Source organism: Micropterus salmoides, unplaced genomic scaffold, assembly GCF_014851395.1.
Source record: "Micropterus salmoides isolate LMB-PRFRI ecotype aquatic unplaced genomic scaffold, ASM1485139v1 Ms_hic_scaffold_17, whole genome shotgun sequence".
Taxonomy (NCBI): domain Eukaryota; kingdom Metazoa; phylum Chordata; class Actinopteri; order Centrarchiformes; family Centrarchidae; genus Micropterus; species Micropterus salmoides.
In genome coordinates this window covers 11,503,203-11,575,291 of record NW_024040817.1, presented here as the reverse complement: position 1 = coordinate 11,575,291, position 72,089 = coordinate 11,503,203, and the positions used below count along the sequence as shown (strand labels likewise).

Below are 72,089 nucleotides of genomic sequence, written 5' to 3'. Positions count from 1 at the left end.
GTTGAAAATAGGGCTGCAACAACTATTTTCCTTATCAGACCATCAGCAGATTATTTTCCTGATTATTTGGTTAATTGTTTTGGATGGTAAATGTCAGAAAATAGTGACAATGACAAGTACAATTTCTCAGACCCTCAAATGATGTCTTAAAATTACTAGTTTTGAGAATTTTTGCATGATAAATGATTCTAACACTTAGTTCAACCTGGGAACAGCTACAGTTCAATCATAGTTTAGCAACTGTAACTGGTGCTGATGCAAGAGTGACACTCTGTAAATAAAGAATTTGTAAAGCGTAAGGAATAGATTAAACAGTCCCTGCTGTAACTTAATGTAAGCAAATGTTAGCGTGTCCAGCTAACTAGCTTACTATCTAGAGTAGTAGCTAAATCCAGTGTTGCTTCCAAGGCTGAGAAACACTTCGTACGACATTACTTCATGTTACAAAAATAGCCCTATCACATCCAATGAGTAGTAGTTACCAACTTTTTGGAGGCCTTTCCTGGATTCTACTATATATCAGAGTTTAGGCTAATGTTTGCAGCTCTGTACAGATGTTTATTGGATTTAGGAACTAAATAAGAATATAAATAAAAGTAGAAACTACACAAGAGCAATTAAAGACACAATAACAAGGCAAAAGTGACGATTGAGACTAGTAGCAGCAAAGTCAGCATGTCTAGTAGTATATGTACAGCTACACCAGAAAAATATATAGCCTAATATGATTAAGTATCTGTATTAATATAGAAATATGTGTAATAAAAATAGAAGTAATGTAATAAAATGGTATAACATGTTAACATAATATAGTATAGTACAAAAAACTGCCATGGTGAGAGAGGAAAGCTTGACAGGCAAAGCAACAGTAGGTAAAAGGGGCAAAGGAAACAATCAATTAATGATAAAAATAGTTGCCAATTAATTTTCTCTACTAATTGATTAATCAACTAATTGATACACCTTAGATTGTCCAATCATAATTTCTGAATTACCACAATTTTTAAAATACTATTTCTTTGAGCATCAGAGGGAAAACCCAAGAGACAAAGCTCTCCTCAGCTCCTGCTGTCAGACGGGGCTCTAGTTCTCACAGCTCTGCCAGCTTTGTCTCGTTTGTGGCCTGGAGGCTCGAATGCTTGTCCGGGCAGGTGGGAGAGCAGAGAGTGCTGCTGGGAGGGCAGGGTGTGGAGGGGATCGGCTGGAATGCCTCTGAGAAACTGGACTGAAAGTCGAGGCGCTAGGCTGCTTGTTGTGGTTTGAGTGGATCCTTGAAGAAGAAGAAAGGAGGAGGACATGGAGCAGTCCAGAGCGCTCTCCTCCCCCTAACACTCCACGTCAGCGATCCCTGTGACCAGATGCTATAAATCACAGCCATGACACTAACCGTTCGCACAGGAAAGGAGAGGAAATGTTCCATTCTGCTGCCGAGTATGAAGAAGGAGAAGGCTGTAGCTTCCTGTGTGCACAGATTAGTCATGTTTCCCTTCGTATCCGGCATTCAAAAAAACAGAACTCATAAATGGGCCGTTGATATTAATAATCCTGTTTGCAGCGTAATCTTGTTAGAGAACGGTGTGAGGCAGAGTTTAGTCATAAAAGGACCTGTCAAATCATATTTTATACATTAGAGTCATTGTAGCAATACCTAAACAACTAGGACTTTTAGAGCTAATGTGGAGGGAGTGTTAAGAGAAATCAGAGGCAGATAAAGTGCTGATGTCTTTCGGACTTGACAATATGTACAAATATTCCAAATGTTTCACAGTTAATCCAAAATGATATGATATTTTTGCGCTGCACTTCCCAAATATCACTTTTGCTTGAATTTGGTTAGGTAGCTGTTAGTTCTAATGCAGGCAACATATTTCTACCACATTAACCGCAGCTGCTTGAGGAACGACAAAACACATAACATCCTTATTGTGCACCAGAGGCAGCTTAGTTTTGTAAAGTAAAACATTTGTGACTAATTCAGACTTGAATCACCGTTGTGTTGTATCAATCAACAAAGGTGTGGTCACCAATCTGATTAATTCAGTCACAACACTTGTTATATTGCTTCTTTTTTTCACTTAATCTCCTTAAGCCCTAAGACTGAAAATGTTATAAAAGAATATGCAGGGAATAATCAATCCAATCAGGTTGTGTGAGCAGGAGGGAAATGTGTGTTAGGCACAGCAGTGACAGACAAATTATGACTTGTTTAGGACTACAAACACAAAGAATAGGACTTCCACCTGACTTTGGACTTGTTGATCTTGACTTGGGACTTGTAAAGCAATGACTCTTTCCCACATCTGTCATACTGTTACACACAGTATGATTCAGTACCTTGGATAGATGTTAGAGAAAAATGTGTGGTCTGCTATGAAATATGCCGTTTTTCCATTACCAGCTCAAAACGCCTCGACTCGACTCTACTCAACTTGGTTTGGCCGTCTTCTGTTTTCCATTGCAGATAGCACCCAGAGATAGTACCCCTTAATGAAGCTGGTTGACATAGCGACGCCACACACAACTGCCACGACGTAATTTTCAATGCGACACACACTAGCAACCCACATACAGCTTTCTCTTGATTTAAGTTAAAATGTTTCAACATTACTCAGAATGGAAAGACAGATAAGCGGTATGAAAACCTTCCAGCTGTGTTTTCCTCTGCTGTTGTTGCTGCAGCGGTCAGTGTGACGGTGGGAGCAGAGGGCTCTGTGAGCGGGCGGCTGGCCGGCCTCACACGCTCCTCAACTCTGAAAACTTTCAAGCACATCATTGTTCCACCATCACTTTTCGTAAAACTGTCAATATTCGAAATCTACACAGATGATTTATCACCTCAAAACTTCTGAGAAGTGGATTTAGTGATGAAATAACTGTTTCAAATATAAGACATTTTACAGACCTAAAACTATAATTGGCAGATTTCATTGAGTAAGGTTAGACTGAAGCACTCTTCTATACATCCTCAGTCAATCCTAAAATTTAATTAATTTAATGATCCCAGATCAAATGTACGTTAAAGGGCCTTTAATGTTGTCTTCTGTGATTGTAGTATTATGTTAATTGTGGCTCAGCAGAGCGGGTTGCCCGTTAATTGGAAGGCCGGCGGTTCAATCCTTGGCTCCTCCAGGCTGCATGTTGAAGTGTCCTTGGGCAAGATACTGAACTCTGAATTGCCTCTGGTGGCTGTTCCACCAGTGTGTGAATGTTAGTTTCTGTTTGAGCACTTAGGCTCAGTGAATGAATGGTGAATGCAGATGTAAAAGCGCTTTGAGTGGTCAAAAAGAGTAGAAAGGCGCTATACAAATACAGAGCATTTACATTTAATTGTGTCAGTCTTTGTCTTTTTAGTGTTCCCATGTTGCAAATGGAGCAGCTGTGATGCAAAAACAAATCAGACTCAATCTGACATTAAAGCATTATGATGATCGTCATCATAATCATCATCAGATTACTTAATGAGTAAAATATTTGTTAGTGTCAGCCGTAAACAATATTACAGATCTGAGCAGACATTCAGTGTCAGTTTTTTGATAAGTCGGTAACAAAAGAGTACGGACAACTTATATCCAGCCATAGTTACTGGGACCAGTTACATGAATTTGGCCTTTCAACCCAGAGCTGCTCTGCACTTGAATGTAGGTTAAATACTGAAGCTGAATATTCGCTTTGATGTATTATTACCTATACAGTATTGATTATGTCCTCAGGGCCTCTACAGCTAACCCAGAGGCACTCCCCTCTTTCTTTTTTATTCTGCAGCTCACTCAGATTTTACTTCCCGGGGCGTTGGCTGTCTATTAAAGTTTAATTGATCAATATTAATGCAGCATTCAATATGAGCTTTTCTGCTGTGCTTTCTGCAAAGAAGACCTCATGAGCTGAAAAAAGGAGATGATACATGTCTAATATTGTTTTAGATAATACCTCCCCATAACTGCAAGATTTTCTTAGAATTTGGTTTTGTAGGTGTTCAGCTGTATTTGTTTGGTTCCTGTCCTGGAATTGTCCCCCCATTACCCATGATGCCTTGCAGTATGTAGTGGATGTTTTGCTGACGTGTAACTCCAACCTCAGGGGAATCACTAACAGATGCTTCCCCCCATCCTCCTGCTGATGTGTATGTGTGCTTATGTGTGTGCAGATAACATTTGACGTTTGTCATACAGCCTCTTGGTCACAGGACCGACAGGCTCTAATATTAGAGAGCAGATGATGGCTGATGCTTGCTGCTAACTGACTGTGCAACCTAATTTAATCTGGGAGACAGGACAGCAAAACAAAAAAAAAAAAAAGCAAAATTATTTAAGATTTGTTGTTTTGTGCAATTTGGCGTTCCTGCAGTCCTAAATAAGAACAGCTGTACATGTGCATTTGCTATGATCAAGAAGTCAACAACTTTGATAACAGGCAATAATCAACAAAGTACAAAAACACAAGACATAGCAATTTCACTTACTAGTCCGACAGAACCAATGCCAGCTTGATGTCTGTCTTGCAGCCTTTTATATCATGAAGCTCTCACCAACGTGCAGCAGCCTCTTGCTTGGCCATTCTTTTTTTTTCTTCGTAGCTCCATCAATGTCGTCTTATGTCCATAGAGGCTGCTGAGCCCGGTTATGTTTCTGGCTTACCAGGCTCCAGCTTAACACCGGTGCTGCTCTCCACCAGAAGCAGCATAATGTTACTTGAAATTTGGGTGACAAGCTTGCTAACAAAGCTAGACAGCAACCAACGCAAGAGCACTTACAGTAATGTTACCGATGTCCAAGTGTTTTGTCTAGTAAGTTTGTTAACATCAACTCCAGACTTATAGTTAGCGGCTAAACCTTTGTGAACCCTCACTGATTTTGTTCAAGTCGACAACTTTGCTAACACAGGCAAATATGAAGCAAGTGCAACAACACACAAGACTCAGCATGCCAGCTAATAAGTTATTACTGACTAGTCCGACAGAAGATTGCCAGCTCATCTGTCCTGCATTCTTTTGGCTTTTTTAGCTCACGCCAACAAGTAATAGCCATTTCAATATTTACTCTTCTCTGCTCTCTTGCGTGTTCGCTCTCTCTTTTCCTCTTCCTCCGTCTTCTCCTGTCTCTTCGCAGCCTCTGCTGTGATATCCATTCTGAGAATACCGAGCTAGCTTCCTCCAAAGAACTTACACTGTACAACCTATACTTTTCTTTCTTCTTATAGCTTGCTTTCTAAAAAGTGTTGGTGCCGTAAAGCATTACGCCGTTCCTGCCTAGGATTCTAATTTTACCCAATTACAAGGAAGTGTACCATCAAAATGAGTTGGAAGCTTTAAGATAAAATTCTCTCCTTCTCCTTCTCCACAACGGCTCATCCTACTTCTTCATTACCCACACTCGAAATGTGATGACCCAGATAGAAGCTCACTGTGCTCTTTTATAATGATATGATAAGATGATAATATTTTTGATCAATTATCTTTGAAAAGCTTGTCTCCGGGATGAAAGATGACAGCAAAATGCTGGTACATTTCGACTGAAGCTGGTCAGGTTTTCCTCTCGTCTAGGGCTTTACGTTGACATTACACACCCTCTTGGCTGCCAAATTGGATGTGTCTCACAGTCAGAGGTGCATCATGTAAAGGCCATCGGACTCTGTAAGGCATCATTACATTACAGTTTTTCTCCAGAATGATTGATGAATGTGATGTCTTTGAAGCTAAACATCACAGAGTTGATGCTGTAGTGAAAAAGAGTGATGTAAATGATCATAAATTAGAAGGGTCAGACTGTCAATGCTGGTTGCATAAAGGAAAATAATAATGTCAAGACTAATAATGTTTATTACAATATACAACAAGAAATATTCATTATTTCTTTATTTAATATATAATTGAAAATAATAACATTCAAATACATGTTTGAATATAATATAGTTACAGTATATCATTCATACAGACCTTTTTCAAGTTCAATTGTACTTCCATTTTGTGAATTTTGATTTTCACAATTTAGACAATTTATACAACCTGCTAAAACAAGGCATTTTTGTTTAGTTCTCACAGCATCTACAGTATGTTGACCTGCTGTGACCAACGTTGTGACGGCCCCTCGCAGCACTGAAACCAGACCTCAGCTCGGCTTAAACTTAGTCCGTCATCACACCTCACCATGCTGCCAGGTCAACATTAGTCAGCCAGATACAGTTATGACCTACTTTAGGAGTCCAAAACAAGAGTGTGGCGGGACAGCTGTGGTCTATACACTTGTGGTGGCTTGATTCTGATGTTTTATCATAAAAAAGACTAACAAGACTTTATTTTTAATAAATATTGACACCAAATTCATAGATAGAGTCACATATCTAAAACTGTTTTGGGGCCCACAGACAAGGAGTACACTGAGTCTTCTTGGCCACGTCTCTGTTGAAAAATAGTTGGTAAAATAAAGAAAGGAAAAAGAAAACACAATATGTAATTAGCTGCATTATGGCTTTATAAAACCCAACAAAGATTTGCTTGCAGACTCTGTTCCAGGCTGTGATGCAGTAAGTGGTCAGTGTCTGAAGGAGGCTGGTGGTCTGCGGCAATGAGAGAAATAAACATGCTGCAGTGCGACTCATTGTTACTGCAGACCTCTGTTTGCTTTTTGTTTCGGTCTTTTGTTTCACTTGTTGTTTCTGTTTTATTTAAGTGAGTGTTTCTTTGACATTATCTCTACTTTTTATTTAGGCATATTGGCAATAATAAAAAATGTTCAATACTTTTTAATACCTTATAAAACAAAAGAAGCCAAAGATCACAAATGTTAAATGTTGTCTCAACCCAAGCCAAACCCTTTGTGTTAAACCTGCAGAGTGAACAAAATTGACATATTATCTCATATTATCAACCATAGTAAGTTCTGTTTTTGGTCTCCACCAACTACTGTGGGAAATATCAGTTGCTAAATGATCCACTGTGTTCACCAGCAAGTAGCTGACTTAGTCTGTTTGGTTCTGGACATTTTATCTAAGCTTTTTTTTGCTCAAAACATCTGCATGTGGCTAGAAACAGAGTTGATGAGAGCGGTGACACTGAACCAAAACATTAAAGTTGCGACCAGGAAAAACAAAACAATGAAGTGAAAGATGCTAAAAAGCTACCGGGTGATAATTCTCTGTAGGTTTTTTGCGACTGAGTCCATCTGTTGCAACTCTAAAATTACTGCTCAGCTCCTTCTCTTCCTTGTGTTGGCCTTTAGCATAAAGAAAAACATACCTTATGGTAACTTGTGTTTATTTACACCATTTAGCTTGCTTACTGTTGCTATGTCGTGGAGATTATGTAATGATGAGGTCATGACCAAGGAAGTGAAACTCTCTGACTACAGCCTTCGTTTCAACAAATCTCACCTGAGCTATTTTCTCCCTGTCTTGTAGACAAGCTTTTCTCAGCACTTGCTATTTAAAAATGGTTCAAAATTCTTCCCCTTTCCTGGTTACGTCACCTTTGACCTTATTTTTAGTATCAACACTTTGCTGTTGAATAGAGAAGGAGGAAAATGTGAATAATAGATGATCCATATATGATTCATGCTTGGCTCTGTTTTATTTCTTTGTGACTGGGTAACCCACTTCTTTGTGGTTAAAAGCATCTGGAGATCCCTCCTGTTTGCAGTGGAGTAACATCCTGTCGCTTGCCTCTTGTGATTCTGACTCAGTCTATTTTAGCTCTCATGTTCAAACACTCTCTGTAGTTCTTGGTTAATCCATTCGATACCTTGTCCTGGTTTTTTTGCCCTGTATTCAAAGACAGGGGAGGAGTTGAGATAAAGAGAATACGGTCCTAAGCGCTGATGTTTATTATACTATAAACCAGCATCTTGGGTCCTGATGAGTCAATTTTTTGGATGTGTGGAGGCAGAAAATAGGTTATAGGGGTTTGTTTTACAGAGACAGTTCACCCAAATTATCTTTAAGGGTTTCCACGCAGATTTATTTTCTTAGGTTTTGAAGATATCTGTTTTCAAGATTTCTTTGACAAACTCAATTCGTTATTGTGAAATGTTATTTTATCATTCATTTTCTAATGGATTTTCATTTCATTATAGATATTTTTTTCAAAATGCCCTTTTCGTAACATCTGTTCTTATTTAATTATGTCATTTTTTCTGATAACACATGTCATTCATGTCAAGTTTTATTTCGTTATATAGCTGACTTTCACTGACTTTCGCTGACTTGATAGTAGGGTGACCAGACGTCCCGAAAAATCCGGGACTGTCCCGAATTACGAGCAGTTGTCCCGACTCCTGTTTGTCCCGAAAATTAGACATAACATGAGTTTTGATTATAGCCTAATTAAACATTAAATGGCCTACTGATCGTTGTATAGTTCTTTTGCTCCAGCAGGGGTTGCAGGTGATCTGGACATTGTGTCAACAGCGTTGTTATAGCCACAAAGTAACACTCTGCTCTTCCTCTTTTTGTTTTCTTGTGGTTAGTGGAAGTTACAGTCACGAAGACAGGGAAAGTGTAGCTTCAGGCAGCCAAGGCGGAGAGATCTGACACGCGCGATGCGCAGACAGATGTGACACTGCGCTGATGATGTGAATAAAACAAAAATAAAAATTAGGTCATGATTTACCTACATATCCACAGTTGTTGGGTTTTTCCTAATGACAGACAGGTGACTTCATAAACAAAAATACAAAAATAATAAATTTTAGCGTTGTGTTTTGTTTTTCACATGTTAATGTTCATTGACACTCAGTGTACCGGTGCCTTTCAGCCGATCATGTATTTTTAGCCTCTTAAGGTAGCAAGCTCAACAAATGCTACCAAATTTAGCTAATTAGCACCTTTTAGCTAGAGCAACAACAATGTCAACATTATTGTGAATGAATCAAATAAAGTACACTTAACACAGTAACTAAAGTTCTGTAGCGTTTAAGCCCTAGCTTAACAAGACTGCTCGTGCTGATTTATTTGTGTTTATCTCCTCTAAAGTAAGCTGCAATCGTTAGCATGTTCCGGCTAACTAGCTTACTACTTATGGTAAGAGGAACTTCATTATGTGCAGGTACAGGTTATGTAACCTGGAACATCCATTGCATTAATCTAACCACTGTGTTGCTTGTCCAAGTACTTTTTTTCTATAGTAAGCATCTAAATCATCCAAGGGGTAACTTTGTGTTAGAATGAATAACATTGTACATAATAGGGTTAACTAGCTCTAGTCGAGAGTTTCTGGGTTCCACTATATCCCAGGACCTGAAGTGGGAGCCCAACACTGACACTATCATCAAGAAGGCCCAGCAGAGGATGTACTGTACTTCCAGCGTCAGCTCAGGAAGCTCAACCTGCCTATGGAGCTGCTGATCCACTTCTACACAGCCATCATCCAGTCTGTCCTCTGCACCTCCATCACTGTCTGGTTTGGATCTGCCACCAAAAAGGACAGGAGCAGACTACAACGGACAGTCAGGACTGCAGAAAAAATAATCGGTGCCAACCTGCCCTCCATTCAGGACTCAAACTTTTCCAGAGTCAGGAAAAGGGCAGGAAACATCACTGCAGATCCATCTCACCCCGGACACAACCTGTTCCAGCTCCTCCCCTCTGGTAGGCGCTACAGAGCACTGTACGCCAAAACCAACAGACACAGAAGCAGTTTCTTCCCACCAGCCATCACTCTGAAGAACAGCTGTTTTCTGACCCACAGTGTCAGGAACAATTCCTGTGCAATAACCAAGTAACTCTGTCTCTAATCAGCCACCTGTACAATCCTGAGTCAAATTCCTCATATCTGTACACATACCTGGAAAAAAAGCTGATTCTGATTCTGATTCTGATTAGTAGCAAATATTTGCATATTTAAGACCCTTTTACAGAGTTCTTGCTTAAAACTTAAACTGGAAACATTAAAAAGTCAGCCAGAGAGGTTTTTCAGTATTGTCCACAGCTGACACACACAGTAGTTTGAGACTAAGTGGTCTGTAATTGAAACCGAGCTTTAAAATGAAGGTTCCTCTTCTTTCATCAGTACAGAGAAGCCACATTTCTTCTTCTGTGACAGTGATTAGTAGCTGTGCATGTTGTTGCTGCGACTTGGAACTCATTGCAAACACAGCTGTTGGTCTGGTGAAGTCTCACAGCGTAACAGTGAGGAATCTGAGGGGTTCAAATGTTCGTGCAGCATTTGTTCGTGAGGGGAAGTTTTCCTGTGCCCTCAGAGGCAGTGGTGTGGTTGACAGTTTGTTTGTGCTTTTTCTATCATGCATGCTTGAATTTTAACTCACTGACCTTTTGGTTTAGTCCGTTCTTATTGTTATTTGTCCTGAGACGGAGCTGGGGAAGTGGATTTTCAGTTTAGTAGTATTAATGTACAACAGATTCCTTTCTCCCGCTGCTGTTGAGGTGTAAATTGGTGTACAGAATAAACTAAACTGGAGTCGGATGTTTTGGCTGTTTTTGCTCTCAGCATGAAAGTCCCAAGAATGTTCTTCCTCTGCTTTTCCCTGGGGTGTGGACAGTTGTTGCACCAAGGCTGTTTCCGTTTTTTCCATCCATAGAGGAAGAAGTGGTGGAGGCGTACTACAAAGGCACATGCACTCTTTGACAGTGTTTAAGCAGTCAAACACGTCCTGCAGAAGGTTGTGAAATGAGAAGTGAAACAAAATGTCTTTTTTTTGTTATATTATTGCAATTTCCTTAGTCACTTCATTTTAATTTGTGCATTTTGTGGAAATCAATCAAATGTTTTACTGTTGCGTTGACAACACATACAGTATTTAATCTCTTCTTGGATGGTTTTGATCCATTGATTCCCTTGCACATGCAGGCCACACAGACACATGCAAAAGACACACATCTGTTGTATAAACACGTGCAAGAGAAATGTGGATGCCAGGGATTCCTGAGGTTGACCTGACCCAGATCCAACATGTCCCACTCATCACAAAGACACACGCACATGCGTTCATGTGCTGGCTCTCTCATGCACATAACTCCAAACAGAAGAGTCTGACCTGCTTCACACAACATGGGATGGGAAAAACTGCTCTCCTCCACCTTCCAAAAAAGACTTATTAAAGAGATGGTTCCCTTTTAATATTTAAATGCATCCCCAGTGGCTGTAGGCACATGTTTACAGGGAGTAAAATAGTTTGATGTCATTTAATTTTACAATCCCATGTTAATGTTAGAGTAAGCAACTTGTGCATACTGTTAATAAAATATTTACAGTATGCACACAGTTGCCAGTTTATATGGTACAACTAGCTAAACCTAATGCGGTCAAATACAACAGTTCTGCAGTAAGTCCTTCCTTCATGAAGGTTTTAGGACAAAATATTCACACACATTGAAACTTTCAGTGAAATCCAAGTTTCCCAATGGTAATTACAACTTGGATGTTGATGTGAACAGTCGAAAGTCGACGTCTTTCATAGAAGGCATGGTTGTTGTGTTGCAGTAGATTAAGCATAGATGTAAATAATAAAATTAATGATGGGTTAATTTAGTTTAGCTGTTTTGGTTTCAAGGTCCTGGTATTGTGCATGCTGGCTCACACTGTCACACAGTCATGGCTTAAGCCTTGTCACACTTCAATACAGACAAGGACAGCTGTGGACTTGCACTTGGACAGCTGACGCACACGAGCTTCAATACAAACTACAATTGATGACCTGCATATGCAGACACAGAAAACATGATGGCGACATACTGACAGCAAGACGAAGAGCTCCTCTGTTTGTTGTATTTGGATGAACAACATGTTAAATGAAAAAAACAGTGTGTGTGACTGCTTAACAAAAATAGGAACAATGAGGAAACATTACATACTGTAAATACACTGCACAAAATAAGCATCCATGCACATTCACAGTCAACACCTGGTCACAAATTTGTGCATGGGGGATTCTCACAGGGATCTTCGTCAACTAATGTGGACGTGGGCAGATTTACATCACATAGACCCTAGTGGCCCACTGACGCAGACACCATGAACTGACTTTTACTGGGACACTTGAGTAAAACAGAGACATCATCAATGTTATGAGTATTTTTTTGAGATACTGCCTTTATGCGAAAGTGGACAGTGGACATGAGTGGGGACAGAGGGGTAGGCAAAAAAAGCTAGAATCGAACCAAGAATGTGGAAATCTCAGTAAATGGGATGTGTCTTAATCACTAGGCCACCATGACGCCCGTTAAAAGTGCATTTCTGTGCGGTTGCCACTAAAAACTGAGCTCAATAAGGCTTAGCTTCACTTCCAAAAATCCTTCTAAACTGTGTACAAAGAAGTAAGAATTTGTTTGCTCAGTTGTGTAGTGAGAAAAATAGTAAGATTGATTGCCTGACCCACTTACCAACTTACCGATGCCACCTGTGGGAAACGCCTCCCCTCTTACAAACTCACCATGTTCGTTCTGCTTGTACTGTTAGTTCTCTTCATCACCTTCAGCCCAACTGCCATTTTAGAGCCAAGATCTACCTGAAAATACTGAAACAAACTGTTTCAATCACTGTTGTCTCTCAGTCCCTCTACATGCACATAAAACCCAACAGCTGTCTCATCTGTTCCAGAAGCCTTTAAAAAGGAATTCTGGGAAATGCAGTGCAACAGAGCTACAAGTACAATACTCCTTTAGCTGTCTGAGGGAAAACAATGTTAGATTACCTGAAGGCTGGATTCCACCAGGCATGGCTGTGTCATGTTCCAGCTGTGTTGTGGCCACATGAGCTGATCAAGGCCATTCTAGACAGTGCTTATGGTTCCACCATATGCGCGCAACGCATCTCGGAGGTGGCCGTCCGCTCTGCTCCAACGAGAATACGCAGATAATCTAGTTTTGACAAAAGTTGCATCAAGCTGCATAGAGTGCCTAATTCTGCCCCCTATTTCTGAAGGGATATGTACTTAAGTCAAGGGAATTTAAAATAAAACACCCTGTACAGCCTCCTGATCGTATATCAACAATAAACACATTAGACAATTAAAGAACCCATTTAACTACGTAGTCTACTTATCCATCATAGAAGTGCAAAAATCAAGGAAAAATTCAACAAAATCAGGCAAACTGGGTTGCATACGCAACATTAGACCAGTACCCGGTGGTATTCAATGGTAGGGTAAACAGATTTAAACAGACCATCATTAGTAAATTCAGCTGTGGTTAAAAGTCAATGTGGCCAAGTTTGGCGAAGGGTTTGGCAGGTTACCAACCCTCATCTGAACGTCCTTCTTTGTTTCATTCTGTTATTGGTTAAAACAGTATTTACGCCAGATGGATTTGGATTTTACCAGCCAATATGGCCCACACACACACACACACACACACACACACAAAGTTTAGTTTCCTGCTTGCTTTAGTCTACTCCCTGCACAGTAAATCTGGTGTACCACATGCTGCAGTTTGTGGTCACTGCGCCGTCCCAAGGTGCCTCGACAGAAGCCAGCCCCTTTTATGGCCGACATTCTCAATATGGTGCTTAACGCTATTTATAAACCAAGAGTCTGTCACAGTGGCACAGAAACCTGAGATGGCAGTGGAGGGACGATGAGATGGGGGGGCAACGGGTGAACATCATGCTGAATTTGTGTTTCTGTGTTATATGGAGTCTGTCACATGAATTGCTGATCACGTGCGATAAGATGTAATTGTTGACTTGACGCTGAACATGTATTTCTGCAGGGCTGTATGGAATGTCATTATTGTTGCAGGGACACCACTGAAAACATGTCCTTTAATATTAAGGCTGCATGTTTCAATTATATATTATTTTCAAGGTATAATCCCATATTATACTAATTTTCACGATTAATAAGTAGTTGTTAGTATATTGGAAGCAATTGGGAAAATTTGTCATTGAATTTCATCTATAATTATTGTTTAGGAAAGAGTTGCATACTGTTAGTATATGATGCAAAACGGCTGTTAACGGGACTTTCTGATTGACATTATATTGCAACAAACTCCTAATATTATTCTTGCTCTTATTTCTATTTGGGGGATGATCATTCATTACGTTTTGGAAATAGAGTTCTCATAATGCTTTGGGGGATGTAAACAGGAAGTATAATGGATTCATTGAGGTATATGCTGCTACAACTTGAGCCCCATTTTCTATTGCATTTATCGGTATGTAAATTAACACATGATTAAAAGTATGCCAAATTAGCTAGTAGCAGTTCCTGTTTGCAATGTACCTTGAACGTACAGACAAGTATCACTAGATTACTTTGATACTGAAGAAAACATAAAAAGTTTCTCAGGCAAGTGCTGGAGTTATGAGGAGTGTCTTTTTTCTATGATTTCTAAGCAAATTTTTTGGACATGTATTTGTGATCTACCTCCATACATAATGTTATTGTTGGAAAGTGTAAGTCACACTGAATCTAACAACATTTTTGGCACAAATTGAGGTACTGTGTTTTAAAGGAACTTAAGATCCTCCATGAGCTGAGTGTGTCAGTGATCTGACTTAATAATGCTAGTTACTCGGCAGTATCTGTGTTTACACTTGGCTCACATTAGGCTAAAATGTATCCATGTTAAGTTGCTGGTCACACTGGACCAAGTACGCCTGTAGCAGTAAAGCCCCTGAAAGTATTGAATTGAACAAGGCTTTGCTTCATTGCTCATGAAGCAACCTTTCGGGGAGGGAGAAGATTTTTCTTTTTTCAAAAGTTTATGCTGTAGTCTTGCTTTAACACAACTCCTATCATTACTCCTTACTTACTTACAGTGCAGTTTAGATGCAAGAAAATACAAGACAGCCTCACCCATGCAATAGTCAACTCTGCTGCATAAACTTGAGTCATAGGGTGGCCGTCACTGTGGAACCTGGTTTGCACTCACAGTAGACATCAAATGTGTTTGGTGATAATCCATAGCAATCAATATGCAGTACAAAAAAACCTTTTTTTCCTAGATTTTTGTAAGCATCTAAACTCAGAAAGTGGAACATTAGACCTGGATAATAGTCCTGCAACCCCAAAAATGATCATATATGTAATAATAATTTTCCGCAGCAGACTAATAAACAGACAGTAATGTTGGGTGTTTTCAACTCATTTATTTCAGTGAATGCATTGTTGACCTTAGAATAATGTAGTCTACTTTTTTGACAAAGACAACAAAGGCACACCCCGCAGAAAGTCTTAGGGTTGTGCAGATGTCATCTGTTTTTGTTCAGTATACACCATTAAAGTTCAATTTATCCATCCATAAAAACATGGACATTATACTGCTCCCCTCCTATTCAGCCAATGCTGATTTCCAACACATTGGAAATGAATATCCATAAAATAAAACCATAAAGAAAGACAACAGCAAACCATACTTCACAGTAAAATCTGTTTAAAGAAGGAGAGGGTAACAAAGGGTTTTATGTGTATTATATTTTTCTGACAGTGTTATGGTTGCAGTATAATCAGCAAAACTTGTTAATATACTTGTTTTTTGACTGTTTTGGACTTAGTCTTAGACTCTTTTTATCCCCCAAGAATAATTATAATTCTAGGAATTTAAGTGAACTTAGTTGTCTCTTTCCTAATTTGGAATCACAGTGTCTCTTACAGCCATGTAAGGGTGGTAAACTGATCAAATTCGAACAGTCAGCCAAACTTGGTGAACAAGTAATCTTCTCAAGTAAGGAGGAACAGTGCAATCCTCTTTTTGCCAAATCCTAATCCTTTTTTCAACATCAGGTAGATGCAGTGCCATCCTGTTTGAACATAATTCTGCATCTTTTTTTCTTACAGTTGCTCTTATCTAAACACACACGGGGCTCTAATACACAGCCTATTATTATTCCTCGATTAGTATTCTATAGTGCTACCTGTGCATTAAGCTCTGTGTTGAAGTAGCTGGAGGTAGCTGGAGAGGAGCCCAGTGTTAATCTGTGATTTATGTGGTTCAGTGAGCGTTTGGACGGGCCTGAGAAGAGCGTCACGCTCCATCTGCCCACTGTTGGCTGACTTGAGTGGAGATCTGGCTGCAAGCCTGCAGCTTCTCACCTTCCTACCTCACTATCTTCGAGCTCCCGTCTCATTATTTCTCCAGCTATGGGCCTTAGCTGTTTCTGTCTTTATCTCTTCTCCCTTTTGTCTTTTCAGATCCTACACTCCCATTTTTTCCTCCTCTGTCATTATAAAAATAGCCAGCTGCACCATTTTTCCGTTCTCTCATTGTCCTCCTCCCTATAAATCTCTCTTCTCACCCTCCACATGTCCTTGTAGAAGTGCACAAATTGTCCCTTCTTCTTCTTCCTGCTCCAGCCCCCCCTCCGCCTGCCCTCCATGCGTCATTGCAGCTCTGCATCAGTTTGTCACAGACTTCTTCAGTGTGACAACCAAAGAGGGATAAAGGGAGAGGGGGACTCGGCAGCATTATCAGCAGGGCGACGGGGTGTGAAAACAAAGTCAGAGCTGGGATTAAAACAGGATGTGTTTTGAGGCGTTTTGCTGGGTCGGAGGTCAGGACGCCTGGCCTCATGACCGGATCTTTGGAAAGCCATCAGTGTTGCTTGTGTTATTTGGCTAATTATTATGGCTCCAAGGACTGATAATTTTATCGATAATGTGGGGGTACTCTTACAACATTACGTGTCAAAGTTGATTTTCAAGTCTAGAGGAGTTATATGTTAATAGATGTAAATGATGCCTAAAATTCAGGATATCTGGCTTCTGCATTGCTTTTGACTATTTACTGATTTTAAATTTGTCTCTCACAGGTCCCCCACCTTTATGGAAGTGCAATAGTAAATCTCTCAAGTACTGTTTTGTCTGTTTAATCTATAAAAGGTTGGAAAATATTACAAAACCTCAATTAAAATGTTCTAAAAGCAAATTCAACGTTTTCATATTGCTTGTTTGGTCTGACCAACAGTTCGAAACCCCAAATTTAATTTACAATAATTTGGAACAATATATACAATGATATATTTTGTTTAACAAGTATTTGATTATGAAACATTTTGTTGATTAATTCACAGCTTTAGAAACCAGGAACATTTTGTGCCCCACAGTGAAGTCAAGGGATTTATACATAGTTTAGGTGGCTCTATGGGAATAATTAAGCCAGTCTATCATTAATTATCCCCATGATAATCACTATGTAAGCAGTTCTTCTTTTTTAGGGAAGCAAGCTGAAATAGACTTCCACAACAATCTTCAATGCCCCCCCCCCAGGAAAAGTCAATGTGTATCTTTGCCTTGATGTCTTACTTTTACAGTGAATGTGTTGCTTCGGCGACACTCCTTAAACTCAGATTTACTCCCACACTTGTGTCTCACCTTCCGCTGGAGCGTTTAACACTGTTGACAGGAGGCCTTTTCTCTGCAGGACTAAAACCTTCAGGGACGGAGGGGGAAGTGTTGCAGCTTGCTGTGGATCGTCTGATGTGTGTGAATTGTGCGTGAAAGAGATGTTAGTGATTTCTAATGAGGCGAGAGTGTTGTGTAAATGAAGTCACAAAGTGATTTCATTGTTTAAACTGTGGGCGTGTTGGAAGCATCACCTTGGAGACTGCACTCTAATGGTGAATGACACGACAGAAAGATGTCACACAAAAAGTATCAGTGACATCACAAAGAAAATAATGTACATAGATTATCAGGATGAGTTACTGTTGTGATATATTAGATAATTAAAGAAAACATCCACTATCAGGTGTAAATTCTGTTTTTCACTCTGGTATCTTGTTATTAATCAATTTGATACATGTTCTGTCTTCCAGCTCTGCCCTTGCAGACAGAGTCCATCCAGAGTGGGGACAAGTCTTTGGGGAAGGACCCTCTGACTTCAGAGGACTCAGCCGTCACAGACCTCTCTCCTAAAACAGACTCTAGCCCCCAAACAGAGACCCCGACCAAGACCGATGCCTCCTCCAAGACAGATGCCAGGCCCTCCACCCCAGGCACCAGCAGCAGCCCTCAGCCCAAGAAAGGTAGACCTATGGATGGTTGTGTTGGTCAATATTTGTAATATATGAGTCTTGGTTTAGCTTCTAAAGTCCAAAACAGCAACATTTGCCTAACTTTAAACCATCAAATCAAACCATATGTGATTGTTGAACATTTCATTCCTAAACCATGGGGAATAATGTTCTGTTAGAACAGCCTCCACTCTTCTTGGAAGACTTTCCACAAGGCTTTGGAACCTGGCTGCAGGGATTTGCTCCCATTCGGTCACCAGAGCATTGATGTCGGCCACTGCTGTTAGGCGATGAGTTCTGGCCCACAGTCGCTGTTCCAGTTTACCCCGAAGGTGTTGGATGGGGCTGAGGTCGGGGCTCAGTGCATGCCAGTCAGGTTCTGCAACAACAAACTGGGAAGACCATTTCTTAGTTGGTGCACCTGACTTTGTGCACAAATTCATTGTCCTTTTGAAACATGAATGTTGCCACAAACTGTTGCCACAATGTTGAAGTCAGATGATTGTCTAACATATAATTGTATGTTATAACATAAACCTTTCCCTTGGCTTTAGTCAACCATTAAAAATACCCCCAAAAGTACAGAGAAGTCTAGGCAGTGAACATCAAACATACATTATTACTGAATTTTTAAAAATGAAACAGTTTGGCCAGCTCAGTAACTTGTGCTTTTACTGGCAAGTTAAGAAATGTATATGTCCACTATGTGTAGAATTAACATCTTTCAAATTATAAAAAACGAGACTATCTCGGTGTTAGTTAACAATGTCAACTAGGGAGAAATTTTCAAAGTCTTCACACTGTGGCTTTGACTGTTTCCATGCTAATATTTATTAGCAGCCTTTAGTTTGATCTTTGAGATGATAAGCTACTTTTCTGGCAATAACTTATGAGAGGGACTTACGTAATGTGCAGTACTGGCACTTGTGTTCTTTATTTGCAGGCATCAGGCAGACAGAGTGCTGTCAGTTAGGATACTGTAACAGTATAAACCATTTCACTCTTTTCTGTTACAATCTGGTCTGTTTGCCACCCCTTGTTTCACAGTATTAGCTGTTTAATAGCCAATGAACTGTAAAATGTGGAGTCAGCATTTTCTGCTACTGCTGCTGGCCATGTGACTGTGTCAGACTGTGGGCTGATTTGTTTTTTGATCAAAATCTGCTTCATGTTAATCGTCAGCTGCTCCTCATAAAACACTGCAGTGCCCCTCACATGCTTGGGGGGGGAGTAGAAAAAAAACACTTTAAAAGACTTTAAATGTGTGAAAGGAAAAGTAAAAGGTCTATGGTAATTAAGGTGGGGTATTTCTTATCCTGCATGTTTCATTTCTGACCTTGCTTTCAAAGACAAAATCAGCACACACGTATCAAGCATTCATGCATGATTTCCACATACTTTTTGTCCTAATGGAAGTTTCGAAGTATGTTGAGTCATTCCCACCAGACAGATGGTAGTGGCTGAAAGCCAAATCCTCATTTGCTATGGGGAGACAGGGCGGATAGTGTGGAGTCGGGCGGGGGAAGGTGGAGGGGGGGAGGTCTTGGTGCATTAAGTGACGTCTCAGTGGGACGAGACCTCCAGGCCGATGAGATTTATTTTTCTCTGCACTTCATAGCGTCTGCATATCAGGCAGACTGAAGTGTACAGCCGTGTAGGAAACTCTCTGAAAGGTGGGTAGTGAGGGAGGAAATTCAGGTTGCCATGGAGACGGGGCTGCAGGGCCCTCTGCAATTGGTTGAGAATGTGCAGCATACATATTACATAGCACGGAGAAGAAGTGCAAAAGGAGACAGGCTCAATGAGAACCCCAGGGGTCGTTTTTCAGTCGTGGCTTTTCACAGCCAGTTTTAAGGCATGCAAATCATTGTGTCAAACCACAGCATCTTTCAAAGTGTATCAGGGTTCATATTGATTATCTCTGCAGATGCTAAGCACACGTACCTCACAGTTACAGCTGAGTTTAATAGTGTAGGGCCGCATTTACCTTGAAACTGAATCAATGAATGAAAAATGCAGATCTGAATTGAACTTCCAGGCAGGGAGTCCCAGTTATTTAACCTCTGTGGGGTCATTATGAAGGTGATGGATACCGTTTGGTTCATTAGTTCTCCTGGCACGACGACAGTCATCATGGTTGTTGGAGGCACCTGAGGCCAAGTCTGAACGACTGTCATTGGCGTTGTCACATGAGGGCAAGTGTGAACATTTGTTCAATCTCCTGGGAAGAGATTAAAGGACAGCATTGTAGTTGGGGGATAGGTTGGGCCTCAGCCATCCCCTGTTGAGATATGGTTTCTCTACTCTGGTGTACATGGCTTCTTTGACTCCTCTTTCAAATCATCTGTGCCTTTCGGGTGGACCAGTATCTGTCTTAGTGTGTTCTTGGGTTTAAAAAACAGTACTCCAGATCCGTATGGAATCACAATGTTGTTTACTCTAATTTTCATTATCACCCGTGTTGTTGGTGTTCTCGATGGATCTTGTGGCTGTTCTCACAGATGTCCAGTTTGCATATCCACAAGCTTTAAGTGCATCCTTCAGGTGTTTATGTTCCTTCTCTTGGGCTTGGGCACTTGTTTGTATGTTATCAGCTTGGTGCATCTGATGACCCCTAGCTTTTGCTCCAGTGGGTGGTGAAGGTAAAAGAGTAAGTGTTGGTCTATGTGTGTGGGTTTCATGTATACTTCAATGTGGAGCGCCAAATGAAACCAATCATATCTTTTTTGTGGTGCTGATAGTGTCACATATTAAAGAATTACATATACAAAGGTCTGCAAGCAACATGTCTTTGAAAAACACTGGCCCTGTTACTCTGGACCCACAGCCCTGACTGTGAACAGTTTTTCTACTGAAGACATTTTTTAATAATTTGGTTGAATTATAACTTTAAAGTTAATCAGTGCAAGACAGAGGGTTAGATTACGTTGAAGTTGGGAATTTATTATAAAAGTACAGTAAACACTTTACAGTGTGTTCCTATTATACTGGATAATCCACAAAAGTGTTTTTCAACTGGACTGTTTCTGGTATGAAGCAGTTCCACTAAAATCTGTTTGCAGGATTGTGGATTAAGCAAAGTAACATTGACCATTGTTTCAGGAGTTACGTATTTCTGTGGAGTTTTTATGTAAATCTTCAATGCTGTGACCACTACAAGTCTGTTTTTTCTGCCAGGTCCAGGACATGGTGGCAGCAGGCTAAGCAAAGTAGCTCGGGCTCTATTCATTGGGGATCCCAAGACATTCCCAGGCCAGATGGGATATGTAATCCCCCCAGCATGTTCTGGGTTGGCCTGGGGTCTCCTCTCTGTTGGAGTTGTTCCTAGAAAACCTCAAGAGGGAGGCATCGAGAATGCATCATAATCATGCTCAAATCACCTTAACTGGCTCGCTTTGATGTGAATGCACGCTCCTTCCCCCTGTGGATGGGAGTTGGAGGTTTTTGTTGATTTGGTGTTGCTACCAGGAATTGAAGTTAATTCAATGTTACAGATGTTTGGACATCATTTAACCAATTCAAGAGAGTGATAAATAAAAAGCAAGAGAGGGAGGGAGTGTGCATATGGATAGACAGAGAGGTGAAACTGAAACCTTACTTTAATCTCAAGTACACTGGTACACTGCAGACTTGAGTCTCTGCTAAAAGTGTGAACAACAACAATAGAATAAAAAATACGCAATGTGAAAGGGATCTCTGTTAGTGACGAAACCACAGGAAATCATCACCTGAAGCAGTTCCCCTCCCCTTTACAGTGCATTTTGTTGTCTTTGAGCTTTTGGTTCACTGTCACCGCTCTCATCAGTGCTGGTTCCAGCAGCAGCTAGCAGCTGAAGAAAGTGCAGCATTTAGCAGCTAAAGAGCCAGGTATTTCCCTCAGCAGTGGGTGGAGACCAAAGCATAGCTATAAGAAGAGTGAATATTGGACTTACATTCATCCGGTGACTCAAACATCAATCAATCAATCAACATTTATTTAAATAGCACTTTACAGCAACCAATAGGTGTCCAAAGTGCTTTACATCAACCAAGAATAAACAACACAGCAATAAATAAAAGAAAAGAAGAAACACATGAAGCATAAAAAACAGTAAGCCAGATAAGGTTGCCTAAAATCATCAGAAGAAGAGGGAAGTTGTTGCCCCACTACTGCGTATTAAAAGCTATTCTAAATAAATAAGTTTTAACATGAATCAGAATAGATGATAATGTTGCTCGCTAAAATGCTGGATGTGGAAACAAGCTAACTGAAAGTTGTTGATGTATCAGTGTTGTGATTACAGCTTGTTGCAAAGCCCACCAAGCTGCCAAAAAACAATTATTGCAGGTTTAAGATGAAAGATTCAACTGAAAGCTTTATATTATCTTTTCCCTACAGATTCGATAAGCTCAGAGCAAAGACAGAAACTTGCCAAGGAGCGGAGGGAGGAACGAGCCAGATATATCGGTAAGAAATTATAAAACAATGGAAATTATTTTGGGCTTAACTTTGAACAAACTGGATTTTCCTGAGGATGCATGAATTTGTTATTACCTACTTGATGAGTACACGTCTTCTATTCTATTCTATTCATTTCGTAATGTAGTATTAACTTTTCCTCTTTCCGCTGTCACACTGACGTGACTGACGGTTATTTACGTCTCTTATTGTTTCTCCTTGCATGGCTTTCAGAACAGCAAACTCAGCTGCAAGGTAAGGGGCTTCACTAAAACCCTCAGCGTCTGCAGCAGTCATGCCTCTTGGGAATAATCAAACTTGCGATGGGAATCACTCGTGCCCTTTCTTATTCCCTCCATGAATCAATTTTATTTTAAATGGTTTTTTTGTAATACTTTGAACCCTTTTTGAATGTTTCCGCTCATGTTATTTAAATTTAATTTCACTTTCTCGTTCTTCTGCATTCCCACCCGGCATGCATGCCCCATACCTGTAATCATGGTTTGACTTTGTGGCTACAGAATTAAATTTTTCTCTCTTAAGAAAACATTGTGCTAGCCCAAAGACATGAAAGGCTATATCTAATTTTCAAACACAGCACTTCTCCCTGTGGATGAAGCCCAAGGCGTAAGCAGCCAATCAGAACAGAGCTTGGTGGGCGTATCCCCACAGAGCCATCGCTCAGAGCCCAGGCCGTGAAAAATGAGCAGTCATTACCATGAACTGAGATCAGGCCTCTCAGACAGATTAGATTTAATTACTACTTTCATTAGCATCTGTAATGGGTAATGGTTGCAGCCGCAGCACCGTGAAAAGGGGGTTTCTGCAGCCTTTTTATTGATAATATCTGAGGTTTACTCAGCTTTAGTTGCCCTGAGATAAGTTTAGTTTTCTGCAGTCTGCTTCTGTCTGTAATTACATGGTATAATGTTGAGGCTTTTTCATGTGGAACATGCAATTTGTTTAAAAAAGTAATTGCATGTAGGTCACAAAACTTGATGTTTACTGTAGGTTTGTCTCTTCAACAACAAATCTATCTGAACATGTTTTGCAAAATTGAGCCTTGTTGTTGAATATTTTGTGCATTGGTAAATCTCTGCAAAAATGAGAATGTGAAACGTTCCCTCACAAGCATTAAACCGACATATTTTTCAATCCTGATGCACAAAATGCAGACATAATTGGATTTTTTCAGGAATTGGATTCATGGAGGAGTGAAGTGGGCTCTCTCATTGTGAACGAGGCTCAGACTTGTGTGCCACTTTGGCTCATTAGTGAAGATGAGCAGCAGAATTCTGAACTAAATACAAAACACGTCTTTGCCTCATAACACAGCTACATCCTCGCAGAGCTAAATCCACTACAAAGTATTTCTAATGCCATCTAACTCACAGCAAAATGCGGTAATACTGAAACATGTCATGCCATTACTTTCTAGCATGTAACCCACCCGCATTATCATTGTCCATACTGACCTTTTTATTGTTTAAACTCTGTGTTAAAATATTTTTTGTAAGCAGGCTAACATGTAACTGATAAGAAAAAATGTAAATCAAACCTATAAGGGAGAGAGCGACACAGCTGCTGTCCAGCATAAAGATGTTTTAATTGATTGCTATTTAATTGTTCCTCCAAGAAATGAGCCACAGCAGCGTATGTGCAAAGAAAAGCTGGCATCTGTTGGAGGGAGTTGTAGAACACAGCGGGAAACTTCTGCTTATTTACTGTCACCAGGATTATAGTGTAATGAACACAGTGTCTTCCATCTGCTTCACCCATTCTGTTTGTGTGTTGTTGGTAGAGCCCTATTAAGAGATTATATACTATTGGATTTGAAAAATCGACTTTGGTATAACCTACGGAAGGAGAAACGTCTTTAAATCATGATTGAATTATTACATCACACAAGTTTTTATTTCTGTTGTGCCTTTTAATAATATTTCTTTGAAATGGCTCTGGTGATGCGAATGTCGGTCTTTTGCACAGTCAATCACTTTCGTCCAAACAGAAATTTTTTATAAAAGAAATACTGGATGGATTGCCATGATATTTAGTACATACATTCGTGGTGCCCAGAGGATTAATGATAATGCCTTTAGTGATCCTTTGGTAAAAAACTTGACAACACTAGCTTTGATGACAGAGGAACAAAATGTGATCCTCAGCAACCGTTTTGTTTTCTATCTTTCTCCTGCTTAATTTTCACTTTTTACTCTGTCCGTGGTGACCCCGCAGCGGCAAAGAAGGCCCAGTGGCTGGAGAAGGAGGAGAAGGCCCGGCGCCTGAGGGATAGCCAGCTGGAGGAGCGCAGGAGGAAGCTGGAAGAGCAGAGGTTGAAGGCTGAGAAACGCAGAGCTCTGCTGGAGGAGAAACAGAGACAGAAACTTGAAAAGAACAAGGTGAGAAAATGCACTAAAACCGAGTTTAACTCACAATGTAGTTGTTCAAAACCATCAAAGGAATCACACGTAAAGTGTAATGAAAAAATAATGGTGTAACCCTTTGATGCAATTTCAAAGCTTGTTTCTAGTTATTAACATTGAGCTAATATGCTTGTAATTGATGGTATCTTGTCCATATATTCAATAATACAGACAAAAAGTATTTTATGTATTCATTGTTACCTGAAGTCAGATTGGAAAATCAGCACAATGCAAGTGTTTATTCTTAGCACAATTTTTGGCCACTGGAAAATTGCATATCAGTCGTGATCCCAAGTGCTGGCTCATACAGGCAAATTACACAAGTTACACATCCCTACCTGCAGAGTTTTCAATTTGAGTCATTGTTAAAGGAATTATATGATTTCTTGTTGGAAGGTAAATGAGAAGTACCACTTCCATGTCTGTATAAGTACTGAGCTACAGCCAGCAAGCTATTAAACTAGCTTAGCATAAAGATTGGAAGCAGGCATAAACAGCTACACTGGCCCTGTCCAAAGTTTAAAAATACACCTACCAATGTCTCTAATGCTCAGTGTCTATGTTTGACCCATACTCAAAAACAAATGCAAAAATTACTAATTACTAATTGTACAGGGAATTTCATTCTTTCATTGGAAAGAGCCTGATTTGTTGCTTCCCACTGCTTTCAGTCATTTGACTTTTTTTTGCATGTTTCTTTCCTATTATTTTCACCTCCTAAGTTCACTAAATAAAGGAATAGTTCAACATTTTGATCCCACTCTAATGTCTGTATGCTACATAGGAAAGCTACAGCCAGCAGCAAGTTAGCTTAGCTTAGCACAAAAAAATAGATGCAAGGGTAAACGGGTAACCTGTCTCTGTCTGGCCAAAAAACTCCAGCAACACTTTTTTGAAACAAACAACATATAATACCAGTGAGCTTGAAGTTATTGGAAGGTGGATTTCGTTATTTTTGGACAGAGCCAAAATAGCTGCTTCCCCCTGTTTTCAGTCTTTATACTAAAATAAGCTAACCGGCTGCTGGCTCTAGCATCACATTTACACTACTCTCCGAAAGCAAGAGTATTTCTCAAAATGTGGAACTATACCTTTAAACTGTCAAATGAGCTCTTAAGAGTGTGTATATGTGCAGAGTCATTTTTGACCATGTGCTCCTCTAGGAGAGATATGAGGCAGCTATTAAGAGGTCGACAAAGAAGACGTGGGCCGAGATCCGCCAGCAGAGGTGGTCCTGGGCGGGCGGACTCAACCAGACCTCCCGCAGAGAAAGTGAGTCTCAAATGAACAGCAACCACATGGACACTCATAGAAGTTAATCACAATGCCAGGAGTATATGACATCCTTACAGTAACCCAAACCTTCATGTTGAGCAATGCTGCACAGACTGTGACTCACAGGTCCAACTGATGCAATTCAAGTAAATAGCTTCTGAAGGGTTTGCTGTTATAAGGGCGGGGTACCAGAGACAGATGACCTACAATTTATGATGTTAACCATTGTAATTCCTCAGTGAATGTCTTTTTTAAGGAAAAAACTGTTCTGAGTACCAATTTTCTCCGTTTTTAAGATGATCACAGCGGCATAAATATGAGCAACAAGGTAGCTGTCCTGAGCATGTTTCATTAGCTGAGCAGTGTGAACATTGTTTTTCAGAGAGCTGCGAGGTAATTTCCCTTTCCAGAATGTCCTGTTTTTTGGTGTCAAACATGTGACAGGCTGCTGCTTTTGGACCCGTGACCCTGAGGTCAAGACAAGTTTCTCTCCTTCAAAGTTTGAAAGATCCTGAATGTGTGAGAGAGTGTGTGTGTGTATGATGTTTTTAAGCTAAGAAAAAAGCAAAAGGCTTACTCTAGAGGTTACTCTAAATGTGATTTCTAACTATACCACACCCTTCCCACACTTTCCTCAAAGTTCCTCCCCATTTCCCGCAAATCTGAATTCAGAATAATCTCCCCCTAAATGTTAATGAGAAGCCAGTTTGACCTCAGAGATTGGTGAGTCCCTGCTCTCCTCCAGATCCAGACCAAGGGAGTCGGCAGCCCCGTCTCTTATCAGTCCTCAGCTGGGGGCGCCCGCACCTCGGCCGCCTTGTGAACAGTTGTTGTCTGTTGCGTTCTCTCCGGTGCAGGCAGATGCTCGGCCTCCACGGTCAACTTGCCGAGACAGGTGGACCCTGTCATTAACAACAGGCTGTCAAAGTCCTCTGCCACGCTCTGGAACTCCCCCAACAGAAGTAAGGACGACCCGACGTCAATGTCCACCGGGCTCCCACTTCCCTCCCTTCCCCTTCCTATTCATCCCCCTCCACCTTCCCCTCCTCCTCTTACCCTAATCTGGTTTTTGGTTTTCTTCTTTTATTATTATAACTGTCGTCTCTGGTGGCCTGCCTGCCTGCCTGTGCTTGGTGACTGGTCATTTACCACCTACTCCCTCCTCTTATCACGCTCTTGGTCTCGTATGCATCGTGGTTTTTAATTTCACTTGGTGGTTATCATTGATTTGAGTCTCCTCTGCATTTTTGATCAGCCTCCCTTTTACATTGACATCACTGAGCCATATTTTGTGATATGCTTTGGTTTGTTTCATAGGTTCATAAGTTCACGTCTTGTCACACCTTCGTTACTGGTTGTCCCCCTCCACTTCACTGTTGGTGGTTTGGTGTGGTGGTGGTATTGGTGGTGGATATTATAGTGTGACTGTTGCAAATGAAAGTGCAGCAACTAAATACATATGCATTGTATTATATTTTGGTTTTATGTATTATTTCATGGAAATATATAGCCTGTTTCCTAGGATTAAGCCTCTCTTGCTTTGTTAGTCGTTTACAGGAACGTACTGCCACCACCATGACTAAAAATAGTTGCTCTGTTTCTTGTTATAAGGTGAAACGTTTCTCATTGTAACACAGTCCTTTTTTAGATATTTTTAATATTGTTGTGTTCTGCTTTTACAAGGAACGTTTCTTCTTGTAACAGCATGTCATTTTGTCTTGTTATATCATAACCTTTCCCGTAACTACACAAAAGCAACAAATCGTTAAAACAAGAAACCTTTCTCCTCATAACATAGTAAATTGGTATGTTTACAGACATGCTAACAGCTCTGTGAGCCACAGCAGTGCTTTGAGCTAAATGTTAACATCAGCATGCGAACATGCTGTTAATGACATTGCTGTTGTTTTGCAGGTGTACTTTTCACCATATTCACTAATTAGCATTAAGTACAACTAAGGCTGATAGGGCTGTGAACTAATTTCATTTGTAAGAGGAAAGCATGGTGTTGCTTTAAGTCATAAATCAAAGTATTCGGAAAAATAAATGTTTTAACTGATGATGGCGCTAGACGAAAAGTCAGGGGATCCCTAAAGTTGTTACAGTTATTCAATAGTTGACGAGACACAAGGAATGTAACCTCATGGTGGCGCTACAGGTGATCACCAAAGATATAGTAGGATTTATCCTCTGGGGAACAGGATAATCTGTACAAAATTTCATGGCAATTCATCCAATAGTTGTTGAGATATTTCAGTGGCTGACTGATAGACCATGTTGCCATCCACAGAGCCATAAGGTTTCGTGATATAACCAGATAAAGTTACATGTTGTTATAATAAAAAATGTTTCTTTGTATGCAGTGAATAAATGTTTTTTTGACATGGTGGCAGCATTACGTTGCCGCATTATCATAAATATTTGAATTAACTTGTTATATCAAACTCATTTCATCAGACTCCTTATTTTCCCACATGTACATAAGCAGCACTGTCTTCATCTCAGATTCGTCACGCCTCATAACATGTGTCATTATAGATTGTATCACCCACAGTGCAATCAGCAGTTTGGCTCTCGGCTCCCTCGTCGCCACAATTGAAGATTCAGATTTGGTGCTTGATCATTACTAATACAGATGGTCCGATACTGCTGGAACTGAATCATTCTTCTGCAGCGTCAGCAGTGTCATATCAGAGCTAGTGTTTCTGGCCTTGGGGGATGCTCTCACACTGCACAGTGTACCATTAAATGTTCAGTGTGTAAGCTTTAGTGGCATCTAGTGGTGAGGGTTGCGAATTGCAACCAATGGCTCAGTCACCGCTCACCCCTCCCTTTGCAAGCCCGTAGGTTTGAACTACAATGACCGACTCGCTCTGTCGGCTCTTGTGTTAAATAATACGTGAGGTCCTCTATTAGTCCAAATTTCACTTCTCTTCTTACTTCTGAAAAACCTTACGACTACTTCTTCTTCTTCTTCTACTTCTTCTTCTTCGTCTTCCTCTTCTTTTTCTTCTTCTTTGTACGTATTCAACGTAGTCACAAAACAAGCTCTGTAGGGCAGTTTGTCCGTTTGGGCTACTGTAGAAACATGGTGACATCCATGTAAGAGGACCCCCGGTGTATGTAGATAGAAATGTCTCATTCTAAGGTAATAAAAAGGCCTTTGTACACCACTGAAAACATAGTAAATATTCACATTGGACCTTTACTAGTGTCGGAGACGGGGGATGGAACGGGGGGTTTATAGATCCAGGCATCAGTCTACCTCCAGGTGAACAGTCGATCACCAGGCAGCAGCTGAGCTCAGCACCGTCTTGCCGCATTGGAGAAAGAAGAGGAGGAGGAAAACTGTTGTTGCTTAGCAACAGGAGGTAGTCTGGTTATCAGTTAGTCATAAAACATGTTAAAATGATCTGGCCGACATACAGCAGAGATGACTGCCTGTGCTGTTGCATAAGAAGGCCAGCCTATGATACAAGGAGTGTTTTATGTCAAATGCGTAAAAACAACAAGCCTCTCAACCCGTGTCGTTCTTCTTGGCAGCGCTGTTGTGATTGCACTATTATCATGTGTATGTGTGCTATGCGTTTGTAGGTGCCATGCATACCTTTTGTGTATGTCAACAGAGTGATATGCTACAATAGAGCACTGAGGAAAAGCACTACACGAAACAAATCTGCGCACAGCATGTTTTGGATATAGGAAAAAGGAAATCCACATAACCTGGACTAGCTGTCAAATTTCAGTAAATCTCATGTTGAGATGGTACGTTCTGTGTCCATCTGTATGTTTCTGTTTCCTGTGCACTTGCGTGTTTTCTGTTGTATTTTACTCTTTCAAAGGAGCTGGACAGAACAGCAGAAGAGAATAAAACCTGCGTGTTACTAAGTCAGAGGCCTCAAAGGACTCAAACATAACATTTACCAATATCAAGTTTTTTCAACAGACTGTTAGCTTAGCTTAAACTAAATACTGGAAACAGAGGGAAACAGCTAGCCAGGCTCTGTCTAAAGGTAACAAAATCTTTTTGTTGAATATGAATAGGGGCTTGAGGTGGTGGTGGGGGGCGGGATTCCTGGAGTCTTTGCCCAGTGTTTGTACTAAGCTAAGTGCCTGCTGGTTGTTCATATTTAGCATACAGACATGGAAGTGGAATTTATATTATTTATATTTATTTTCACGTCAAACTGAAATGTAGACAAGTAAAAGTCCTCTATTGAAAATATAACTTAAGTAAATGTAGATTAGTATTATCTCAATATGCACATAATTACTAAAAGTAAAAAAAAACTTGTGCAGCTAAATTATTGCTGTCAGTGTTATATTGTTATATGACATGCTATTAGATTATTATTACTGAAGCATTAACATGTAATAAGTAGTTGAGCTAATTTTAGCTACTTGATAAACTGCTGGTTAGTTTAATCTAATAAAATGGATCATATTTTTAGAAACATCATTTGTTATATAAGTCTTAATCTGCAACACAACTAATAGCTATAGCTTTTTAAATAAATGTAGTGTAGCAAAATATTTAACTCGGAAATGTGGTGACGTTTAAGGATAAAGTAGTATAAAATGGAAATATTTGAGCAATGTACCTGAAAGCTAAAAAAATATTGAGTAAATGTACGACTTTCCACAACTGTCTGCATTTGTAAAGGAAAATAATTAAGAAGTTTGTGTGTTTATTCCATTTATTATTTAAGAAGTTTGAACTTTGTCTCCACTATATGATATTCTGTGATAAAATTTCTACACAGGCATCTGTAGTTTTGATTCTAGCTAGAATCAAAGATGGCGCTGACCTCTGACTGAAAGCAACTCTATTCTCTGACATTAAGTTTGCTGCACTCATCGGAGAATGATTTGTTTGTGTGTGTGTGTGCTTTTTCCACCCGTCATTACAATGCATTTGATTATATTCTGCTGTTGTTGGACGTCATTTGTGCTGACTTTTCATCACATGACACTTGATAATAGTTAGACAAACACATATATAATATCAGGATTGTGCGGCGTTCAGAGTACTCTGTGTTGCTTATAGAACAAACAGCACTAATGTCATGCCTTTGCACTGCTTTGGGTTTGAGTGGGGTCGAGTGAACAGCCACTTGGCTTTTTGTGTTTTTGAGTGGTAAGTAACGAAAATGAACGTGGGCTTTGCTCCTCTGTGTGTTGTAATCTTATGTCTGGTTCTGTGTGTAACATGTAGGCTAAAGTTCATTCATTCTGTATGAGTTCTCTGTTTCTTTGAGTCTGGGAGTGTCTGATTGGCAGACTGGAGTTTGAGTTATACAAACATGTCCTAGTTGCAGCAGTAATCTCACAGGATGAGTTAGCTTAAAGGAAAACTAGGGTTCATGAAAATGTGGGTCTTGTTTAATTATGTCTTGATTATATCTGATACCAGACATCGTGTACTCACGAGTTAACTGTTGAGATCTGGAGACATGGCAACATCACTAAAAATGGGTCCAAAAGGGCAACAAAGTGGTCAGGTGATGGTGTTCAGGTGTTCGACAAATTCCCAGAATAGAATAGAATAGAATATAGTTTATTGCCATTTGCACAGGTACGTTGCAGTACAGGTACACTGAAATTATTGTGCGTCTCTCAGAGTCATCTTTAAAAAAGGTAAAAGTATATATGTAAATAAAAATATAAAATATTTAATAAGGTATATACATTTATACACATACTTATAAATACTTGTAAATACTTATTGCACATGTTAGAAGTGAGTACTTAGTACTGCACATTGTGTGTATGTGGGATCAGATAGTGGTCAGGAAGGACTGAGGTATTTTTTTCCATGTCCTGTGCAACAAGCCTGACAGTGGCTGGAAAGAAACTTTTGTGGAAGCGGGCTTTGTGAGTGCTGATACTCACAAGTCTGCGCTGTCTCAGGTTGTAGCCTGAGTCCCCCCACTTAAACAGAGCGTGAGTTGGGTCATGTTTGTCCCTGAGGACGCCCTGTGCTCTTCTCCCGCAACGCTGAGTATATATAGTGTCCATGGAGGGGAGGTCGGAGCCGATGATCCTCTGCAGTTTTGATGACCAGCTGCAGCAATTTCCTTTGAGCCAGGGTGGTGTTGATCAGGCCAAGGATAGTCGTGTCATCCATTTACTTAATGATGATGTTATTGTCCTGTTTGGAGGCACAGTCATATGTGTACAGTGAAAAGAGTTGAGACAACAGCCCTGTAGCGTTCCCTGTGCTGACTGTGAGCTCAGCAGAGACCTTCTTTCCCATCCTCACCACCTGTGGCAACTTTTTGAGCAATGTTGCTGGGCAATGTTGCTGGAGGCAAGTCCGACTATGTTTTGAACGGATAGCGGCGGTACAGGGCGGTGGTGGAGTGGTGGGGGAAGGGGATTAAGGTAGTAATCTTTAATCATTACTACTGACGGCAACGTTGCCCAGCACGATTGCTCTAAAAGTTGCTCCGTGTATCATCAGCTTACGGAAGTCCAGTATCTAGTTACAGGTGGGTGTTGGTATCCCAGGTCCGCCAGCTTGGCAGTCAGCTTAGTCGGCCTGATTGTGTTGAAGGCGGAGGTTAGTCAACCGTATTTGGATGAGAAAACTAAAGCAAACTGTAAAATATTTACCAAAAAAATCCATCGTGGTTTGCAGGCAGCCTTCTATGTTCAGCCCCAGTCTACCATACTGGACACAGTTGTGCACACTCACTGTTTAGCTGTGCAATAAGGGATTATCAGAAACTATGTTGGTTTTTCATTTATGTAAAGCTAATATATCTCAAGTGTCTGCTTGTTTACTGCCTTTAAGATTCTCTTACTCCTCGTGTTTGTTGCCCTGTTGGACATATTTTCTAGCGATGCAGCGATGTCCCCAGATCTCAACCATCACTTTTTTCATAATGTTATCATAATATTTAGTATAAATACATTCTCTGGCTAAAACTATGTATATAAAACCATTGCAATAAACTCAAGTTTCCCTTTGAGACTGATACTCAGTTTGGTCTTAAACTACTGTCAAATTGGAATAGTGATGTTGTGTTTTCAATACAGGAAGTCAAATACACATTATGCTTGTGGTTTAAGTCACTTTTGTTAGATGGACATTATAATGTTCCCTTTTCCAAAAGGGTGAATAATTTGTGTGCTAGGAACAAAACAAGGGTCCTTCAATTAGCCAGTCAGCTCACGAACATTTTGATTCCATGGCTCCGCCTCTTGATGTCTAGATCAGCCAATGAGATTGTTGATTTTTCCAGTGCCACTGAGAAATGTTTCTATAAGTGTGCGTTCATGTGCCGGAGGAAAGATTCATGTGCATTTATGTTGGAAAGATCAAACCCGTACACACATTCTTGCTTTTTAGAAGTTATGAAGGTTTGTTTGGTAAAATCAACAGAAGTTACAAAGGTGTTTATTTACTCCTGACAAAAGCTTTACTGTTATAACCTGGAAATATCTCCTCAACTCCATTGTCCTACTTTAAATCAGTTAATGTGAGGAGGAAGTTCATTTTTAAGATATTTCCGGCAGCACATGAAGGCAATGTAAAACTCCACTCTGCATCAGACGGAGGCAGATTGTGTTCAGTGTGTGAGTATCCATGTATGCAGTAGATATGAGGGGGTTTTATGTGTGTAAGTATGGACTGGACCTTAACGTGTGTGCATGTGTGGTGAGCAGCTGTGTTGTCTAACAGTCACCTGACACTGACGGCGCCCTCTTGTATCAGCCCGCAGCCTGCGCCTGAGCCCATGGGAGAGCCGGATCGTGGAGCGGCTCATGACGCCGACATTGTCCTTCTTGGCCCGCAGTCGCAGCGCCGCCACTCTCCTCAACAACAGCGACTCTCGTGAGTGTGAGACCCCATCTTTCTGCTCACTGTGTACCCACAATCCTCTTTTCTGGTCACCTTTAGGTCCCTTTTTGTGATGTTTTATGAGAGTAAATTAGTTTGTTTGACTCATAAAGTTCAGTAATAACATACTGTTCTAGCTTTGTTTCTAGCTTCATCTTTTCCCCTCTCTGTCCTGCATGTTCTATGTTTAAATCTGTGCTTTTATATTAAACTCTGTGGTGTTATTTGGTTTGATTGAAATAAAGATTTTCATTCTTGACTTTGTAAACAGCACTTGCACACAAGTCTCACACACAAGGTCCATGTAGTAGCTGTTTTAGAGCTCAGGATCACATCACATGACCTTAATCAGCATATGGAGTTTTCCCCAGTTATCATGAAATTGTAGATGTCAAAAATTTCCATTTTTTTCTGAGCATAGTGTCCTCAAAATGTTCAGAAAAATATAAATACACTTTGTAGTAAGATTGTTTTCTCAATGACTGTCATAACTTGTCAGTTAATTGTTTGAGTAAAAAAAAGAGCATGTAAATTTAAATGCTCTGTATTTGTATAGCACCTTTCTAGTCTTCTGATCACTCGAAGTGCTTTTACACTACATCGCATTCACAATTCACACACATTCATACACTGAGCCTAAGTGCTCAAACAGAAACTAACATTCACACACATTCATACACCAATCGAATAGCCATCAGCATGGAAAAATGCTCACCCCGATTTCCCAGACCCTCCAAATCCATCTCCAAATTGCTAGAATGTTCCACCAACAATTCATCCCCCCCTCAAAAAATTAATAACAATAAAAAAAAGATGCTTGTGAGTGAAATCAGTAAGATCAAATAACATTTGAATAGTAAAATATGTTACCTTTTCCTCAGCTATCATTACTTTATGTTCACAGTTCATCTGCATGGTGTGTGTGTATGTGTGGGCCCTGACCTCGGCCCTGCTGCCGCTCTCTGCATGTTTATGTGTTACTCAGACTCTCACCACTGCTCCCGTTCAGCCTCTGCCAGCCCGCTGACTGCCTGCTCCCATCACCACCCGCACCAGAACTCTGCTGAGCGCTGGAGGGTCTCCTCCGCCAGCACGCCGGACATCACCCAGCGCCAGCGCCGACGGAACTCCACACCGGTAGGCACACATGATGACTCTCATATACATGTACAAGTGAACAAACCTGCTGTATATGCACTCATTTTGCCTTTCGTATTAGCTTTGCTGCCTTAAAACTGCATTCTTTCTTATGGCCAGCAGGTAACGACTCCATTGGTTGAAAAAAGAAGTCAGATTGCATTGGAGTATATGACAAAATGACCCTACATCTTACTTGAATTATTACCTCAGTAAACACTTTCCTAAAGAGTTTATTAACTCGATCGCTAGTTTCAAGTCTTATTCAGTACAGCATGATGTTCATTTTGTAAATGATGGTCCTATTTAGAGTAAAATACACAATAAAGGAGGCTATGTTTTTGGGTGTTTTTTTGCGATGAAATTGTGGGCATAAGTGAAAACTGTAAAACAATGTGATAGTTTTAACTTTAGAATTATAGTTGAATCATAAAGCAGTCCCTCCAGGATTATGCGGGTCTATCCCTATCTATAACCCTGCATATTTAAACCAGCTTACCTTGATATTTTCACAGTGTCACAGTGATTCGACTCGTCTGCCGACTTGTTTCTGCCACTCTCTGCGTATGTTTTGTGGTGTCAAAGTGTTTGTCAATAGACAGTTTGCTTTTATGTTCAACCACAATACTGCACGTTTTACCAACAGTTTACCCCCCGCTTTGGTAAAGATGATCTGGATACTGTTTTTCACGGCCCTTTGCTGTTATTTTTGTCGGCAAATGTGAGACCTTGGTATCACACACGTTTTGTAAACAAGAAAGTGAGCTAATAAAATTTGCAGAAAAGTTGCGATGATTGGTCAAAATTGCAAGTCGTGCTGAATTCACAGGGATTTCTTGAATTTGTGTTAATAGTTGTTATTGCGACATTGCAAAATCCTGGAGGGACTGAATAAGGCAACTGCTGCAATAACAAGTAATCCTACTTTAGATGTTAATATATCTTGTTGCGCCGCCCCCAAGTGGTCAACAAATTCAATAAATGCAGATTAAAATTTTCATAAACATTTTCTTAAAGAACTATAACTTCACAATTCCAGTCATTCCTGGTCTAAAGTTTTTAGTTTTTTTTATAATGTAGTGTGGGAACACTGTCAGATGATGATACTGACGCTTAGCAAAAGGCTTTTATCTGGAATATAAGGTGTTAAGCAGATGTATCCGGCTTAGCACGTGATCATAACTGGTAATTGGTGTCACATCTTTCTTCAAGGTGGATAAAAAGAAAAAAGAGAAGAGGGACAAGGAGAGGGAGAATGAAAAAGAGAAGAACGCTCTCACAAAAGTGCAGAAGAAAAGACAGACTACATCACCCACCTCTACAACCCAGAGATCCAGGCCAGAGACCAGGTAATGTCTCATTACTGTCACACAAACTTTCTTGTACCAGTTCTGTACACTATATATCCCGTCTTGGTTTTTTTTATTAAAATTTTTTTTAACTAGAAAAAAAATGAAATTAATTCTATTAATTTCTAATTTCTATTCATTTCTAATATTGAGGAGTTATTTAATGTGGGAGAGAGAGCGAGAGAGAGCGAGAGAGAGCGAGAGAGCTAATGTGTCCCCGTGCTTTACTCCTGGAGCAGGTTAATGTCTGACAGATGGTCCAAGGTGCTATAATCTAACTACTAAAAGATACTCCGCTGGACTCTGTTCAGTAAGCAGCCAAGGTCCAGTCTGCCAACAGCAGGTCTGTTTGTGTGAGGAGAGACAGAATGGGGTTTTCCTGACTGATGCACAGGCGGGAAAAAACTGTCTCCCTGCCTTGTTCTCATGTTACACCCCCCACAGCCAAAGAGTCATGGTCACCGAATGTGGGGTTTCAGATGACCTAGTTATGGGCTTTATGTAGTTCACTGGGAACCTAATTACCTTTTCCTGCTTGAATATAACATCTGCTATGCCACCAACTCACTCTCTCTTCTTGTTGACTCATATTTCATCTCCTCTCTACCCATCAGCACCCCCCCGAAGCCCAGAAACAGACCTCCATCGCCTGCTGCCCCCAAAAGTCGGCCCTTGTCCCCACTGGTGCCAGCAGCAGCCTCCAAGACCCCCGTGGGCAAGAAGACGCCTCCTCCTGGCACCAAGACCCGACCCAAACGAGCCCAGACGCCCGCCAGGGTACAGCCCCAGACGGTCACTGCGGTTGCCGTGGAAACAGGCCACGAACCCCAGCAGCCCGACACTCCAGAGGAGAAAAAGAGTGAGTGTGGTTAACATGGAGACGATATCCGAGCCTCAAGGTGACCTAGAGGTTTTGGCTGACGTTCGTGTTGCAATGTAAAAACAGCATGAACACACGTGGTTTCTGCAGAGTGTGTGTACTGTATGTCTGTGCTGACTGGCCTTTACTCATCCCCATCCTGCAAGCTGTCAAGCCACAATTACACTATTTACATTTTGTTCAAGCAGCACCAGACACACGCACAGAAACCTCCGTGCATACAGTATGTGCACATCAAACCCGACCAGTCACACCAGATAACCCGGGGGGGGGCCGCTGCGCCCATCACCTTATTTTTAATGAGTCTGGGTTGGAGCTCTGCATTTTTAATTACAATACTGGACATCAGCGCGATGTGACAGAGATCATTCGGGCAAAACCAGAAGCATTATATTACATTATTTGTAGATCATGTTTATGTCACAATATGAAGATTAAGCTGACAACTATTTCTATTGTGAGCAATTACGCTTTCATGTAAAAGTCAAATCTAACTGAATAACAAAAATAGAAATAAAAAATACAAGCACATTTTAAATTCCACTTTCATTTTAGTTCTGCCACTGTGGTGGTATTTAACTGCAGATGGTTATTGTGATGCCAAATAAAATCATGTACTGGCACAGACAACATGGTGACCGTAGGTTCCTCAACATGTCGATAAAAGTGAGTTTAACCTAAAAGAGTCATCATTTGACATTAAGTTTCCTGATTTAAACTCTGTGATTGCGTCATGACCAGGAGAGCACAAATGTGATTAACCACGATTGTCACAGCCTCTGACACATCCACCTAATAATGATAATGATAATCGAAACTGAATCTAAGTGCGCCCGGCGAACCTGGCCACTAAATTACCAAAAGTGTGTTAAAAATAGAGCCCTTTATGTCTGTTTTGGGTAAATCAGCTTTACACCTAATTGAAAATTGTTAATTTATAAAAAATGAGAATTCAATAATGAATCTGTTGGTAAACCAGGCGTTGGCTTCTATATTACTGTTGTCAAAGAAACATGAGCTTCACCTGTCGTCTCTTCTTCTTCTCTTCTCTCTGATAGACTCTAGTGATGTTCCTGCCATCGTGGTGTCCTCTGCACCTCTTACACCTCCTTCCCTGAGCACACCGGTTGTATCTGCAGCCTCTCCAGCGGTGCCAAACATAGTGCCCACTGCCTCAGCTGCTTCTCCTGCCTGCACCGGTAGTCCCGCTCCTTCTCCTGCTGCAGCCTCCACCACTAATCCTGCTCCTGCTGCTGCCCCCGCCGCCGCTGCAGTCTCCAACCTGTCTGCACCGGCCAGCAAGCCATCAGCCGGCACCAACAACCCAGAGGAGGCTGCTCGTGTCCTGGCAGAGAAACGCAGACAAGCCCGAGAGCAGCGGGAGAGAGAGGAGCAGGAGCGTCTGGAGCAGGAGCACAAGAACAGGTCAGACTTAATGTCAATATGAGTACCAGTCTGTTGCTGATGCTATATCAACACCTTCTCATTCATCATATAATGTCGACTAAAATTTCTAAACAGTATGTGGTAGTTTACAGGGTTGTCAACAATGTATGAAATAAATATGATATTTACTGCCAAGAGACAACATTAAAAACACCTTACAATATGATGCAATCCAATACAACAGTCCTGCAATAAGAAACACCTTCTAAACTTACATTGTATTGCATCACATTTTAAGGTTATTTTATTCCTCATCAGTTACCTTGCTGCAATATTTTTTTGACCAGAGATAGACAGTTTGGCAACACTTTATTTTACGGGTTCGTGGAAGTTACCTGGAAAGAGCTGTGAAATTTCACGTTTACCCCACAAACTGCTGAGTTTCTTCAAATATATAAACACCTGGTCCATCTTTTTAGGATCCTTCGTGAGGAGGCGATGGCTCGGGACGCAGAGGAGAGGAAGCGCAGGGAGGAGGAGGCTCGATTTATGGCTGAGCAGCAGCGCCTGAGGGACGAAGCCCAGCGGGCCGAAGAGGAGAGGGAGGCGCAGGGGAGGGCCAAAGCTGAGCAGGAGGAGAACGAGAGGCTGCAGAGACAGGTCAGTGACAGGGAAGATGTAAACTGAAAGTGTATTATTGATCTTGGAAACAGACATTGTTTTATATTGTTCCAACCAGGAACACTTATTCTGCAAGACACCTTAGTTTTTCTTTCAATTTAACTGAATCCAACTTACTTGTGAATGAAACCAGTGTACTCACAAGCCTCTAACCCTTAATTACTAATTTTATGAAGGGAGCGACTGCTTATTGGAGGATCCTACTGTTTTAAAAAAAAGTCTATCTCTGTAGTGATCCTTTAAATAATGTTAATCTTTACTTAGAATAACAATCTGATGCTACCAGTGGCAAAGCAAGCACTTTTAGTGGATGTACCGTACTTTGACAAGGCGCAATTGCCTGGAAGGATTACGTTGCAGCCAACTGCAGCACAGTCGCTCAATAATGGACCAATTTCAAAAAATGTCAGACAAAAAAACGTAAATATGTTCCCATGCCCATACATTCTGCAACAGTAGCCTAGTCCACCTATAATACACTATTTTAAATTTAAACACAAGTCAAATTAATGATCATGATCCTCTAAAACTGCTGGATGTGTAAATAAGCAGCTGTTTGCTAACATATTAACTTAAAAGGAGATACTTTGTTAATGTTGGGTTTAAATAAATGCTTTTACTGTCATTTATCACAGTAGGATTGTGAATAACATAATTCCTCTATTATATGTAATTTGGACCAGTGTTATCTTCAAACCCTGCAAATGTTTGGCTCTCACTCTGCTACCAGGCCCAACACTTCATCAGCAAAACACATGATCATTTTTTGTGAACTGTAAATACTGTCTGAACTGAAAACCCTCTAATTTTCCATTAACCAGCATGAATCCCCCACATGCAGTAAACCCACTTACCATCTGGGAAGATTAATACATTAGAAGATGCCTGAGCTGTCCAGGGGGTAATACTGTATGTGAGCCCAAACATCAGGCCCCGGGCTGACTCGCTCACCCCCTAACTGTCTGGCATCTGGGCAGATTAAAGGAGGAGAATATGTGCTGCTGTCACGGACGATGTGTGTCATGCCCACTAGTCAGAGGCCCAGGCAGATGCCAGCTGGTGACCTCCATAATGGTGATGAGCTGAGGCTGAGGCAGCCATTGTGATATAGACAGGGCTGTGTTGCTTCTGTCTCATACACTTGGCTCTACAGTGGGCTGATAGTCGGATAAGCGGCGTCAGTGTACGCCATGCCTGAAGCTATCAGCTTTGCTCGACTCCCCTTTTCCCTTCAATTGGACTATTGTTTCACCCTGACAGCACACTCTCTCTAGGCTAGAGTGGCCTCAGATTTTTCAGAGCTCAGTGTAGCTCACGCGTTGTGCTCTCTATGTAATGGAAAATGTGTGCAACTATTTAAGATTTGTGTCAATAAAATCAAAGCTAATCGTCAGTGCATTGTGGTTAAATGTGTGAAACAGCAAAAACAGCAGGTTACAACACTTGACAGATGTGATTTATGCACACATCATAATTTATGATTTTATTGCTGACTTTAAAACATCTGTTTGGCTGGTGCTGACTCATATACTGATACCCAGTGAAGCATGTCATGAAGTTACTCAGATAATATCAACTCTGGCCTGAAGGCTGCAGAACAGACTGAGCACATGCTGCCACCTGGTGGTCAAGAGTTGTTTTCCTATACAAAAATGTGACTAGGGAACATTTGCACCCTTGAGTATGTTATTTGCATATTCGGCTATGATTGGACAAATGAGAAGTTGTCCATTGATTAAAATTTTTTCTCTCTGGGAAGCATCTGAGGTGTTGGCTAGTGTGTTAAAGAACATTTGCAATTGAAAATGACTGACATTTGGCTTTTTGTCTTTTAGCTACATGTGTGAATAGAGGGTTATTGGACTTTTCTATTAACTGAAGTCAAAACCTGATTATTTGTTTTTGTCTGAAAGTGTTGCTTTTGTCAGCTTCATATTAATCTATTCTTTTTCCAGAGGGAGGAGGCTGAAGCTAAAGCCAGAGAGGAGGCTGACCGTCAGCGCCTGGAGAGGGAGAAACACTTCCAGAAAGAAGAGCAGGAGCGGCTGGAGAGGAAGAAGGTGAGGAGAAAGGAAAACAACATTTTCCTGAGTTCAAACAGTCACTCTGAAGTTCATACCGGTACTTCCTCCCCTTAAAAAACACCAGCAGCTAACTAAATGATCTCTCTGTTTGATCTACACAGCGCCTTGAGGAGATCATGAAGAGGACTCGGAAAAGTGATGCAGGAGATAAGGTCTGTGTGATTCCTTTCAAACAGGCTAGAAGAAAAATAATATTCCTCTTGTCTTTGTTAAATTGTGTGCCTTTTAAGTTAAACTTACACTGCACTGTAACTTTTACTGTCCTGTTTTCTTTTTCTTTGTTTTTAGCTTTTTATCATTGCTTTTAATTAAATATTTCCATTTAACTCTTTTAGCCCTGATTGTAACACTGTAACTTTTATTATATTTTATGTTGCTTTTAAACTTTTTTATATTTCCCTGTTGCTTTTATGTTTTATGTAAAGCACTTTGAATTACCTTGTTGTTAAAATGTGCTATACAAATAAACTTGCCTTGCCTTGCCTTAAATGTCTTTTTGTACTTTATAATCACAGAAGGATGTCAAAGCCTCACCACAAGTTAACGGCAAGGACACAGAGCTCAGCAAGGGTAACTATGTTTTAAACATTCTAGCTTCTATGCCATATGTACAGTCTGAAAAAAATCTATTAATCTCATTTATGTATTCATTTATATTATATTTCAGCAGCGGGAATTCTGCAGAGTCCCGGTGTGCCGGTCCTTAGCCCGTCACAAGGAGTGTCAGGTCCTGTTGTAAATGGTGTCCAGCCCTCTGCTCACCAGAACGGCATCTCAGCCAACGGAGAGGCAGCCGACTTCGAGGAGATCATCAAGCTGAACAAGGGCGGTAACCCGGCGCAGACTCAGAGCGGGCTGGTCAGTGAGCCAATCCTGGCGTTCGAGGGTGGAGAGCCCTTCCTCATGAAAACAGGCCCTATGAAGCCTCAGCATGTCGCAGGTACAGGAAAGAGACACCAGATCAGACTGTGATAATACAGCAGAGTCTTGAGTTACATTCAGTAAACAGTGTACTAGTCTTATTTTGTGTTTAGATTTAAATCTTGGGACTTTTGGACATAAAGAAGCACAAATTTGTCTGAAATCAATTAATCTTGAGGCAGTTAAAGCCCTCTTTCTCATGCAAAGACCCCCCTCATTCAATCTTAAGGTCTAGTCCTACATCAGTGTAACTAACTTTTTTTTGCTTGGGATTCCTTTGAATAAATGTTTATCTCTGTGTGACCCCTAATCCCAGTTTATGGCCTTAGTTTGCACACGAGTAGTAAGCAGTATATTTGAGGTAAGCGTATTCAGTATAAAAAGGGCAGAAGTTACGTAAAAGTCTGAAGTATTAACATAATATTGTGTTAAAAAAATCTTATATCTTATTTTATTAATTGAATCGTCTTGTGTCTCCTCATATTTATCTTAGGAACCACTTTGACGGTCCTGACCCCAAAGTTGGGAATCGCTGTCATAGATCAAATGAGTCAAACATGTCAGCCGTTCATGAAAGTTGCCGCGTTAGTTTAGCCAGTTGGAAACAAGAAAGTCATCCCTCTGAATTGATCAGAACTGGGCTTCTTTATTATGGCATTTAAAGTCTAATTTAAAGCTAAAGTTTCCTCCAATTGTAGAATCCTTAAAATGCAACGCTAGAGTTTAATTGTGAGTTTGACAAATTAAATTTTTATCTTTTTGTTATGACGCCCCGTCAGTCTATGTCATGTTCCTGTAAGTTAAAGTGCAAATTTCAAGTCATTTGGATGTAGAAGTTAGGCCATTAGAAATAATGTAAACCACTTTTCCACGATGGCAAGACATTTTTTCTGTATGAAATGCATAATAAAATAAAAAAAGAAACATTTCACCTTCATCTCACTATTTTTGGTTCTTCTTTCCCTGCAGAGGTCCTGTGAGTCCCCACACATCCATGGAGACGCGCCTTATGTCTCTGCTTGAGCTATGAGATTCATGCCACGCCGCAGCGGCTTATAAAAATAGTGTGCCAAACAAACAGTGAACTGCGCTGAATTCCCATCAACAGTATCTCCTGCAGAGGATAAAAGAGGAGGAGAAAAACTCTTCCTGGAACAAAAACAAACTCTCATCTGAAATATAAAAAAACAACCAGTATTCTCTGTCTTCATCGCGTGTTATGATGCAGCATTTGTCAAGTTTTATTGAAATGTCACAGATTTTATGGTGCACCTTAAAGATGACTGTGTAACAAACTTTAGAAAATACAGTGTAAAACCCTGGAAATACATAATATTTGACAATGGTTGTTATTATTACCATCATCACGATATTGTTATTGTTATCTTAAGTTGAACAGTGTGTGTGTGCGAGTGTTTGTTGTTTTTTGTCTTGAATTATGGAGTTATTTAACATGGGGAGCATTGTAAGGACTGGCCACAGACAGTGTATGTAAATGTATAATGAGCCTGGCTGCCTAGGCCTCCTGTTACAGGGGATCTGTGAAATAAAGCTTTATGAAAGGGACTCGGCTCTATGTGTGTGTGTCTACATCCATTCAGGTTACTTTATTCATACTCATAGGTAGATTTGTTTTGCAGTAGACAAGTCATCCTCACATTATAGAAACAACACAGACATTAAACAGTAGATAAACATAATAAAAGTACATTAAAAGTACTCAAGGTTCTGATAATCACTAAATAAATAAATGTTGCTTTTATATCATCTGTGTAACTTGTCATGTTGAGACATTTGAAAATATTAGATATCGACTGCACCTACAGAGATCTGGTAGCAACTAATGCTATAAATTAATGCTAAAGCTGCACAACTATAGTATATTAGCATGCTGTACAAACACTACAAGGAAATTACACAGTGGTGGAAAGTAACTATATACATTTACTTAAGTTTGGTATGTATTTTTCAGGTACTTGCACTTACTTGAGTTTTTTCCATTTTCTGCTACTTTCTACTTCTACTCCACAACATTTACCTGACAGCTTTAGTTAATAATTACTACTTGACTCAGATCTAAACTTTGATCCACAGATCAAAAAAGTTGTCCAGTCCTGCTTCCTGCAAAGAAGAACCATTTCCAGAATTAAACCCATGCTCTCACACTCGGAAAAAAGCAATGCATATACTTATCTTCTCTCCAGTACTTTAACTCCCTCCTTTCTGCCATGAACCAAGAGTCACTCTCTTGCCACCAACTAATTCAGAATGCAGCAGCTAGGCTACTTACTGAATTTAACAGACGACATCACATTACCACAATTAATGATGTCGTTTCTATTCATTTTATCTGCTTTTATGTGTGTTTATTCATATCACCTTTTCAATGGGTGTCTTATCTTATTCTTTTTACTTTACCCTAATCTTGTTTTGCTTTTTTTGGGCGTCTCATTATACTACCTTCTGAATATCCAGCTTTTCCTCTGCCTGTCAAAGCACTTTGTAAGCTATGTTTTTAAAGGTGCTATACAAAGTTATTATCACTTTTCAGATTAACATTTTACAGAAAACACATGAGAATTTTATAAAATACAACACACTGTTGAACCCGAGGTTCCCAACTGTTTTGGCCTGTGACCTCTTATTAAAAAACAGAATGGTTGTGGCTCCTTGTTGTATTTCAGAAGTCTATGAGTTTTATGTTAGCAGTTTCTTGAAACAGACATTTTCCCTCTAGACTTCAATATTGCACAAAAAGCAAAGAAAAGTCACAAAAGTTAATACAGTGTTTTGTAGCAACGCTTTCCTCCCCCATTAATCATCTCACGACACCTCAGATTTATCTTATGACCCATCAGAAGGGCCCAACCCCTAATTTGGGAACCACTGTCTTTTACTACCATGAGAAATACTTTTACTTTTGGTACTTTAAGTACATTTAGCTAATGATGCTTTTGAACTTTTACTCAAGCATGATGTATTATGTTATGTATTACATGTAGAACTGTAATACAGTACTTTTATGTTGTTGTGTTGGTAGTTTTACTTAAGTAAACAATCTGCTTTCTTTTTCCACTGCTGTATAAATGCAGGTCCAGAGCTCACAGTCCTTCAGCTGGATTACAGAGTAAGGTCTTCAGAGAGACCAGACGGTGGCAGCACAGACTCTGAAGCACAAAGAGCCAGTGATGAACATTTCAATGAACTGTGGATGCTTTGCACTTTTTCTGCATTTACAACCACTGTGGTGCATCTGTTGAATTTTAAGGCGTTTTGACATAGGTAATGCACATTTTCTTTACCCACATACACATGCTTTTTTTTTAACCAAATGTAGCTTAATCCATAATAATAACTCAGGATTTATTGGTTGATTTATATTTAATAACAATAATCTGCAAAGTAACTAGTAACTAATGTTCTCAAATTATTGTAGTGATGTGAGATAAAATGGAAATACTCAAGTAAAGAACAAGTACCTGAAAATTGTTCTAAAGTACAGTACTTGATAAATGTACTGTGTTACATTCTGCCTCTGTGAAACCAACTACATTTACTTTCTTTTAAAGATTATTTTTCGACAGTTTAGTGTCTGGGAGACAGGGTTTTTTGTATGAAAGAATAAAGATTTTCACACGGTCTCTCAGTTTTCAGTAACAGCCTGTTTGTTTGGCTGTGGCTTTTGGTTACACAGAGAAGAGAACTAACCCCAGACAGCTATGATGTGTAGTCCAGCCAAAAGATCAAAGGTACGTGCATGAGATTTGCTCCACTTGCTATGATGCACGTTAGCAATCAAATATTAGAAGCCTTGTGGTCACCCTTGTTTTCCCTTCCACTCTAGGTAACTTTGTCCTCAAACAGACTCTCATTGCTGCAGCGACCGGTCACAGTGCATCTGTCACAGGGTCGCTAGCATATCAAATGTCTAACAAAATACACTGGACCTTGTTTTACTGTGACCACACTGCCATTTGGCACAGAGATACGATTCTGGACAGAAACCCCGGGGGCAGGACATGTTGTTTGTATCTGTTTGCCTTGGTTTGGATGGTGACTTTGTAATTAGAGATCTTACTCACTATACAAAGAGTCCCTGCTGCAGTCCATGGTGTAATAAATTTCTCTCTCTACACTGCAAATCGTAGTTCTGTTGTTTGCCTGATTTGGGATGTTTACATGGTAACGTTACCTGCATGAGACAGGTGCAACACAGAAATGATTTCTTTACTTATTTATAGCAGTGTCTGTCTGTCAGTCCACCATTTTAGTCTAGACTGAAATAATTGGATTGAATACTATTACATTTTGTTGGGGGTTTTCGTGTTCTCCAGAGGCTGAATGCTATTATGTTTAGTAATCTTCTGACTTTTCCTCTTGTCCACCATGAGGTTGACATTTTTGCTTTGATGATCCTGCTGACTTTTGTGATCCATCCCCTGACTTATTATCTTGCTTTTTAGTTAAATGTTTCAACAACTATTAGATGGAATGTGATGAAATCTGGTACAGATATGTCCCTCACAGGATGAATTGTAATAACTTTGGTATTCCCTCAACTTCTAGCATCACAATCAGGTCAAAATTGAATATGTCAAATTATTCGGTTCAGGACAAAACCATAATAGGATAATAATGACATTCCCATCAGCCCCAGCTGTTCTCTGTGTGCTAATTAGCAACTGTTAACATAGTAACATGCTAAACTAAGATGATGAACATAGTAAACATTACACCTGCTAAACATAAGTATGTTAGCATTTAGCTCAAAGCAATGCTGTGCCTAAGTACAGCCTCACAGAGCTGTTGGCATGGCTGTAGACTCTTGATCTTGCTAAAACTCAGTATTATAAAAGTTTAGTAGCATCTTTCTCTTGTTTTTCTAATGCTTGCACTTAGTATTCTTACAAGATCATTCAAACAGAAGGAGGCCCAGAACATTATATGATTCTGTTGCAAAACACTTTTGGTTTTCATGTTCATGGAGGAATGTTTTTTGCATAGCCACTTCATGATTGCAATATGAAAAGTATTATGGTTTGTCCATGTGCAACACCGTGGAGTCATATATACCCAGGCCTTTACCTTTTTCCAGCTTGCGGAACTGGAAAGGAACAGGATATACATTTCAAAACATATGTCATATGGTTGAGTGATTCAACCTGCCCATCCTTCGCATGACAAATGAAAGGAGACCATTGATCAGTAAATGACGTTGAACATTTGAACGCTTCCAGAGAGTGAACTATTTATAATTCAGATGTGATATTACCAAGTGGCTGTCAGACAGTTGGTTGCAAGAGGCCGTGCTTGATCTTAACATCTTTTCACTGAGATTTCTTTCTTTAAACGAGGAAGGAGAGCCGTCTTGTTCATCTCTGTTTCACGGCACTTTCACCTTCCCCTGCAAGGTGAGCCTTTTCTTTTCTCTCTCTCACACCTTTGCATGTTTTGTGCTGCTGTGTTTTTGTGCCTTGACAAGAAAGTCGACATTGTAATTTGAGTTTTTGGTTTCAGTGTCTTACTTTCTTTTCTTTGCTGAACTCAATGGAGAAAAAAAGTTAAGATAAAAGAGATATGTAAATTGAACCTGACATGAAAAGCATTACACTCCTTCACAGTCTGTATAGCTTTTTTTATTAGTGCAAGATTCAATGGTTTCTAAGTAAGATCAATGTATTTTACTTTTGATAAATTTTTGCTTCAAAGACAGGAAAAAGTTAGTTGTACTACAGAGAAAGACTAAAACGTTTAGGGAGAAACAGTAAAACACAGAAGAACTGAACAATAAGGTTCTTGTGATGAGAAAACATTTAAAATTAAAGCTGCAAGCAGCGTTGGGTGGGCCCTCGCAAGTGTAGCGCGTCGAGGTGTGAGGCGGCCGTGTTGCAGATTCTGGAGCTCTGCCAGTGTGGCTGTGAATTTCCAACGCACTTCGGACGCTAAACAAACGTGTTAATCATCACATGCTGTGTCCCCTTTCTGGCGCTACATAGCACTTCGCACTACAACTATAAATGGACATGTAGATGTGTTCCGTGCACCTAAAGTTTGGTGCATGTGTTCAGGTCGGGACTCTTATTAAAGGTGTAAAAGTTGATACAGATCTGAGCTTGTACAGTCAAGTTACAACAACTTCCTGTGTCATGGCGAAGCGTGGAACTTCACCGCCATGCCACCGCCACGCCATTTACCGAAAACTCACAAGTTTTACATCATGGCCTCATCAATGTGTTAAGGGTTTTCTGGGACAGTTTTGAAGTTGATACGTCCAACCTGCTAGGAGTAGTACATTACAGCGTAAAATGTGTCATTTCCTGCTGCCAGCAGGTGGCGCTATGACTTCGAGTGAATTTTGACATATGGATGTGTTCAGAGCATAGACTGTATATAAAAAGAGCAGGACTATTGTTATACTAAATTTGGTGCAGATGTGATTACGTGTACTGAACAACTTCCTGTTTCATGGCTAATCACCATTTTTCGATGACACGCCACGTGCAACCTGGTCGACTTGTAATAACCGTTTGAATAACTTTTAATTGTCAATGGGTTTAGAGTGCACATCGAAAATTTGAAGTTGATTGGACTAAATCCCTAGGAGTTTCTTAAAGTACAAAGTGTGTAAATCACCAAAAATTACCATTAAATCCAAAATGGCCGACTTCCTGTTTGTCTGGAGGCTGCTCTGTAGGGGGCGCTTATTAGATAATTAATAATAGATTATTATTAAGTTTGGTGAGTTTTCGAGTATGTTTAGGCCCCCAAAATTGAGGTTACTTAAACTAAAAAAGAAGAAAAAAAACAAATCAATAGGGACCTCGCATGGTTCGTGCTCGGGCCTTAATAATACATAAAAATGCCCTTGCACTAACTAAAGGATGAAATTTTGGAACATTTTTTTGCCTGCTGCTTGTGTTGTACTTTGACACAAATGCTCCGCAGGTTTCATGTTGCAGAATCTGAACACGCTACAATCCCTTTAATCTCACTGACTTTATTTCAGTTCAGTCTCATGACCTCACTGGTCAACATTGTCCTCTGCCCCTTGGAATTCAAACCTCCAGTGAGACTATAAACAGCTTGTAACAGTGAGTGACAGACAAGGAGCCATGTGTGCTCCCACAATGTGGCCAAATGAGAGATTTGTCTGGGTTAATTTTAACTTTGGCACATCGAAGTGCCCAACACCTGTGCTGCAAAGGAAATGAGAGTGAATAGGAACTGTTTGCATACCTTTGTCAAAGGTCAACAAGGAGTGATTTGATCACCGTGTGTCATGTGGAGTTGTGAAATTTCAAACCAGGTCTTTGTGCAGGCTGTGGACTGGATGTCATGTTATTATCATGCAGAATAAGGGACAGAAATTTGGGTTTAAGACTCAAGAAAATAGATGAACTCTAACGACAGCCTTCGGGGCTGTGTGACACACTTTTTTCCATACGTTTTTCGACGGATGACTTGTAAAGCTCGGCCCTCCTTGGCAACACATGCGTCAAAAATGTACAAAATGTCTTCCTTTCCTTCTTTTAGGATAAAATTGTTGAACTTCACGTTACTCACTTTGCCATTTACAGAGGTGCAGAGTAAGACCACATTGAAAATATTTCACCATTCTCTCAAATAACGAACAAAGACAGTACAAAAAGGTGGAGAAGAAAATTATTAAAAAGAAGGAGAAACACAAAGAACATACAAGTCACGCAATATATGAGAAATCACAAAACAAAATGCTGTTAAATATTCAACTATTCTCGCTCTGTAAAAATAGTTGTATTTTGTCACTTATGCAAACATTAATTCCTGATATTGAATACTGCAATCACAAATACACAGTACTGGTACTCACGTATGCCATTATTACACATTTTGCCTTAAGGCAGTGGATATGAGCTATTACTTCAGTACATTATACTTGTACTACATCTTGTTATTAGTCCCTTTGTTGACTCATTTTGTGCACCGACATATTGTTTGGCACAGATGACTGAATGTCTATACACAAGGGAGATTGGCAGTTGGATAAAGGCATACTGTCAGAAACACAAAATATTACTGCAACAAATACACTTTTAGACGAAGAAATAGATGTTGTACATGGTAATGGCTTATCTTTGTTAATGTCTTGTATGTTTGTTTTAACCCTATTGCAAATCAAATTTCCCCTGGTGGGACAATAAAGATTGAATTGAATTGCACTCCAGTCTAGCTGTTGAGGATTGCTTTCCTCCTCATTATGTGGGATTTAAAAGTTCCTTGAGGTTTGTGCTCTTGTTTACCTAACAACAAAAATAATACACATTCTTTAACTTTGAATAGACACTGACATACCATTCATCCATAGAAGGCAAGAGGGGAATACCATGAACCAGAGATTCTTACAATAGAATGAAAGAAGTCTTTGTGACAGATCTATCATTCATTTACTACTGAGTCTCACATCTATATAATATAATATATATAACTTTAGCCAAGACCAAGTGGGGCCCTGAGTGGTGTTCAGGATAGAATCTGTGTCTGTGATAGGAGGCGTTATGAGGCTTTGAGTCTGATAAAAATAGTGCACAGCACTACAAACGGACCTCAAGCTGAAAGACAGCTGTGTATTTGGGTAGAGGGCGAACATCTTCCACCACAGAATTAAATGTAAATGCTCTGTATTTGTATAGCGCCTTTCTAGTCTTTTCGACCACTCAAAGTGCTTTTACACTACATCTGCATTCACCATTCATTCACATTCATTCACTGAGCTCAAACAGAAACTAACATTTACACACATTCAAACACTGGCGGAACAGCCATCAGGGGCAAATTCGGGGTTCAGTATCTTGACCAAGGACACTTCAACACGCAGCCTGGAGGAGCTGGCCGACCTTCCGATTGACGGGCACCCCGCTCTACCTCCTGAGCCACAGCCGCCCCAGTTAACCAAAAAAAGCTGTAAAATATTAAGAGATTGTAAATAGTTGCTGGCGAAAGGTTTTTTGTTTCAATGATTTAATTAGGCCACTACACCAGGGCCACATTTTTTGATTTATTTATTTACCTTTCTGTCAATTATTTTCCCAATTAAATTCAGTGTTATTTATATAGTAATTGTAAATACCAGAAGTTATGTCATTGCACTGTTATAAGCATATAAAGCACTATTATCCAATGAGGGTTAAATGCAGGGTTTTTCGCCTCTCATCCAAGAGGATTCTTCAGTTGTAACAGTGCTTATGGTTGTTAAAGTCACCATAACGACTGCCGTTACAACAGCCATAAGCACTATCTAATGTGGTGTCCATCACCTTTATAACAACCCTAAAGAGGTTAAATACCTGGGACTCCCAGTCAGTTAGAATTGAAGAAGACTCTTCAGCCAAATCCAGTTGACCTTCCTTTGATAACTGTGATCTGGGTGACTTCGACTCTTCACAGACATAATGCACAATTGTTTTTTAGATTGATGCAATTCTTGGAAAACGAATGAGAAACAACAACAAAACAACAGATTGTGCTCAGGGCAGCGAGAAATTCTTAATTTGTTGTTTATCAGGAACCAAATCTGAGACGTTTGCTGGTGTGCTCACCAGCTGGCAGTTTGTTTGGGAATATGATATTATGTGGACCGCAATGCTAACTGACATGATAAGGGCCATAACTGGGTCACGCTTTATTACAGAGGTCCGGTAATAAAGAGACTCACTTACAGTACGTCTCTTTCCGTAAGCGGATAACCACAAGCCTGTGCTGCTTTAGACCTTGCACAAAGAAGGAAACCTGTAATACAGGTTATAGTTCCTTAATGCAGAGTTACACTGCTGACAAATGGTACAAATGGTTTGCTTTTCTAAATTAATGTATCCTAATTATGTAGGACTAAAAAAATACAGTGATAATAAAAATAAATATTGGACTATTGGACTGCAGACACACAATATTAAAGCACTTAGATCGATGCTGGGAGCAAAAATAATTTGATTAGGCCCTGAGTCCTCTGACTTTCCAATGCGATAGATTTCTCTGTTAATAGTCAGATTAAGCAGAGGGTGTAGTTTATTGAGGGCCTCTTGTAGAGGGCCTTATGTCAGAATCTGTTAGAATATAGATATACCATTGATATTTCAGCTATTGTTCATACATTGGTGCATAATCTCCTAAAGTACTTTGTTTAATCAAATGAAGGAGTACAGGAGCCCCAAGCAGATTAATCCAGCCATGTGCCATATGTAAGGGTTTCACTTTGTGTTGAAAAGTGGCGGGGGGTCAGATAGGTGTGTGACACTACAGTTTTAGCTCACGAGACGTGACGATGCACAATATTGTGTTCAAGATATTTTAATACTGTTTTAAAGAAATATTCAATGCTGAAACATATGAGTGAGCTTTAAACACTTAATTTCCTGCATTCTGGAGACATTTTCTGCAGCAATTCTTGGTGGCAATGTCTTTATTTACTTAAAGGGAAACACACAAATCATGTGACAAATTTTTTTTGCCTTAAATTACTTTTTCTGGACAAGGCACATTTGTTTCTGATGTGCATTGCATGCAAACTTTCTCAAGCATTTTCATTTGTTATTTAACATTACTTGTTACAAGCTGTTTTTCAGAACATTTTAAACAAAGTGGGCACATGTCCCAGTGTCCCCAGTGGGCCACAGGTGGTACAGTAAGAAGAAATACAGCACTATAATGAGCTCTCTGAGGAAATTTGACCCCCTCTCCCCTCGGGACATCCACACTTAGTCACACAAAGCCTCGCGATATTCGAGCGTAGCGCTGGGACTGGAACATATCGTGAGCTAAATGTGTGTCTGCCGATTGTTAGCAAGCGTTAAATCTCGATGCCTCTAACACATACATTTAGCACAGTTGACAGATAAATCGAAGCATCCCTATATGCATTTAATGAGGAATGACACATTCATCCAAACACCCGGCCTCTCCTGAAGGCGCAGTGTGTCCGTAACTGTCGCTAACTGTGCTGCTGCTAACCAGCTAAGTGGGGTGCTAACATCCGGTCCGTAACGTCCAGTAAAACCAGGAAGGAGGGACCAGACGATCAGGCAGCTTGGCCTCAAAGGTTGCTCTACTTCTGCAAACATTTATTCATTAAAAACGAACCTCGTCGAGCCTTGTGAAGACGGGGAAAAGGTAATTACAACGTAGTTCAGACGTAACGTTAGTTGAGTTTAGTCGCTAAGCTGATATTTGACGCTAGCTGCTGCTTTGCTAACGGAAAAAGATTGAGAAACGTTAAGCAACGCTGGTGCTCTCAGGAGCATTATCGATAGCTTCATTCTGTTTTATTGAACTTAAGTATTGGCTAACGTTACAATGCCGTGTGTCCCCGCAGCAGCACGTCAGGCAAAACCAAGTATTTTTTACGTTATATTGTCTGTAGCTTGTTGTATCTGGGACCTGTTTTCTGTAGGTTATAACTTTAGGTAACCTTGTCTTGTCTCTTTGCACATAGCCGTTAATGATTAGTAACAAAAGTAACTAAATAAACAACGCATTTAGCATTAATCCCACCGTGGCTTGTGTGGCTGAAATGTTTTTTCCCCACCCTTGACATTTAACTTATGCCAGGTGGATCTATATTTGCGAATTATATTTGGGATTTTAAGTGTAATAACGTTACGAGTTATTGTAGACAGCTATATGAAATTATATTTTGGCAGCTACATTTTATAATATAGCGTTAACGGACAGGGATCAGTATTAAAATACTACATTATATGCACTTTCAAGAACTTGACCTTAACTTTAGGGAAATACTCAATTATCAGAACAGTCAAATGAGTCCTGCGTTTGACTTCTAACACTTTCCGGTTTCTCACACAGATATTTCCCTCCACCGTTAAAATGTGTCTGTCTTTGGTGGGCTGGTGCATGTGCTTTGTTTCACTTCAGCCCACACAACCGGCCTGGCTACTTTTAAGAGTAAACCATAACCAGTTTGACATCAAGCTACACCAGAGCACACATTATGTGATGGATAAGATGAGTTATGGCTTAGAGAAACAAGTAGTACTGCATATGCATATTTACTTTCACTACATGTAAAGGTTAATTGTATTAAAGAGCAGGGTGTACAGCCCTACAGACTAACTCCTGTACTGTCAGAGACGGCATGTGGTGATGCACTTGAAATTATTCATTCTTAGTTTCACTTCCTGTTAGTGTTTATGTTAGAGAGAGAGAAATGGGCTTTTGGTGGCATACAGTAGACTGATGCACCTCCTTGTAATTATTATTCAGGGCATACATGGAATCTGCAGGCCCTTGTTCAGAGAAGAGCAGAATCTGAGATGATGCTCTGAATACCAACTCTTAAATTACCTAATTGTTAAAATAAAAAGCTTATAAAAAGGTATGTCTTTATGCATTTTTCACACAGTAAAACCTGCTTTTCAGGGATAAAACTCATAATATTAAGCAATATGGATTTTCTTTTTTCATGAGAGACTCGCAAAAGCAGGTTTCCCCTAGCTTATTGCTTACCTTAATTATGTGTATTGAAAGTTTGAGGTTCAGCGGAAGAGCAACGAGTGCCTTTTTGTCCCCCAAATTTGGGGCCTAGGTGGTAAAAAAAAAACACTCAAGTGTCTTGCTTTAAATGTGTACAGAGATGGGAAACTATGAACATGTAGCAACCATTGTTTGGAACATAGCAACTGTTGTCCCTTTAAACATAAAAGAAAGCATGCATTCCACAACATTCAGTATGCATTTAATTGGGTTCTTAAAGGGAATCTTGAATAAAATGCTTCAGACTTTATCTTGGAGTAGCAGGTTGACGTCATCAGTACTGCCTTTTCAATATGAAGATCCTGGTACAAGTCCCTGGTGTAGTAAAAGCATTCTCTTTGCCTGACTGCACTAAAGCAACACTAAATGCTCAAGGGCTGCTGCTTTGCAAGACACTGATGCTCTGATGTCCATTTTGTAGAAGAGATGCATAAAGAGAAATATTTTGAGGCATTATTAGAGCTGCTTGGCAGATAGGCAGCAAGATGGACAAATGCTGCAAAATACATACTGGTGGGTTTGTTCTTTGACTTGGCTGTTCTTTGTCATTGCAGTCTCACTATTGACCTCCTTAAAGTCATGTCATTTTAAAATAATTTTTTTTCTTCTTGTCAGGCATTGTAATCAGAGAGTTCAGTGTGTAAGTGCAACATAGTGACTTCCATGTAAGCGGGCCCTCGGTGTATGTAGAGAGACTATCGGGAAATGAGGGAGAGAGGCAACAAAGGCCCCAACAATAACACTAATAACAGAATTTCACAGTATCGCTAATATGAAGATCTCCCACAATCGCCTCCAGAAACTAACAACACAGAAAACAGTTTCCCACAGAGCAGATTGTGTAGCTCTAATTAGACTTGTTTGAGACGTGTTGCAGAATCTGATTCTGTATTGTTGGTTATATCTAGATGTTGGAAGGGTCATGTCCTTGAACATCTGAACGGTTTACATTAAATTGTGTCTTATGTCAAGCTTTCTTTCACTCCTTAAGCAGCAGCCTTCACATCAGGAGCTCAACCTGTCTCAAATTGCTGCCGGCTCATGAGCACATGTTTACGTGCCTCTCCAGCTGTCTGCTATAGTTATAAAACTGACTTGTAGGCCTGTTGTGTTGATATCACTGCATTGGTTTTGATTTATTATTGTCTGACCATTTCAAGGTCATGTGGGGCTTTAGGGGCTGGGATTGGAGGTTTGAAAGCAGCGAGGTGCAGGGGTCTTGATGACCCGCGAAAAGGTTTCATGTATGCTGCGAGAACCAGCCTGTCAGCTGGTCTGGAAACATGTAGCTGTATAATCCTGAGAAGTATGGGGAATTTGCTTGAATTAAAGTTGATTTTTTTTTTTCATAACGTTTGGTACCTTTTTCATTCCCTTAAATTGTGTTGTTGTTGTGTGTGTGTGCAAACAAAATATTCATATCAACTACACCTTATTTAGCCAATAAAATTAACTTGTTTTCTTATGTTTTGAAGGAAAAGAATATTTATACTACCTAAGTGGAAAGATGTCGAAGGCTCCAGATTCTCCAGCTCGTTCCCATTCCAGATCAAGATCCAGATCCAGATCTTACTCCAGATCTCACTCTAGAAGTCACTCCCGCTCAAGATCCAGGAAACGTCGCTATAGGTAAACGTTGTTTAAATGTTTTTTGTTTATGACATTAACCGACATCATTAAATTGGTTTTGCGTATTTGGTGTTTATATTCAGCAGTTTGTATTTTGAATGATCATATTTATCAAGTACGCTTTTAAAGGAAATGTTGTACAGTGATTATAGAACAGCTACAAGGAGTTGGTTGGACTAGACTCAATGAACTGTTATATTGAAGGAGTTGGTTGAACGCTAGACTCAATGAACTGTTATCATTTTTATAATTGTTAGTGATTAAGTTTTTCTAATGTACACTACTACCCACGATTTTGGTTAACTGATGTGTTGAAATACCACTTGAGCCTTAAGAGGCAGTAGTCCGATATTATGGCTTTTTCACCCGCTGCTGCCAAAATTTACCCGCGGGATAAAAAAAATCATGGAGCTATCCGCCACTTTGACTGACGTGGAAAATGCACAACAGAAAGACACATAGTAGTGCATTGTGGTGACACGCAACACATTCACACAGCCCAGTCAGCTCAGGGAACATCTGTTGCGGCGTTTCAAACCAAACTCACCAGTCTGGATGAGACCCAGTCCGTGACAGCCAGTCCGTCCTCATTGACAGCCATTGGCCGGACTACGGGAGGTAACTCCGGTGTTGTTGAAGAATTAGGCTACTAAGCTTGTCTGTTAGATGTGAGAGATGTCACTTAGTTTTATTTTCATTGGCCAACTTTAGTTTTGAAACTTAGTATTTTTTGTTTCCTTGCTGGGATCCAGAAGAGGAGGTTTTTGTTGAGATATGGACTCTTGTGAAGATTTGAACAGACATAAGGACTCATTGGTGATTGAGCTCTGACTGTTTAATACACTGTGGTGAACTTTGATATTATATGATATTATTTAATGCCATGACTCTCAAATGATCTTTCTGTTAAATTATTATAATGTGATACTTCTTCTCCTCCACTGCTCATCAAGCAACCTATTTTACTCTGTCCCTTTCAAATGTGCTTCCTTGTTATCATGGCTGACATAAAGAGTAGTAATACATTTCGATCGTGCATCTTCCATTGAAATACCTGGTTGTTAACTATGGTGGAGAAATAAAACACATGAGTCCTTTGTGTATGCAAAGATCAATATGTTGAACATTGAATGACATTAGTTACATTAAATTATTAATCAGCTGAATGTTCCCTCATTTAGCTCATACATTTTAAGTGGCTGAGTGGCAGAACAAAAAATAATTCTTGCCTGCCACAGTGGTGAAAAAAGTAAATTTCAGGCCTTGCCTCCGTAGTCCTTTCACATCATAATTGTACACAAGAGGAAGGAGCACACACATGTAGTATAAATACGTATATAATAAATAGTTTGTTAATTAACTCTGTGTTACTTGAAAATTTGTCGCTGTGCTCATAAATTTTTTCATATAGGAGAAGGAGCACATGTGCTTCTTGTGAAAAAGCTTAGCATAGAGCCCTGTCATTGTTCTCTTACTCTTTCTAGGTTTGCTCTTAATTTGCATACATGCTTTTCCTGTGTGATAGAACGGCTGACAAAGCCTCAAGCAAATTGTGTCAGCTCACCCTTATACTTGGTAGTCATCATTTGTATTTGTGTTTTTGCAAGTTTTAAGATGTCAATCAATATACCCAATATAATGTTTTATTTTATTTATTATGTTTTTCCCCAGTGCTACCCACGCTGGCTGCCATGTTGTTTTCAGTCTATGTTTGTAAAGCCAAAAGGTTTAGCACTTTCACACACAGCTCCTCCTTAAGCATTGCTACACCGCATGTCAATGATTGTCAAAGGACATGGGAGTAGCGAGCAAGTACTGTTGCTGTATCTCCCTCCCCCTTTACTTCCTCCCCCCTCTGTGGTTTAGAGCAAGTGCATCCTGGGTATACTCTTTGTCCAACACAGGCCACACAGACTGTCCTGCTTGGGGGAGTACACTGTAGTTTGTGTGTACTGCAGCACAGTTCAGGACGGCTCTGTTCCAATGACAAGGTGCAAGGGGTAAGCAGATAAATGACAATTCTGTGTTTGCATTAATGTAGCTGGCATGTACTTGTTAGTCTATTACTTTACAGACCATCAGGACAGGTTCAGAACAGCAGTTCAAATTATACGTGCTTCTGTACCTGAATTTACTTGGTACTTTACATTTCCCTGCAGTAGGAAGATTGTTGTTGTTAACACACCTGTGTTCTCTCATAAGTGTTGGACTTTCCAGTTGCAGATATTATGTCATGGGTGATTAGTTTGGTCTGTCATCATGTCTTCTGTCCTCAAGTTGAAATCACATTAAACTCAAGTTTTCACTCTCAGTGTTGCTGCTGCAACACACAGACCCTTTTAAAGTGAGGATGAGCCTGCTGTGCTCAGTGGCATCTTTCCAGTCATCAGTCTCAGCTTATATTGCCCCCTGGTGACTTGATATACACATGGGCAGTGGTGGGTTCTCTGTTTCTTGTCCAAGCTATCTAAAATAGGTTGTTGGGACCACAGGGTCGCCCTTGTGTTACACCTAAGTGTCCGCAAAAAATGAGGAATAGTTTGTCTGATATTATTTCAATGTTTTTTTTTTAGATGTTTCATTCTTTCCACTGTTGCAAAAAGCATATTCCATGTGCTCCATCTACTGGTTAGATAATTTAATTATCAGTCCTATGTTTTAATATAGCATAATGTAACACAAGGCTGCACCTAACTATTCTTTCATTGTCTTTTAATCTACTGATTTGATTTATTGTTTTGCCTACAACTTGGGAGAAAATGTTGAAAAAATGTCTGTTGTGAGTTGTCAAAGACCAAGATGACCTCTTCATATTGCTTTTATTGTCCATCCAAGAAAACCCCACAAATATTGCATTTACTATTATAGAAGACAGAGACACAGACCAGAAAATACTGATAGTTGGAACCATTGACTCTCGCTTAAAAAATTACAAATGATTAATTGATTTATTAAAGTTTTTGTAATTGAGTAATTATGTTGGCGAACCTCTGATCCTTCAGGGTCATTCTAGGGTCATGTGGATATTTTAGTGGAACGACTCCATTCTTTGCAAAGGTTTTTTAAAAGTCTTAGAAATGGCTCTGAATGAGGAAATACATTTTATTTTTGAATGTTGTTTTATAGTTTGGGCTCTGTACCATCTTAACGGTAAATAGAATTAAACCCTGAGGGTTTACTCTTGAGCTTGAAGACAGCAGTTTGACAAAAACAAATAACTCCACACAAAGTCTAACTCAGTTGTTTCTCAAACTTTCAAATGGGGATGTGAATAGGCGTGGACTGACTCCTGTTGATGACTTCCCAGTCAATGCTGTGGGCACTTTGGTGTTCACAGATAGCTGATGCTGTGTGTTACTGGTGTTTTTTCACTATTTTGTTTAGGGTCCTTGCTGTTTCACTGACGTAGCATCCCCCATAAGAAAAGTAGCATTGTGGCTACAGTCTTAGCCCTTGCCCTCAATAACATAAGTTTTCTGTCTTTTTCTCTCTTCTCTCTCATCCAGTTCTAGGTCCCGTTCCCGCTCTCGCTCTCACTCTCCGTCCTACAGAAACTATCCAACCAGGGACTATCAGAACAACAGAGGTGGGTTCAGAGGCTACAACCGAGGCTACCGGAGGCCCTTCCACTACCGTGGCAGAAACCGAGGCTATTACCAACGTGGTCATTACCAGAACAGGGGAGGAGGCGGAGGCTATGGCTATAAGGCCAATTGGCAGGGTGGTGGTGGTGGTGGAGGCTGGCACGATCGCCACCATGACCAGGACCACCATGCACACAGCCCCAGGAGGGGGCGCTCACGCTCCCGCACACCTAAGAAGCGTTCAGGCAGCCGGAGCCGCTCCCACTGCTCTGACCGCTCGTCTTCGGGGAGATCTCGTCACTCTAGGCAGTCGAGCTACTCCTCACGGTCCAGGTCCTCATCACCCCACCATCGCAGCAACAAGGGAAAGCCTGGCGGCAAGGATGCTAAGGACAAGCTAGCAGAAAGTCGACCAGAAAAATCCGATCGGACAGCAGATGGCGGTGACATCGAGAAAGCATCTGCAGGTAAATGGATTGACTATGATGCCAGCCCTAAACGAACCAGCCCAGAGACTAAGAAAGAGGATGCTTCCACTGATCCTGTGGGTAAAGCGCCTGGGGCTGGCGGCCCTCTATGGAAAACCATCGGCAGCGCATCGTCCCCTCCAGCAAAGAGCCCCGCAAAATCAGGACAAACCGCCTCCTTCAGCGGCTTTGGTTTCTTCTCAAAAGAAGATGCCATGCTGCCAGCTGGAGATAAGAATGTGATCTCTGCTGCCTTCAAAAAGTACGTCTAGTACCTTTTTAGCTACTTGAATGAATATCCGTTTTCTTTTTTAACTTTCCTAACTAATTGTAAACGTTATTTTTCTTTCAAACATGTTTAGCCCTTTTCAAATTTTCATTTTCCTTGGAAGAATACAGGTTTAAAAGGAATAAATAAGAGTCCTGATTATAAGTGCATTGAAAATGTAGCCGGCTGTTGTCCTTTTCTGTGGTGGTTACGTGAGTATAATTATTGCATTGTGATTCCTGGTCTTTACTGTTTGCAACAGGGATGGGCATTTTGTTTTTAGAAGTGATCAAGAAAGCAGCAGTAAATTGGCCTGTTCAAGCCTGTGAGAGCGGTTGGAAATCTTTGGAGTAAGGCCAGGATATGGATTTAAGAGTTTAAAAAAACACATGGAGCAATATTTCTCTTTTTACATACACAAACACATGAAAAAGGTGTGGTACACTTTCAACACATAATCAGTTCAGTAACTAAAAGTTCTTTCTAGGCAGTAAAGTATGCACGCGTTTCCTTGTACACTTGTGTCAGTAACATGTCAGTTTGGAGCAAGGAAGGAGAAAAGTTTTGCAGGAAAACAGTTGAACAATTCTTACCATGTGGTTTTAAACATGCCCATCCATTCTGTGTATGTATTTTTTCAGTTTGTTGTGTTTGTGTAATCTTGTTTTTCCCTCTTGCATTCATTTCAGTCTGAAGTGTTAAAATAAGCATATTAGTCATGTGCCTGGTGTTGCAGGTACTAAAACTCAGTTTGGTTCTCTGTTTTAGGTTCTTGGCTGAGAATAAAAACAAAAAGCAGGCTGCTGAAAAGGAGAATGGTCGTGATAAGGAGCAGAGCACCACAGAACTCGAGAAAGGAAGCAAGTCTGGAGACCTTTTCAACATCTCGTCCACTTCTTTCAGCGACTCCAAGGAAGACCGGACCATGCCTTTCTTTGATGCCGGAGAAGAAGAGTTCCTAAAGTCTCATGGGCTGAAAGAGCGGGACATCGACGAGGATGGCGCGATGAAAACCACCCTCACAGATCGGGACATTTTCGGGAAATGGGGGGATGAGCCAAGCTATTCAAAGTCCTACCCATTGGCTAAAGAGAAAAGCCGAAGAGATGCGGAAGAGGCAGAGCACATAGATCACATGGAGGAGGAGTTGTACCGAAGCCGCAAGCATAGCTCTAAGAAAGAGGAGAAGGCCAAGAAGAAGGAGAAGAAAGAAAAGTCCAGAAGGAGTCTGTCCCCTCCTGTCAAGGAGCGGCCGCTTTTCCCTGGAGCGTTTCCTCCTAGTGAGTCTCCTGTACGACACATGACTGCATCAAGGGAGGACTTTGAACTGAAAATTGGTTCTTTAGATGAAATGCCCAGGTACGTGTAGTATTATCCATTCATATACTGTACACCGTAGGATTACTGTATTGGCCCGAGTATAAGACGACCCTCTCTTTTTAAACAAATAGACTTTCTTTAAAGAAACAGCAGTTCAAGAGTTGTCAGGCTCTTCGAAACATCAGAACGATTTTCTCTGGCTTTAGTCTGAGTTCCCCATTATGACACTTTATTACCCTGGTAAATATTAACTTTACAGTTGATTCAATCCCCTGTCCATTTTTGCAATACAGAACATTTCAATAAATTTCACTTGTCAGGAATTTATTTCCTTTGTGGCAGAATAACCATCAAACTCCTGTAGGTTTAACATGACTAACTAAAAGCCTTTTAAGGCTAACTGACTCACTGTAAACAGATGTGAAGAAAGATGCTAGCCTAGCAACCCAAAGGCTACAAACAACCCATAATGCAACATGTTCTGTTATCAATTGCATCCAAATGAAGCACTTTTTTTTTTTTTTTTTTTTTCAAACTGAATTTAATTAATGCGACGTGAAGCTAATTCTCCAGTCGGGTGCCATTAAACCATTGCAGAACACAAGAGCGCGATTATCTTAATTAAAAGAGTCAAACCTTAAACAGTGGGGAAACCATGTAGAAATGGAAATATAGCATTTATGTTTCATGTATTAATCTGAGGAATGTCTCCTCATCGCACCAGACAGAAACATTGTTTTTGTCTCTTCAGTGGGGGTTTAAGTCACGTGCTTTGTGTACTTCATGATTCATTCACTAAGTCTGTTTCCATTTCACTCGTGGATTTTTTTTTTTTATAGTTACACGGACTTTTCCACCAAATTGAAACGCACTTTGAAGGAGCTGGTGGCCCAGTTAGTATGTACTAATATCAGACTAATATCTGATGACATGAATATGCAGTAACAGTCCTGGAACATTATACAACCCCCTCGTCCTGTATTTGGGCCAATATGGTAGATGTCTTTGCTTTAAAGTGTTCTTGCACTACTTGTGCCTCACTTCTTCTGTTCTTTCAGCTCTTCCCTGTCTAAAGATCGCCTCATGCCCCGAGATCTGGTCAATCCCACTAAGAAAGATCCAGAGTTTCGTTCCATTTTCCAGCACATTCAGACTGCACAGCTCCGTCGCAGCCCCTCTGAGCTGTTTGCTCAGCACATAGTCTCAATTGTGCACTACATCAAAGGTATAGTATGACTGGTGCTGGTTTGGACTTTTCAGACTCAAGACAACAGCAGTTTGAACAGTTGACGAGATCCACTGGACATTTCATGACTTCAATATGTTAGTTACCACAGCTGGTGCTGCTGCTGTATACAGAATAATAGTTTTTTTGTCTTTTATTTGCAGCTCAACATTTCCAATCCGCAGACATGACTTTAAGTGAGCGCTTTGCCATGTACCAAAGAAAAGCTGCAGAGGTAGAAATGATGAAGCCAAGGAAGAGCCCAGAAATCCACAGGTATCCGCAACGTCTAGTTGTCTGATCTTCAAGTGATGTTTTTAACAAAGCATTTACATTGTGCCGTTTCCTTGCCTGCTGACAACAGTTCTTCTCTTCCTCTCTTAGGAGAATCGATGTTTCCCCCAGTGCCTTTAAGAGGCACTCTCACCTGTTTGAGGAGATGGAGGAAACAAGCTACAAGGTGACCAGCCCTTTTGAAATTTGACGTATTTGGAACAAGCAAATTTGAGACGATCCTTAAGCAGCAGTGTTCAGCTTTGTGCTTTTCTTTCAAAGGATGCATATTTCTAAATCAAAAGAGCCCCATTGTGTTTTGTAAGTGCCAAGCAAGCCCCCCAGCCTATATGGTTATTGATTGGGTATGTACGCACCCAAGCAAAGGCTAAAAGGAAGTGAATTAAGATCCTGAGTCCAAGCCTCTCAAGGAACGCTTATCAGTGACTGTACCTTGTAAGTATTTTTCCTAAAAAGAATCAAGCCACAAAAAAAACCTGTGAAATTCAAGTTATTTTAATAAGCTACATGCATGCTGCTGGTTTCCACAAATACTTTTATATTGAATTGTGAAAAGTAATTTTTTTTAGGAAGTAAGCATTTTGTATTCTTTTTCACTACACGTAGTGTTTTACTGCATCTGTGCCCATCACAGTTATGTGTAATGTAATAATTGTTAGTATTCACATTTTGCTGTAACTGCAAGAGGGAACACAGTGCTTTTTTATTTTCTGCATCTTTATTTGTATATTTGAATCTGTGGGTATATGTATGCTTGATTATTTCATTCAAAAATCAGTACAGCAAACAGCTGCTGTAGTGGCTAATAAACACTTATCTCTGCAGGATCCAAGTCAAAAGTTCAAAGGTGACGTGATGGACCTTCGCCTGGATATTGAAAGGCGTAAGAGGTTTGCTGGGAAGGAGCGCGACTACAAGCGTGAAGGGGGCAGGAGCCCAGGAGGCTCCCGAGGGCCGAGCAGAGAGAAGTCCTCTGAGAAATCCGGGAAGCACCACAAGAAATCAAAGTATGTTTAGTCTGTTGTCTCAGCAACTCCACTAGAGGTCGACACAGGCCTGTGTTCAGGCAAGAAACTGGGAATTTATTTGGAGGAGTGGTTACTATAGTTAGAGGGGACATGTTGCCATGTTGGAGGTCTGAGCACCACAATTACCACCTCGTCATGTCTTCTTTATTTAAGTATCATTTAAACACCCTACCTCTGCAAAGAGTTGGGCGCTTCTTTTGGTTATACAGCAGTTGGCTTAGTGTTCATTGCATTATATAGTAGTTTTTTTGCTAGATGAGCATTTGATTCATGAGAAATGCATTGCATTTCCTGCACTCTTTTAGAATTAAAAGCATTCTTGGGTTTAACGATGGAAAGCGCAATATGAAGCAGCAAAAAATACAGCTCTTACATTACTGACTGAGAGTGGCCCAGAAAACAGCCGTATTGGGAACAAAACTCTACTACACAACTACACCCTGCTCCGCTGTGTGAACAGACATGAATATTTAAAGGATGGTTAGTTCATCTGTTTAAAGGAAGATTTAGGATGTTGTTAAAGTGAAGAGGTGAAAACATCGGTCATGTCTCCTGTAACCTGTGTAACCACCCTACAAACGTTCTTCAGCCTGCACATTATTCCTTCAAACATCAAAAATGTTGTCTTGTAAAACAAATTGTTCTAACATTCACATCCAACTTTTTATGTTTGTGCTCCTAGGAAGGGTAAGAAGAAGCGGGATCGCTCTCCATCCTCCTCTTCCTCTTCCTCCTCTCCATCTCCCTCCCCTTATCCTCCACACTTCAGAGGTAAAGAGTACATGGGAGAGGGGATGGAGCACTCGGAGGAGGGCTACAGTCACCCACGTTATCCTCCACGGGACTACACTGGGCCCGCAGACAGAGGCCCTCGAGATTACGAGGGCCACAACACAGAGAGAGGCCGAGGCCGCGGATTTGTAAGTTCCTCTCTGTCTTTCTTCATCTCTTCTGCTGTATTTGTTTGTTTTTTTTCCACTGAGGTACTGACATCTCATCTTCTTGCAATTCTCTGTCCTAATGGCACCACAGTAGACTACGCTTCTCTGCTCTGTTCCTTCCTCCTAATGCTAAAGGAACATAATGTGGATGATGATGATAATGATGATGACACTCTATCATACATATTCCATGTACTACCTGATTTTTATTAAGGTAATGTAGCGCAGATCAGTGGAACTTCACCTCATCACTAAACAAATGCCTGATTTCCATCAGTATAGCTTTTATTTGTGTGTTCTGTCGTTCTCATTGTCCCTGGGTCGCTTTTTTACTCTGACCGGGACCAAGTTTATAAAATATTCTCCCATTTTATTGTGTAAAATGTATTTGTCCCTTGACTGCAAGTTCAAATCCACCTGTTGTTTTGCTCTCAGTTCCCCAGAGTCCGAGGGAGAGGTTGGAACAGGGGAAATTATCCAGGCAACAGCAGCAATGGAAACCCTGCCAATATGAATCCTCCAGTGCGCCCTCCAGAGGAGGAGTGGGACCCTGAATACACCCCCAAGAGCAGGAAATATTACCTGGTGCGTCTCTGAAGCTACTAATTGATTTAGTGGCATACATAGACGTTTAAAAACATCAAACATAGGCCTTTTTCACTGAAGACATTTTGACATTTCACAGTAGAAATGAAATGATATTAAAATGATTGATGGCTGAATTTCATGTAGCTGCTTCTCTTTCAGGGTCCTCCTATTGTGCATGCAGGCTCACTGTCCCACTGTCGTGGCTTTTTGGGACACTGTAGCCATTGTTAATGTATTGAGTAACACATGTGCTTTCCCTACCTTGACATGTCAAAATGTCTGCTGTGAAAAAGGCCCATCAACCTACTCAACATAGTTTTCAGCCAAAGTTGGACAAGGTTTGTTTATTTCACATGCTATTTCTGTTTGTGCTGTTTTGATTTGAAATGATGCACCGTTAGCAACATTTGATTCAAAATGTGACGACAGTTGTGGGGTTGTTTGCTCATGTTGCTTTCAATCAAATAGGTTCATCAGCACCCACACACTCGTAATGAAGCAGATGAGCTATATAATAGCTTTTATATAATAAGCTTTTAATAACTAAGGAGAAACAAATACTCAAGGTTTTCATTTTACATTAATGGATTTGTTCCTGTTAATGTTCAAGTTTACAATTAGAGTGTAGGCCAGATAAAAACCACTGTAGTCCTCATGCTTTTGGATACCCTACAACTTTAATGAGTAGCCTGGGCTTTTATTTGCTTGTATTTTCATGTTCATTTGGGAAAGACGTCTGTTTGGCAGAGGCCTTTATTCCTTTTTTACAAAACTCTTGCTCAGCAAAGATGGGAAGGCTATTATGAAATTGTTTATTTCAACCAGTATGAATATTACTTGTAAAAATATTACTATAAAAATGATGCTATCGGATAACATATCAATCTAGCTCTGAGAGACATCTAGGCAAACCTAATGCAGAGAGAGAGAGTGAATGAGAGAGACTACCGTAGACAGGATGAAAGCTGAAGGTTGATGTAGTTATTTCAACTTTGGATTCATTTTTATGAAAAACACTTTTGATTGTTTTAATCGGTGGACCCTTACGAACTAAATGAATAGAAATAATTAAAGAATGAACACTTATTCTGACTTAATGACCGCTTTAAAGTTAGGGAGTCACCACTTCTAATCTAAATGAATTAGACTTTGGTGCCCATTGTTTCCTTAAAATGAACTGAACGATTGAATTGTGGAGAATCTATTCGATTTGACAATGTGTAGCATGTCCATACTGACAAAATTTTCCAAAAACAGATCCGGCGTCTAATTGAGAATGTTTATTTGTCAAAACGTGTAGCCACACCAGGCCAGTCAAAGGGACAGGCGTCTAATTGGACTAATTGAGTTTTACGGTATTTGCACATCCCAAAAAGATTATATGGTCTATAACAACTTCCTAAATGTTGGAATGTTAAGAACCAAGAATTTATCAACATTGTAAAGCCCAACTGGACCAATACTTGTGTTTTTAAAGACAATTTTTAGGCCAATTTTGCATCATTATAACAGAGTATAGATGCCAGCAAGACACGAGAGCATAAAGAGAATGTATGACCCCTGTCAGAATCACACCAGGGACGTTCAGGGACTAAAGTTCAGTAGAATCACAATTAACTTATTCAATTTAAGTATGTGATGATAATTTTAATAATAGTAAAGACAGTAATCCTGAGGGAAGAAGGGGCTTGGTGCACAGCAGCAAACTCAACTCTGGACCAACTTAAAACTTCTTCATAATTATTTAAGCATTGCTGTAAAACTTTCAAATTATTTATTTAAACACAGCAGAAATGCTTATAATGTGTAAATAAATATAAATAGTCTGGAGTTGAGTTACGGGGGTTCACGATAAAGATTTCTTTCAAGTTTAAAGGCTCCTGAGTGATTATGGTCAGAACAAACACTTGATGCCAAACAGTGGATCACTTCACAAATCTGAGGTAGAACATTCAAAACAATTAAGATAAAACCTTTTTCAGTCCATTAAGTGCTAATTCGTTTGTGATTCAAATGAATTAAATGAAACATTTATTGAACATTTGTTATATTGTTATTGAGAAAAATTTTATCGCAATAATTATCATTAGCGCTACCTTTAACGTTGCCCTTGTCGCCTTCCAGCATGACGATCGCGATGGCGAGAAAACCTGGATAGACAACCGCGGAAGAGGCCGTGGTGCCTTCCCGGCCCGCCGGGGACGCTTTGTCTATCGTAAGGGAGGCAGCAGCCCGAAGTGGACCCACGACAAGTTCCAGGGGGGAGAAGAGGGGGAGCTGGGAGACGACAGCATTGAAATAGACCGTAAAGACCCCAAGAATGCTGGAGATGCCTCCGCCCCCAAGCAGTAGACCACACTCCCTCATTGTCTACATATTCACAAGCGTCTCAGTGTCAGAACGGTTGCATCCCATCATTTAATGGTTAAAACGTGTTCAGTGAGTTTGAGCCTTCTCGCAGTTAAAAGAACTGTAACTGACTTGAATGAAGAGCAACACTCTTAGGTTAGGTTTATTTCAGAGTGTTTTTATTTTAATGTGATGGTTTCTTTTTTTAATCTTTTTTTGATCGTTTTTTTAAGGGAGAACTTACTTAGGCAACAAAGTTCAAAGGTGAATACTCTCTGAAAGCATGAGAAATTAAGAAATGCATTTGTGCCTTAGAAAATAATAATACAGAAATCTGTTTGAAGGCACAGCCCCGGCTCTGAGAGGCACAGCTCTGTACCCGTTTGTCAGTGTAGGGACGGCATTAGACGATGTTCATGACATTGTTTTTCTTTCTTTGTGTTTGGGGCTGTGATAAATCTTTGATGTTACTGCATGAAATGTTTGATTCATACCTCCCTCCACGGGACCAATCAGTAATGGGCTCATGATCGTCAAGTTATCCCGCGTGAAAGTTACAATCCGTTGAACCACTGAACGATTGGTATTTGTCACTTATATTATCAGAGCTTTTTCATATAGTGCCACTTCACCTGTATGTCTCATTAGGAAGTGAGGACATTTTTGTGTGTGTGTGCTATACCATATATTCTCATTGATTGTCGGTTTTCAGTTAAAAACAAATGTAAATTGTAAAGAATTGGCACCGAAATTTCCTGATTGGCTTTAGACTGAACAAACATGTAGACTGATAGTGAGGTAATACAACAGGCTAATACATGTATAGAATAATTAAAAATAAATACTGTGATCATAATATCTGGGGAGGAATATATAAAACCTGAATATGGTTCTTTTTTTAATACAACAGTTACAGTAATACTCTTTCAAAAAAATACCTGCAGTTTAACTTCTGTCATCAACACGAACATTAAAAAGTGGAGAGAAACCCTAACGTGTGATGTTTTGTCAAAGGCAAAGAGAGCGAGAGTATATTTTTAAGAGGTGAATCTTGCTGTGCTGCTTCATCCCACTTTTGACTAATACTGCATGTACTAAACAGAACTGTAGTACTGTATTTTCTGTTGTTTAATCTGAAGTTTAAAACTTTTTACTGTAGCTTTGAATTGTCTTTTCATTTTCAATATTTTTTCCTTTAATTCAGGGCAATTCTGTGAGTGTGTTTTAAATTTTTTGTTTTTTTTAGATCTACAAATGGACAATGTAGACATGTTAGACAGCACACTGTGTTGAACGGTTTGTGATTTACTTCATTGTTTGGGGTCTCACATACTCCAGCGCCACAGTCTGTGTAAAAATATTACCAGTTGCAAAATCAACCATTTCTTTTCCATTTCTGACCTTATTAAAAACTCAATCTGTATAAAAATATTGACATGGTTTAATTTGGCCACAAGCTGGGCCTGCACACTTTATGAGGGTGACAAAATAACCATAAAGCATTGCAGGGCTTCAAATAATGATTAATTATTGATAAATCTGCCAATTATTATTTAATTTTGTCTATAAAATGCCACAAAGGAGTAAAAGAGGCACATTATGTCATATTTCCTAAGCTCTTCATGTTTTCTTTATGCAGAAAATCTTCAATTGTAAAGCAACTACTAACTAAAGCTGTTGTGGCAAAGTAAAGAGTACAGTATTCCCTCTGAAATGTAGTGGAGTAGAAGTACAAGAGTGTACATACCTCATTTGTACTTGACTACCACTTACTATTTATAATCAAAATGTAAACTGATGTGAGCCAGGCACATCGGCTTTCAGCTACATCTTTTTTTTTAAAGAGGTGGTATTATGCTTTTTGGCTTTTTCACTCTCCTTTATTGAGTTATATACACTGCTCAAAAAAATAAAGGGAACACTTAAACAACACAATGTAACTCCAACTCAATCACACACCTGTGAAATCAAACTGTCCACTTAGGAAGCAACACTGATTGACAATCAATTTCACATGCTGTTGTGCAAATGGAATAGACAACAGGTGGAAATTATAGGCAATTAGCAAGACATCCCCAATAAAGGAGTGGTTCTGCAGGTGGTGACCACAGACCACTTCTCAGTTCCTATGCTTCCTGGCTGATGTTTTGGTCACTTTTGAATGCTGGCGGTGCTTTCACTCTAGTGGTAGCATGAGACGGAGTCTACAACCCACACAAGTGGCTCAGGTAGTGCAGCTCATCCAGGATGGCACATCAATGAGAGCTGTGGCAAGAAGGTTTGCTGTGTCTGTCAGCATAGTGTCCAGAGTGTGGAGGCGCTACCAGGAGACAGGCCAGTACATCAGGAGACGTGGAGGAGGCCGTAGGAGGGCAACAACCCAGCAGCAGGACAGCTACCTCCGCCTTTGTGCAAGGAGGAGCAGGAGGAGCACTGCCAGAGCCCTGCAAAATGACCTCCAGCAGGCCACAAATGTGTCTGCTCAAACGGTCAGAAACAGACTCCATGAGGGTGGTATGAGGGCCCAACCTCCATAGGTGGGGGTTGTATCAGCAGTTCCTGCAAGAGGAAGGCATTGATGCTATGGACCGGCCTGCCCGTTCCCCAGACCTGAATCCAATTGAGCACATCTGGGACATCATGTCTCGCTCCATCCACCAACGCCACGTTACACCACAGACTGTCCAGGAGTCGGCGGATGCTTTAGTCCAGGTCTGGGAGGAGATCCCTCAGGAGACCATCCACCTTATCAGGAGCATGCCCAGGCGTTGTAGGGAGGTCATACAGGCACGTGGAGGCCACACACACTACTGAGCCTCATTTTGACTCGTTTTAATGACATTACAGGCAGATCCAACTTTGACATAGTGTGGTTTTCCACTTTGATTTTGAGTGTGACTCCAACCTCCATGGGTTGATAAATTTGATTTCCATTGATCATTTTTGTGTGATTTTGTTGTCAGCACATTCAACTATGTAAAGAAAGGAGTATTTAATTAGATTATTTCATTCAGTCAGATCTAGGATGTGTTATTTTAGTGTTCACTTTATTTTTTTGAGCAGTGTATCTTTTTTGTGCATGCAATAGGTTTGCAAAGTGAAGTCCAGCCCAAGGGGAGTTCCCATCTCCCCCAGAAAACTCTGCTATGAAATGACTGAATACAGCTTGTCTGTAGTCCAGCCGTTGAAAGCATGCGCCTCATATATCACTCGCCAAGCAGCTACCCCGACATGCCCTCAAAAACACTGGTGGAAAAACACTGAACTGCAGCACACACCTCCTCTCTCTTGGACATAAGGGACATAAAGTTGTTAGTGTGATGTAGAGACAGAGCTCAGTTAAAACTTCGTAGATGAAATATACATTTGTTACAGATTAATAACTCACCACTCTGAAACTCTTGCTCCAGTCTATGTTGCTAAACTGGTTGGAAACATGTAGCCTACAGCTGAACCGAAGCCCTGTTTACCGGCTTCTCACTCACCACTAGGAACTGCGCATGTGCAACTCCCAACAAAGATCATATAGAGGCAAGATGTATCACTCCATAGCTA

The 72,089-nt window shown here is 40.3% G+C and overlaps 2 protein-coding genes across 6 annotated transcripts; both read left to right on the top strand.

Moving 5' to 3' along the window:
• The first annotated feature begins 17,706 nt into the window (after positions 1-17,706).
• LOC119907261 (MAP7 domain-containing protein 1-like) lies at positions 17,707-43,885 on the top strand. The gene is made up of 16 exons (XM_038725005.1): positions 17,707-17,911; positions 22,278-22,346; positions 22,572-22,592; positions 24,573-24,736; positions 25,924-26,032; positions 33,756-33,875; positions 34,891-35,018; positions 36,231-36,367; positions 36,982-37,226; positions 38,306-38,672; positions 39,113-39,293; positions 41,270-41,374; positions 41,500-41,550; positions 41,914-41,968; positions 42,066-42,338; positions 43,289-43,885. The coding sequence occupies exons 6-16, from the start codon at positions 33,806-33,808 to the stop codon at positions 43,297-43,299; spliced, it is 1,623 nt and encodes a 540-aa protein (XP_038580933.1). The 5' UTR covers positions 17,707-17,911; positions 22,278-22,346; positions 22,572-22,592; positions 24,573-24,736; positions 25,924-26,032; positions 33,756-33,805; the 3' UTR covers positions 43,300-43,885.
• A 9,207-nt stretch (positions 43,886-53,092) lies between these two features.
• thrap3b (thyroid hormone receptor associated protein 3b) lies at positions 53,093-69,963 on the top strand. Of its 5 annotated transcripts, XM_038724265.1 has the most exons (12): positions 53,093-53,461; positions 56,317-56,470; positions 59,977-60,783; positions 61,558-62,148; positions 63,168-63,334; positions 63,499-63,610; positions 63,719-63,794; positions 64,454-64,635; positions 65,339-65,576; positions 66,033-66,182; positions 66,479-66,523; positions 68,310-69,963. In XM_038724265.1, exons 2-12 carry the CDS (start codon positions 56,349-56,351, stop codon positions 68,535-68,537), a joined length of 2,718 nt encoding a protein of 905 aa, XP_038580193.1. In that variant the 5' UTR covers positions 53,093-53,461; positions 56,317-56,348; the 3' UTR covers positions 68,538-69,963. The 5 variants fall into 5 exon arrangements, 4 of the variants coding, with proteins under 4 accessions (XP_038580193.1, XP_038580196.1, XP_038580194.1 ...); XR_005445045.1 differs by lacking the exons at positions 66,479-66,523; positions 68,310-69,963 and adding an exon at positions 65,689-65,811 and having other exon boundaries at positions 66,033-66,174; XM_038724268.1 differs by lacking the exon at positions 68,310-69,963 and having other exon boundaries at positions 66,345-66,486.
• The last annotated feature ends 2,126 nt before the right edge of the window (positions 69,964-72,089 follow it).

Coding starts and splice junctions, on each gene's coding strand:
- LOC119907261 (XM_038725005.1), top strand. CDS start 33,806: ATGACGCCGACATTGTCCTTCTTGGCCCGCAGTCGCAGCGCCGCCACT. Junction 39,294..41,269: donor ACGAGAGGCTGCAGAGACAG/GTCAGTGACAGG, acceptor TTCTTTTTCCAG/AGGGAGGAGGCTGAAGCTAA. Junction 41,551..41,913: donor AAAGTGATGCAGGAGATAAG/GTCTGTGTGATT, acceptor TTATAATCACAG/AAGGATGTCAAAGCCTCACC.
- thrap3b (XM_038724265.1), top strand. CDS start 56,349: ATGTCGAAGGCTCCAGATTCTCCAGCTCGTTCCCATTCCAGATCAAGA. Junction 60,784..61,557: donor ATCTCTGCTGCCTTCAAAAA/GTACGTCTAGTA, acceptor TCTCTGTTTTAG/GTTCTTGGCTGAGAATAAAA. Junction 66,183..66,478: donor AGAGCAGGAAATATTACCTG/GTGCGTCTCTGA, acceptor GCTGTGAAAAAG/GCCCATCAACCTACTCAACA.